The sequence below is a fragment of the Aegilops tauschii genome, chromosome 4 (genome assembly GCF_002575655.3).
Source record: "Aegilops tauschii subsp. strangulata cultivar AL8/78 chromosome 4, Aet v6.0, whole genome shotgun sequence".
Lineage (NCBI taxonomy): Eukaryota > Viridiplantae > Streptophyta > Magnoliopsida > Poales > Poaceae > Aegilops > Aegilops tauschii.
Genome location: NC_053038.3, coordinates 123,641,820 through 123,713,908, shown reverse-complemented (window position 1 = coordinate 123,713,908; position 72,089 = coordinate 123,641,820).

Genomic DNA, 72,089 nt, shown 5'->3' with positions numbered 1-72,089 from the left:
ATGATCTATTCGAATAGCCGTGTCCTCGGTTATGGACTTCTTGGATGCTTACGTGGTACATAGACAACTTGAAGTGGATACTCTAAAATGCTCAAGATAAGTGTGAGTGCTATGGATGGCTTCTCGTAGTGAGACGGGAATGAATCCATAGTGGTGTATTGAGGTGGTGACTAGTGGACTCGTGTGCGCCTTCTTACCTCAAAGAAGTTCCTCGTAGTCGTAGAACAGGATAGCCACTGAGTCAAAGCTGGCTTGCTGCAACTAAACCCCACACTACCTTCTTGATACAAATGCATGTACGATAGGATCTGATGTAAGTCTTGCTGAGTACCTTTGTACTCATGTTGCTTTATTTATGTTTCCGCAGCGGAGACTTCAGTCTCACTAGTAGATCCGCTTGGACTTCGACGAGTAGCTTGTACCTCAGCTACGATCTTGTACCCTTGGGAGGGGCTTGTAGATAGTCAGGCTTCTCAGCCTTTTCATTGTAGTTGTCTGTACTCAGACATGTAATGCTTCCGTTGCTTGTATGCTCTGAATGATGGGTCATGTGACCCCTGTTTGTACTTAATGCTATGTGGCTCTTCTGGGCCTTTATCTATATGAGTTTGCGTTATGTTGTGATGCCATGTTGTACAACACATACTTGCATGTTATGCGTACATGTAACGTGTATTGCTATGTGTGGGATCCGACAACCTAGTTGTCTATCCTTGGTAGCCTCTCTTATGGGGAAATGTAGTCTAGTGCTTCCACCGAGCCATGGTAGTCCGCTACAGCCCGGTTTACCGGAGTCCTGCTAGCCCAGCACTACTGCTCCGGAACACTTAGACTGGCCGGCATGTGATTCACTTCGTTCCTGTGTCTGTCCCTTCGGGGAAATGTCACGCGGTGACATCCGGAGTCCTGCCTAGCCTGCTACAGCCCGGGTTCCCGGAGTCCTGTTAGCCCAGTTGCTACAGCCCGGTTTCACACGCTGCTGACCGACATGCTCGATGTTGTTTCATGTATGCCTGTCCCCATAAGTTAGTGCCACTTTGGGTTCACGACTAGTCATGTCGGCCTGGGTTCTTTGTCATATGGATGCTAGCGACACTATCATATACGTGAGCCAAAAGGCGTAAACGGTCCCGGGCCATGGTAGGGCGACACCCGTGGGAATACCGTGCGTGCGGCCGCAAAGTGATATGAGGTGTTACATGCTAGATCGGTGTGACCTAGAATCGGGGTCCCGACAGCTTTGGTATCAGAGCCTGACTGCCTGTAGGATTTCCAAGCCAACCTGGTCGAAGTTGAGTCTAGAAATTCTTTAGTTATGTAAGGGAATTGATTGTGGAAGGGAATCAAGTTCGCACTATGATTTGATGACTCTTAATAAACTTCATTGCTTATGAGTTATCACTCAATCATGTCATTCCCAGCCGATTGACTACATCATCATCGTCATGCTAAATATTGACCTTGCCACCTAGTCATTCATCCCCGAAACACAATTCCGATAGTGTGCTAAACATGTATTTGAAATGACATTTGTTTTACGCATCGACACTACCCTAGACTACTACTAGATCCCTAATGAAAGCTTGTGATGATGTTTCTCTTTCCTCCAAATGAGTGATCAGACCGCCAAGTCATCCAGGAGGAAGTTCCTCCTTGGGGGCATCGTTCAATGGGTGCGTGTAGAGATCGAATGCCACCAACTTGCAGAAATCAATGATGTATTCTTACAAACAAAAATAAAAGGGCAAGAAACATAAGGGTGAAAAGGAGACTCTTAAGTAAACCTGTTCAAACGTCGGGCCGGGTTTCGGGCGAGGCTTGTAAAAGCCTAACCTTCTTTTCTCAAGCCTGAGCCCAACCCAAAATTAAGCCCGGAGCCCAAGAGCCCGACCCGAATGTTGTTTTTCGGTGCTCGCATGTGTAAGCCCAGCCTAAACCACGAAAGAAAGGCCCGAAACACCAAAAGGATAAGCCTGAGCCTGGACCGAACTACCTTCCGGGCTGCAAAATGAGGCTCGAGCCCAACCAGAATGGCAACCCCGACCCAGACTGGCCTAGGTTTTTTGGGACGGGTCGTCGTGCCGAGCTGCCCATGCCCGAGATTGCTCTTAAGTACACAATGTTTTATGGGAAAATAGACAAAATGGGGTATAAAAAAATTTATGTACTGATGTCGCTTGAACTACGTGGGTATTTCCCCAAAGAGGAAGTGATGATGCAGACAGCTACAGTAGGTATTTCCCTCAGTTATGAAACCAAGGTATCAATCCAATAGGAGAACCAAGCAACACTATGTAAATGGTACCTGCTGTTGGGGAACGTAGTATTTCAAAATTTTCCTATGATCACGGAAGATCTATCTAGGAGAAGCATAGTAACGAGCGGGGACAGTATGTCCACGTACCCTCGTAGACCGAAAGCAGAAGCGTTTAGTAATGCGGTTGATGTAGTCGAACGTTTTCATGATCCAACCAATCCAAGTACCGAACATACGGCACCTCCGTGTTCAGCACACGTTCAGCACGATGACGTCCCTCGAGCTCTTGACCCAGTTGAGGCCGAGGGAGAGTTCTGTCAGCACGACGACATGGTGACGGTGATGATGAAGTTACCAGCGCAGGGCTTCGCCTAAGCACTACGACGATATGACTGAGGTGTTAAACTGTGGAGGGGGGCACCGCACAGGCTAAGAGATTGTCTATTGTTCTTTGGGGTGCCCCCCGCCTCCGTATGTAAAGGGGGGAGGAGGAGGTGGCCGGCCTAAGGGGGCGCACCATAAGGGGGAGTCCTACTTGGACTCCTAGTCCAAGTAGGATTCAGCCACCCTTCCTTCCTTCCACCGGAGAGGGAAAAGGGGAAGGGAGAGAGAGGGAGAAGGAAAGAGGGGGCCTGCTACCTCTTGAGCACTGCGTTGGTTTTCCCTTGAAGAGGAAAGGGTGATGCAGCAAAGTAGCGTAAGTATTTCCCTCAGTTTTTGAGAACCAAGGTATCAATCCAGTAGGAGGCCACACGCAAGTCCCTCGTACCTACACAAACAAATAAGAACCTTGCAACCAACAGGATAAAGGGGTTGTCAATCCCTTCACGGCCACTTGCAAAAGTGAGATCTGATAGAGATGATAAGATAATATTTTTGGTATTTTTATGATAAAGACTAAAAGTAAAGAAAGCAAAATAAACGGCGAAAGAAATAGCTTGTTGACGGGAGATTAATATGATGGAGAATAGACCCGGGGGCCATAGGTTTCACTAGTGGCTTCTCTCAAGATAGCATAAGTATTACGGTGGGTGAACAAATTACTGTCGAGCAATTGATAGAAAAGTGCATAATTATGAGAAGATCTAGGCATGATCATGTATATAGGCATCACGTCCGTGACAAGTAGACCGACTCCTGCCTGCATCTACTACTATTACTCCACACATCAACCGCTATCCAGCATGCATCTAGAGTATTAAGTTATTAAGAACAGAGTAACACATTAGGTAAGATGACATGATGTAGAGGGATAAAGTCATGCAATATGATATAAACCCCATCTTTTTATCCTCGATGGCAACAATACAATACGTGTCGTTTCCCCTACTGTCACTGCGATCGAGCACCGCATGATTGAACCCAAAGCTAAGCACTTCTCCCATTGCAAGAAAGATCAATCTAGTAGGCCAAACCAAACTGATAATTCGAAGACACTTGCAAAGATAACCAATCATACATAAAAAAATTCAGAGAAGATTCAAATATTGTTCATAGATAATCTTGATCATAAACCCACAATTCATCGGATCTCGACAAACACACCGCAAAAAGAGTTACATCAAATAGATCTCCAAGAAGATCGAGGAGAACTTTGTATTGATATCCAAAGAGAGAGAAGAAGCCATCTAGTTAATAACTATGGACCCGAAGGTCTGTGGTAAACTACTCACACATCATCGAAGAGGCTATGTGTTGATGTAGAAGCCCTCCATGATCGATGCCCCCTTCGGCGGAGCGCCAGAAAAGGCCCCAAGATGGGATCTCACGGGTACAGAAGGTTGCGGCGGTGGAATTAGGTTTTCGTGGTGCTCCTCGATGGTTTCGGGGTACATAGGCATATATAGGAGGAAGAAGTAGGTTGGTGGAGCCATGAGGGGCCCACGAGGGTGGAGGGCGCGCCCAGGGGGTAGGCGCGCCCCCTGCCTCGTGGCCTCCTCGTAAGTTTCTTGACGTCCACTCCAAGTCCTCTGGATCACGTTTGTTCCAAAAATCACGCTCCCGAAGGTTTCATTCCGTTTGGACTCCGTTTGATATTCTTTTTCTACGAAACACTGAAATAGGCAAAAAAAACAACAATTTGCACTAGGCCTTGGGTTAATAGGTTAGTCCCAAAAATAATATGAAAGTGTATAATAAAGCCCATTAAACATCCAAAGCAGAATATATAATAGCATGGAACAATAAAAAATTATAGATACGTTGGAGACGTATCAAGCATCCCCAAGCTTAATTCCTCCTCGTCCTCGGGTAGGTAAATGATAAAAACAGAATTTTTGATGTGGAATGCTACTTAGCATATTTCTCAAGGTAATTTTCTTTATTGTGGCGTGAATGTTCAGATCCGAAAGATTCAAGATAAAAGTTTAATATTGACATAAAAATAATAATACTTCAAGCATGCTAACCAAGCAATTATGTCTTATCAAAATAACATAGCAAAGAACGCTTATCCCTACCAAAACGTATAGTTTGGCTATGCTTCATTTTCGTCACACAAAATGCTCTCATCATGCACAACCCCAATGACAAGCCAAGCAATTGTTTCATACTTAGCCTTTTCAAACTCTTTCAACTTTTACGCAATATATGAGTCCGAGCCATGGACATAGCACTATGGGTGGAATAGAATATAATGATTGAGGTTGTGTGAGAAGACAAAAAAGGGAAAAAGTCTCACATTGACGCGGCTAACCAACGGGCTATGGAGATGCCCATCAATTGATGTCAATGCAAGGAGTAGGGATTGCCATGCAACAGATGCACTAGAGCTATAAATGTATGAAAGCTCAACAAAATAAACTAAGTGGGTGTGCATCCAACTTGCTTGCTCACGAAGACCTAGGGCATTTGAGGAAGCCCACTGTTGGAATATACAAGCCAAGTTCTATAATGTAAAATTCCCACTAGTATATGAAAGTGACAAAATAGGAGACTCTCTATTATGAAGATCATGGTGCTATTTTGAAGCACAAGTGTGGTAAAAGAATAGTAACATTGTCCCTTCTCTCTTTTTCTCTCATTTTTTTATTTGGGCCTTCTTCTCTTTTTTTTCTTTTTTTGCCTCTTTTCTTTCTTTTTTTTGTCCGGAGTCTCATCCCGACTTGTGGGGGAATCATAGTCTCCATCATCCTTTCCTTACTTGGGACAATGCTCTAATAATGATGATCATCACACTTTTATTTACTTACAACTCAAAGATTACAACTCAATACTTAGAACAAAATATGACTCTATGTGAATGCCTCCGGCGGCGTGATACGTCTCCAACGTATCTATAATTTATGAAGTATTCATGCTATTATATTATCCATCTTAGATGTTTTATATGCGTTTATATGCTATTTTATATGATTTTTGGGACTAACCTATTAACCTAGAGCCCAGTGCCAGTTTCTGTTTTTTCCTTGTTTTTGAGTTTTACAGAAAAGGAGTACCAAACGGAGCCCAATTGACGTGCCAAACTTTGACGATTTTTTATGGACCAAAAGAAGCGCCCGGAGTAAAAGAGTTGGGCCAGAAGAGTCCCAGGCTGTCCACGAGGGTGGGGAGCGCGCCCTACCCCCTGGGCATGGGCCCCTATCTCGTGGACGACTCGGAGACCCCCCTGACGTGAAACCAACACCAAAAATTCCTATAAATACAGAAACCCCCAGAAAATAACCTAGATCGGAAGTTCCGCCGCCGCAAGCCTCTGTAGCCACGAGAAATCAATCTAGGCCCTCTCTGGCACCCTGCCGGAGGGGGCCATCATCACCGGAGGCCATGGAGGAGGATCCCGGAGGGGCCATCATCGCCATGAAGGCCAAGGACCAGAGGGAGAACCTCTCCCCATCCAGGGGGGAGGCCATGTAGGAGGAAGCACAAGGGGGAGAACCTCTCCTCCTCTCTCTTGGTGACGCGAAGTGCCATCGGGAGGGGAATCATCGCCGCGGTGATCGTCTTCATCAACATCACCATCATCATCTATTTTACGCGGTCCACTCTCCCGCACCCCGCTGTAATCCCTACTTGAACATGGTGCTTTATGCCACATATTATGATCCAATGATGTGTTGCCATCTTATGATGTTTTGAGTAGATATCTTTTGTCCTTGGGTTGATTGATGATCTAGATTGGTACGAGTTGTATGTTTTATTTTCGTGCTGTCCTATGGTGCCCTTCGTGTCGCGCAAGCGTGAGGGATTCCCGCTGTAGGGTGTTGCAATACGTTCATGATTCGCTTATAGTGGGTTGGTGAGTGACTGAAACACAAACCCGAGTAAGGGGGTTGTTGCGTATGGGAATAAAGAGGACTTGATGCTTTAATGCTATGGTGGGGTTTTACCTTAATGATCTTTAGTAGTTGCGGATGCTTGCTAGAGTTCCAATCATAAGTTCATATGATCCAAGTAGAGAAAGTATGTTAGCTTATGCCTCTCCCTCATATGAAATTGCAATGACGAGTATTGGTCTTGTTAACAATTGCCTAGGACAATTCCGCACACCGATCCATCATTATTCCACACTCGCTATTTATAATATTTAGTAATATATTCTAACCTTATGATAACAGCACCTACTTTTATATTTTAGCTCTTCGATATCATGCAAAGTTATCTTCTTCATACCCACAACGTAGTTTTATTTCTCGTTTCTAGTTGGAAGCAAACGTTCGGTATACGTAGAGTCGTATCAGTGGCAGATAGGGCTTGAGAGAATATTGATATTACCTTTAGCTCCTTGTGGGTTCGACACTCCATACTTATCACTTCCACCATTGGGAATTGCTACGATGGTTCCCTGCACTTGGGGATTATAAAGCTCTTTTCTGGCGCCGTTGCCGGGGAGCAATAGCGTGGGGTTGACATTCTCGTGTGTGCTTGTTTGCTTTCTTCATTAATTAGATTTTGTTTTTCCTTTTTTTCTGTTTAGTTGTGGGTGAAACATAAAAAAAATTAAGAATGAAAATACAAAAAAAATTACTTGCCTCTCATGCCTAAAAAGTTTTTCAATAAGAGAAGTGATTGGAAGGTTATGCATTGGAGAAGTGAGGGTCGACGTTGAACACTTGTGTTCATGCTCATGGAAACAATGTAAAAAAATTCATGGAAGCTTCTCTGAAAATAATTATCCCCTTGTATATATCCATTGTATTATAAAAATAATGTGCCAAGCCGTGGTTTTAGGATGATTAGATTGCTTGTTTACTATGTGCAGTACAAAAACAGAAACTTTGGTTGTAGTGCGTGAATTTACATTTTTTACTGGAAAGTGAAATGGGCTGAAACTTTTTGCACATTGCTTCTTTACAAATTTTTTAAATTTTCATATATTTTTAGAATTGTTTGGAGTTACATAAGTTTACTGAACTTCCAGATTTCTACAGACTGTCCTGTTTTTGACAGATTCTGTTTTCTATGTGTTGATCGCTTATTTTGATGAATCTATGGGTAGTATCAGGGGGTATGAACCATGGTAAAGTTGTAATACAGTAGATAAAGTGCTAATATGAAATTGGAATGAGTTTGCAATAGTACCTAAAGGTAGTGATTTGCATTAGTATAATAACGGATCTCACAAAGTTTTTGTTAAGTTTTTGTGGATGAGGTGTTCGAAGAACGAGGAGTTACCGATGTGAGAAGAATAAAGAGAGGTAAGAGTTCAAGCTTGGGGATGCCCATGGCACCCCAAGTAAATATTCCAAGGATACTCAAGCATCTAAGCTTGGGGATGCCCTAGTTGGCATCCTATCTTTCTTCTTCAACAATTATCGGTATACCTCGGTTTTTGTTTTGTTCACATGATTTGTGTGCTTTGTGTTTTTATTTTTCTTTAAGATCCATGCTAGTATGAGATGTCCCTTCATCAATTTATAGAATGATTCATGTGCTTCACTTATATCTTTTCAGTATGACCATATAGAATGCTCTTTGCGCTTCACTTAAATCTTTTGAGTATGGTTTTACAGAATGCTTCGTGTGCTTCACTTATATTTTTTGAGCTTGGATATTGGTTATAATATATTAATTGTACAATGATCCATGAACTTCACTTATATATTTTGGAGTATGAATAATACTATCATCTAAAGCGGGTTTGGAAGAGTGTCAACTTTAGGAATTAGTGACCCCACTATTCCGAATGAGAAGAATTTTGCTTATGTGGAGAGTAGAAAATTCTCTATGCTTGTAGATCATGAAAAGAATGCTTTATGTGATGGTTATATTGATGAATTCATTCATGATGCTACTGAAAAATATTATGAGGGAGGAATATATGCTTGTAGGAGTTGCAATAATATCAAGTTTCCTCTCTATGTGCTTAAAGTTTTGAAGTTATACTTGTTTTGCCTTCCTATACTAGTTGATTCTTGTTCCTATAAATTATGTGCTCACAAAATCCCTAGGCATAGGAAGTGGGTTAGATTTAAATGTGCTAGTCATATTCTTCATGATGCTCTCTTTATGTTTCAATTCTTTTCTTTTATGTGAGCATCATTGAAATCATCATGCCTAGCTAAAAGGCACTAAAGAAAAGCGCTTGTTGGGAGACAACCCAAGATTTAACCTTACTATTTTTGTGTGTTTACATGATTAAGATACTGTAGTAATCATCTTTTATAGATTTTGTTTCAATAAAGTGCCAAGTAAGACCTTTGGGAAGACTTGGGTGAAAGTTAATGTGATCTTGCTGTAAAAAATAGAAACTTTGCGCTCACGAGATTAGCTGCCATTTTTTTTACAGAAGAGTGATTTTGAGTTGATTATTTTTGCAGAAGATTAATAGACAAATTCCTCACGTCCACCAATTTATTTCATAATTTTTGGAGTAGCAGAAGTATGGTTTCTGTTTAGATCATTACAGACTGTTCTGTTTCTGACAGATTCTATTTTCATTGCATAGTTTGCTTGTTTTCTAGTTTCTATGGCTTATATTTCTCAATATAAATTGTACAAATGGTATGGTACAGTAGGCATTGTGTGAGAAAATTATGAACCTTGTCTTTGACAGTACCAAAGTGAATGGTTTACTCTTTGTCATACTAACCTATCTCACAAAGTTCCGTTAAGTTTTGTGTGATTGAAGTTTTCAAGCTTTGGGTGAGATATCGATATGAGGAGAATAAGGAGAGGAAAGACCCTAAGCTTGGGGATGACCAAGGCACCCCAAGGTAATATTCAAGGAAGACTCAAGCGCCTAAGCTTGGGGATGCCCCGGAAGGCATCCCCTCTTTCGTCTTCAAAAGTATCGGTATACCTTACTCGGAGCTATATTTTTATTCGTCACATGATACGTGTTTTGCTTGGAGCGTATTTTCAATTTTACTTGCTGTTTGAATAAAATTATTGGATCTGAAATCTTGAATAAAAAGAATCCTCCCATGGCTAGTTAATTATTTGACTACTCAGTGTTCTTCACTTATATCTTTTGGAGTAGTTTGTCATTTACTCACGTCCTTCACGTATATCATATGAGTAAATGGTTGAATGAATTGAATATCATAAATCTGAATTTATATATGTTTCATATGCTTATACCATGGGGAGTAATGACTTCACACACAATAAGTATAGGTAGTAAACTTATTGAAAGTTAGCAAACGCAGAATTGGTCACTTGAACAATTCATGAAAGAATATTGAAGGAAGAGAGATTTCACATATAAATATACTATCTTGGACATCTTTTGTAATTGTGAGCACTCATTAAAATATGACATGCTAAAAGGTTGATGTTGGACAAGCAGGACAACTTAATGGGTTATGTTTTCCTATATCCGAAATGTTATATTATCTTGGATCATCCAACATGTTGAGCTTGCCTTTCCCTCTCATGCTAGCCAAATTCTTTGAACCAAGTAGAAATACTACTTGTGCTTCCAAACATCCCTTAAACCAGTTTTGCCAAGAGAGTCCACCATGCCTAGCTATGGATTGAGTAAGATCCTTCAAGTAAGTTGTCATCGGTGCATGCAATAAAAATTGCTCTCTAAATATGTATGATCTATTAGTGCAAAGAAAATAAGCTTTATACAAACTTGTGATAGGGAAGAAATAAAAGCGACAGACTGCATAATAAAGGTCTTTATCACAAGAGGCAATATAAAGTGACGTTCTTTTGCATTAAGATTTTGTGCATCCAACCATAAAAGCGCATGTCACCTCTGCTTCCCTTTGCGAAGGGCCTATCTTTTACTTTTATCTCCTACCCTTATACAAGAGCCATGGTGATCATCACTTTTCCTTTTTACACTTTTTCCTTTGGCAAGCACTTTGTGTCATAATAAATGGAACGGTGGTAAGTTGCATGGCAATATATCTCAGAATGGCTATGGAAATGCCATAATAGGTAGGTATGGTGGCTGTTTTGAGGAAGATATAAGGAGGTTTATGTGTGATAGAGTGTATCATATCACGGGGTTTGGATGCACCGGCGAAGTTTGCACCAACTCTCAAGGTGAGAAAGGGCAATGCACGGTACCGAAGAGGCTAGCAATGATGGAAGGGTGAGAGTGCGTATAATCCATGGACTCAACATTAGTCATAAAGAACTGACATACTTATTGCAAAAATCTACAAGTCATCAAAACCAAGCACTACGCGCATGCTCCTAGGGGGATAGATTGGTAGGAAAAGACCATCGCTCGTCCCCGACCGCCACTCATAAGGAAAGCAATCAAAGAACACCTCATGGTTCAAATTTGTCACAGAACTTTTACCATACGTGCATGCTACGGGACTTGCAAACTTCAACACAAGTATTTCTCAATTTCACAATTGCTCAACTAGCACACCTCTAATATTACCACCTTTATATCTCAAAACAACTATCAAGTATCAAACTTCTCTTACTATTCAATGCACTTTGTAAACTACCATGCTGTTCTAAAAGGACTCTCAAAATAATATAAGTGAAGCATCAGAGATCAATAATTTCTATAAAATATAACCACCACTGTGCTCTAAAAGATATAAGTGAAGCACTAGAGCAAAAATTGTCTAACTCAAAAGATATAAGTGAAGCACATAGAGTATTCTAATAAATTCCGAATAATGTGTGTCTCTCTCAAAAGGTGTGTACAGAAAGGATGATTGTGGTGAACTAAAAAGCAAAGACTCAAATCATACAAGACGCTCCAAGCACACATATCATGTGGTGAATAAAAATATAGCTCCAAGTAAAGTTACCGATGGACGCAGACAAAAGAGGGGATGCCTTCAGGGGCATCCAAAAGCTTAGGCTTTTTGGTGTCCTTAGATTTTACCTTGGGGTGCCATGGGCATCCCCAAGCTTAGGATCTTGCCACTCCTTGTTCCATCATCCATCAAATCTTTACACAAAACTTGAAAACTTCACAACACAAAACTTAACAGAAAATATCGTGAGCTCCGTTAGCGAAAGGAAACAAAACACCACTTCAAGGTACTGTAATGAACTAATTATTTATTTATATTGGTGTCCAACCTACTGTATTCCAACTTTTCTATGGTTCATAAACTCCATTACTAGCCATAGATTCATCAAAATAAGCAAACAACACACGAAAAACAGAATCTGTCAAAAACAGAACAGTCTGTAGTAATCTGTAACTAACGCAAACTTCTGGAACTCCAAAAATTCTAAAATACATTTCTGGACATGAAGAATTTATCTATTAATCATCTGCAAAAATAATCAACTAAATAGCATTCTCCAGTAAAAAGTTGTAGCTAATCAAGACTTTCCCCAAGTCTTCCCAAAGGTTCTACTTGGCACAAACACTAATTAAAACACAAAACTGAAGGAAATATGCCCTAGAGGCAATAATAAAGTTATTATTTATTTCCTTATATCATGATAAATGTTTATTATTCATGCTAGAATTGTATTAACCGGAAACTTAGTACATGTGTGAATACATAGACAAACATAGTGTCACTAGTATGCCTCTACTTGACTAGCTCGTTAATCAAAGATGGTTGAGTTTCCTAGCCATGGACATGAGTTGTCATTTGATTAATGAAATCACATCATTAGGAGAACGATGTGATTGACTTGACCCATTCCGTTAGCTTAGCACTTGATCGTTTAGTATGTTGCTATTGCTTTCTTCATGACTTATACATGTTCCTATGACTATGAGATTATGCAACTCCCGTTTACCGGAGGAACACTTTGTGTGCTACCAAACGTCACAATGTACCTGGTGATTATAAAGGTGCTCTACAGGTGTCCCCAACGGTACTTGTTGGGTTGGCGTATTTTGAGATTAGGATTTGTCACTCTGATTGTCGGAGAGGTAATCTCTGGGCCCACTCGGTAATGCACATCACTATAAGCCTTGCAAGCATTGTAACTAATGAGTTAGTTGCAGGATGATGTATTACGGAACAAGTAAAGAGACTTGCCAGTAACGAGATTGAACTAGGTATTAAGATACCGACGATCGAATCTCGGGCAACTAACATACCGATGACAAAGGGAACAATGTATGTTGTTATGCGGTTTGACCGATAAAGATCTTCGTAGAATATGTAGGAGCCAATATGAGCATCCGGGTTCCGCTGTTGCTTATTCACCCGAGACATGTCTCGGTCATGTCTACATAGTTCTCGAACCCGTAGGGTCCGCACGCTTAAAGTTTCGGTGACGATTGTTTTATGAGTTTTTGTGTTTTGATGTACCAAAGGTAGTTCGGAGTCCCGGATGAGATCGGGGACATGACGAGGAGTCTCTAAATGGTCGAGACGTAAAGATTGATATATTGGACGACTATATTCGGACATCGGAAAGGTTCCGAGTGATTCGGGTATTTTCGGAGTACCGGGGAGTTACGGGAATTCACTGGGAGAAGTATTGGGCCTTATTGGGCCATACGGGAATAGAGGAGAGAGGCCAAAAGGAAGGAGGCGCGCCCCCCCCTCTGGTCCGAATTGGACAAGGGGTGCAGCCCCCTTTTCCTTCTCCCTCTCCCCCTCTTTCCTTCTCTCCTACTCCGGGAAGGAAAGGGGAATCCTACTAGGACTTGGGAGTCCTAGTAGGACTCCCCACACTTGGCGCGCCCCCTCTAGGGCCGGCCTCTCCCTCCCTCCTTTATATACGGGGGCAGGGGGGCACCTCTAGACACAACAATTGATCTCTTGATCTCTTAGCCGTGTGCGGTGCCCCCTCCACCATAATCCACCTCGATCATATCGTTGCAGTGCTTAGGCGAAGCCCTGCGTCGGTAGCATCATCATCACCGTCATCACGCCGTCGTGCTGACGGAACTCTCCCTCGAAGCTCTGCTGGATCGGAGTTCGTGGGACGTCATCGAGCTGAACGTGTGCTGAACTCGGAGGTGCCGTGCGTTCGGTACATGGATCGGTCGGATCGTCAAGACGTACGACTACATCAACCGCGTTGTGCTAACGCTTCCGCTTTCGGTCTACGAGGGTATGTGGACACACTCTCCCCTCTCGTTGCTATGCATCACCATGATCTTGCGTGTGCGTAGGAAATTTTTGAAATTACTACGTTCCCCAACATTGGCATCCGAGCCAGGTTTTATGCGTAGATGTTATATTTTTGAATACTGCTTACCAGCATGTCACACTTTGGTTCGGCGGTATTGTTGGATGAAGCGGCCCGGACCGACATTACGCGTACGCTTACGCGAGACTGGTTTTACCGCCTTGCTTTGCACACAGGTGACTAGCAGGTGTCAGTTTCTCCAACTTTAGTTGAACCGAGTGTGGCTACGCCTGGTCCTTGAGAAGGTTAAAACAACACTAACTTGACAAACTATCGTTGTGGTTTTGATGCGTAGGTAAGACCGGTTCTTGCTCAGCCCGTAGCAGCCACGTAAAACTTGCAACAACAAAGTAGAGGACGTCTAACTTGTTTTTGCAGGGCATGTTGTGATGTGATATGGTCAAGGCATGATGCTATATTTTATTGTATGAGATGATCATGTTTTGTAACCGAGTTATCGGCAACTGGCAGGAGCCATATGGTCGTCGCTTTATTGTATGCAATGCAATCGACCTATAATGGCTTTACTTTATCACTAAGTGGTAGCGATAGTCGTAGAAGAAATAGTTGGTGAGACGACAACGATGCTACGATGGAGATCAAGGTGTCGCGCCGGTGACGATGGTGATCGTGACGGTGCTTCGGAGATGGAGATCACAAGCACAAGATGATGATGGCCATATCATATCACTTATATTGATTGCATGTGATGTTTATCTTTTATGCATCTTATTTTGCTTAGATCGACGGTAGCATTATAAGATGGTCTCTCACTAAATTTCAAGGTATAAGTGTTCTCCCTGAGTATGCACCATTGCGAAAGTTCTTTGTGCTGAGACACCACGTGATGATCGGGTGTGATAAGCTCTACGTTCAAATACAACGGGTGCAAAACAGTTGCACATGCGGAATACTCAGGTTAAACTTGACGAGCCTAGCATATGCAGATATGGCCTCGGAACACAAAGACCGAAAGGTCGAGCGTGAATCATATAGTAGATATGATCAACATAGTGATGTTCACCATTGAAACTACTCCATCTCACGTGATGATCGGACATGGTTTAGTTGATATGGATCACGTGATCACTTAGATGATTAGAGGGATGTCTATCTAAGTGGGAGTTCTTTAAGTAATATGATTAATTAAACTTTAATTTATCATGAACTTAGTCCTGGTAGTATTAGCATATCTATGTTGTAGATCAATAGCTCGTGTTTAGCTCCCCTGTTTTATTTTTGATATGTTCCTAGAGAAAACTAAGTTGAATGATGTTAGTAGCAATGATGAGGATTGGATCTGTGATCTATCCTCATTGCTGCACAGAAGAATTATGTCCTTGATGCACCGCTAGGTGACAGACCTATTGCAGGAGCAGATGCAGACGTTATGAGCGTTTGACAAAGCTCGGTATGATAACTACTTGATAGTTTAGTGCACCATGCTTTACGGCTTAGAACCGGGACTTCAAAAATGTTTTGAACGCCACAGAGCATATAAGATGTTCCAAGAGTTGAAATTGGTATTTCATACTCATGCCCGTGTCGAGAGGTATGAGACCTCTGACAGTACTTTTCCTACAAGATGGAGGAGAATTGCTCAGCTAGTGAGCATGTGCTCAGAATGTCTGAGTACTACAATCACTTGAATCAAGTGGGAGTTAATCTTCCAAATAAGATAGTGATTGACAGAGTTCTCTAGTCACTATCACCAAGTTACTAGAACTTCGTGATGAACTATAATATGCAAGGGATAAACGGAAACAATTCCCAAGCTCTTCGTGATGCTGAAATCGACGAAGGTAGAAATCAAGAAAAGCATCAAGTATTGATGGTTGAAAAGACCACTAGTTTCAAGAAAAGGGCAAAGGGAAGAAGGGGAACTTCAAGAAGAATGGCAAGCAAGTTGCTACTCAAGTGAAGAAGCCCAAGTCTGTACCTAAGACTGAGACTAAGTGCTTCTACTACAAAGGGACTGGTCACTGGAAGCGGAACTGCCCCAAGTATTTGGCGGATAAGAAGGATGGCAAAGTGAACAAAGGTATATTTGATATACAGATTATTGATGTGTATTTTACTAGTGTTCATAGCAACCCCTCGGTATTTGATACTGGTTCAGTTGCTAAGAGTAGTAACTCAAAACGGGAGTTGCAGAATGAACAGAGACTAGTTAAGGGTGAAGTGACGATGTGTGTTGGAAGTGGTTCCAAGATTGATATGATCATCATCGCACGCTCCCTACACTTTCGGGATTAGTGTTGAACCTAAATAAGTGTTATTTGGTGTTTGCGTTGAGCATGAATATGATTTGATCATGTTTATTGCAATACGGTTATTCATTTAAGTTAGAGAATAATTGTTGTTCTATTTACATGAATAAAACCTTCTATGTTCATACACCCAATGAAAATGGTTTGTTGGATCTTGATCGTAGTGATACACATATTCATAATATTGAAGCCAAAAGATGCAAAGTTAATAATGATAGTGCAACTCATTTGTGGCACTGCCGTTTAGGTCATATTGGTGTAAAGCGCATGAAGAAACTCCATGTTGATGGGATTTTGGAATCACCTGATTATGAATCACTTGATGCTTGCGAACCATGCCTTATGGGCAAGATGACTAAAGACTCCGTTCTCCAGAACAATGGAGTGAGCAACTGACTTATTGGAAACAATACATACTGATGTATGCGATCTGATGATTGTTGAGGCTCGCGGCGGGTATCGTTATTTTCTGACCTTCACAGATGATTTGAGCAGATATGGGTATATCTACTTGATGAAACATCAGTCTGAAACATTTGAAAAGTTCATATAATTTCAGAGTGAAGTTGAAAATCATAGTAACAAGAAAATAAAGTTTCTACGATCTGATCGTGGAGGAGAATGTTTGAGTTACGAGTTTGGTCCTCATTTGAAACAATGCGGAATAGTTTCGCAACTCACGCCACCTCGAACACCACAGCGTAATGGTGTGTCCGAACATCGTAACCGTACTTTATTAGATATGGTGCAATCTATGATGTCTCTTACCGATTTGCCACTATCGTTTTGGGGTTATGCATTAGAGACAGCTGCATTCACGTTAAATAGGGCACCATCTAAATCCGTTGAGACGACACATTATGAACTTTGGTTTGGCAAGAAACCAAAAGTTGTCGTTTCTTAAAATTTGGGGTTGTGATGCTTATGTGAAAAAGTTTCATCCTGATAAGCTCAAACCCAAATCGGAGAAATGTGTCTTCATAGGATACCCAAAGGAGACAGTTGGGTACACCTTCTATCACAGATCCAAAGGCAAGATATTTGTTGCTTATAATGGATCCTTTCTAGAGAAGGAGTTTCTCGCGAAAGAAGTGAGTGGGAGGAAAGTAGAACTTGATGAGGTAACATTACCTGCTCCCTTATTGGAAAGTAGTTCATCACAGAAATTTGTTCCTGTGACTCCTACACCAATTAGTGAGGAAGCTAATGATGATGATCATGTAACTTCAGATCAAGTTACTACCGAACCTCGTAGGTCAACCAGAGTGAGATCCGCACCAGAGTGGTACGGTAATCCTGTTCTGGAGGTCATGTTACTTGACCATGACAAACCTATGAACTATGAGGAAGCGATGATGAGCCCAGATTCCACGAAATGGCTTGAGGCCATGAAATCTGAGATGGGATCCATGTATGAGAACAAAGTGTGGACTTTGGTTGACTTTCCCGATGATCGGCAAGCCATAGAAAATAAATGGATCTTCAAGAGGAAGACGGACGCTGATAGTAGTGTTACTATCTACAAAGCTAGAACTGTCGCAAAAGGTTTTCGACAAGTTCAAGGTGTTGACTACGATCAGAGTTTCTCACTCATATCTATGCTTAAGTCTGTCCGAATCATGTTAGCAATTGCCGCATTTTATGAAATCTGGCAAATGGATAAACAAAACTGCATTCCTTAATGGATTTATTAAAGAAGAGTTGTATATGATGCAACCAGGAGGTTTTGTCAATCCTAAAGGTGCTAACAAAATATGCAAGCTCCAGGGATCCATCTATGGACTGGTGCAAGCATCTCGGAGTTGGAATATACGCTTTGATAAGTTGATCAAAGCATATAGTTTTATACAGACTTGCGGTGAAGCATGAATTTACAAGAAAGTGAGTGGGAGCACTACAACATTTCTAATAAGTATATGTGAATGACATATTGTTGACTGGAAATAATGTAGAATTATTCTACAAAGCATAAAGGAGTGTTTGAAAGGAGTTTTTCAAAGAAAGACCTTGGTAAAGCTGCTTACATATTGAGCATCAAGATCTATAGAGATAGATCAAGACGCTTGATAAGTTTTTTCAATGAGTACATACATTAACAAGATTTTGAAGTAGTTCAAAATGGAACAGTCAAAGAAAGAGTTCTTGCCTGTGTTACAAGGTGTGAAATTGAGTGAGACTCAAAACCCGACCACGGCAGAAGCTAGAAAGAGAATGAAAGTCATTCCCTATGCCTCAGCCATAGGTTCTATAAAGTATGCCATGCTGTGTACCAGATCTATTGTATACCCTACACTGATTTTGGCAAGGGAGTACAATAGTGATCTAGGAGTAGATCACTTGACAGCGGTCAAAATTATCCTTAGTGGAATAAGGATATGTTTCTCGATTATGGAGGTGACAAAAAGGTTCGTCGTAAAGGGTTATGTCGATGCAAGTTTTGACACTGATCCAGATGACTCTAAGTCTCAATCTGGATACATATTGAAAGTGGGAGCAATTAGCTAGAGTAGCTCCGTGCAGAGCATTGTTAACATAGAAATTTGCAAAATACATACGGATCTGAATGTGGCAGACCCGTTGACTAAACTTCTCTCACAAGCAAAACATGATCACACCTTAGTACTCTTTGGGTGTTAATCACATAGCGATGTGAACTAGATTATTGACTCTAGTAAAACCCTTTGGGTGTTGGTCACATGACGATGTGAACTATGGGTGTTAATCACATGGTGATGTGAACTATTGGTGTTAAATCACATGGTGATGTGAACTAGATTATTGAGTCTAGTGCAAGTGGGAGACTGAAGGAAATATGCCCTAGAGGCAATAATAAAGTTATTATTTATTTCCTTATATCATGATAAATGTTTATTATTCATGCTAGAATTGTATTAACCGGAAACTTAGTACATGTGTGAATACATAGACAAACATAGTGCCACTAGTATGCCTCTACTTGACTAGCTCGTTAATCAAAGATGGTTGAGTTTCCTAGCCATGGACATGAGTTGTCATTTGATTAACGAGATCACATCATTAGGAGAAGGGAAGGGGGACACCCCCAAAGAAAGCGATGGCAACAAGGCAACAGAGGATAATCCCCTCAAGAAGCAATCTAAGCACCGGCGTCATCGGTGCCGCTCTAAGCCCCGCCATAGCAAAAGCAACGATACCGGCACAAGAGACAATAACACTACGGATAGTGTCGAAGACGAAGACAATCCCCTCCAGCCAGGCTTCGAGCGGGAGGATGGGCAAGCTAGCCCTAAGGAACATGCGACAGACGGAGAATCAGAGGATGACAATTACATGCCCCTCCCCGAAGACGAGGTGAGCCTCGGTGACGAAGAATTCATCATGCCTGAGGATCCCGTCGAGCAGGAGCGCTTCAAGCGCCGGCTTATAGCCACAGCAAAAAGCCTGAAGAAAAAGCAGCAACAGCTTCAAGCTGATCAAGATCTGCTAGCGGACAGATGGACCGAGGTCCTGCCAGCCGAGGAATACGAACTCGAGCGCCCAACCAAAAGTTACCCAAAGCGCAGGTTGCTACCACAACTCGAGGAGGAAGCTTTAAAGCCTACACTACCAGCGTATGATGCGGCTGAACGGCCACCTCGTGGCCAAGACAAAGCGGCGTATCAGCCCAAAGACTAGCCCGCACCCCGTCGCTAGTCAAACAAAAACACCAAGGCCCGGGGCTACACGCAGGACCTGCGAGACGTATGGGAAAACAAAGCAGGACAGTCAACACCGATCTACGGATCACAGGGGCGCGCCCCAACACATGACGATGACCGTCACGCCGCATATACTAAAAACAAATCTGGCCGGGCCGAATACAACAGACCAAACTTATTTGAACTACGTCGTGATGTAGCCCGGCATAGAGGCGCCGCACACCCCCTATGCTGCACTGATGAAGTAATGGATCATGAATTCCCAGAAGGGTTTAAACCCGTGAACATTGAATCATATGATGGTACTACAGACCCCGCAGTATGGATAGAGGATTTCTTCCTCCACATTCACATGGCCCGCGGGGATGATCTACACGCCATCAAGTATCTCCCACTAAAACTCAAAGGGTCGGCTCGGCATTGGCTGAATAGCTTGCCGGCAAACTCCATCGGAAGTTGGGAGAACCTGGCAGACGCATTCCTGGACAACTTCCAGGGCACTTATGTGCGACCACCGGATGCTGATGATTTAAGTCACATAACCCAACAGCCCGGAGAGTCAGCCAGGAAATTCTGGACTCGGTTCCTAACTAAAAAGAACCAAATTGTCGACTGTCCGGATGCCGAAGCCCTAGCGGCCTTTAAACATAACATCCGTGACGAGTGGCTTGCCCGACATCTCGGCAAAGAGAAGCCAAAATCCATGGCAGCCCTCACGACACTCATGACCCGCTTTTGCGCGGGCGAGGATAGCTGGTTGGCCGGTAGCAACAACACAGCAAGCAATCATGGCACATCAGAGGCCAGAGATAGCACGGCAAACCCCGACGCAACAAACACAAGCGTCACAAAAATGGTGGTAACGCCGAAGACACGACAGTCAATGTCAGATTCAGTGGCTCTAAGTCCGGTCAGCGGAAAAAGCCATTCAAAAATGACAATTCTTCGGGCCCATCCAGTCTGGACCGCATACTCGACCATCCATGCCAAATTCATGGCACCCGAGGAACACCAGCCAATCATACCAACAGAGAATGCTGGGTCTTCAAACAAGCCGGCAGGTCAGGTGCCGAAAACAAGGAGAAGGGGTCTAAAAGCGATGATGGCGACGAGGAGCCGAGATCACCGAATAGAGGAGGGCAAAAGAAATTTCCCCCGCAAATCCAAATGGTGAACATGGTAAACGCCACCCACACTCCCAACCCAGAACGGATGCGCACCCTCAGGGATGTCGACTTAAAGGAACCAGTCGCCCCACAATATAAACTAGGGCCGATCACCTTCAACCGCACGGATCGTCCGGTTAATACCAATCAGGGCAATTCAGCCGCACTAGTCCTCGACCCAATAATTGACGGTTTCCACCTCACATGAGTCCTTATGGACAGAGGCAGCATTCTAAACCTGCTTTACCAGGACACAGTGCGCAAGATGGGTATCCATCATTCGATGATCAAGCCCACTAAAGCCACCTTTAAAGGTATTATACCAGGTGTGGAGGCCAGTTCTACAGGCTCCATCGCCCTTGAGGTAGTCTTCGGATCACGGGACAATTACCGTGCCGAAGAGTTAATCTTTGACATCGTCCCCTTTCGCTGTGATTATCAGGCACTGCTCGGACGAACCGCGTTCGCTCGATTCAACGCGGTGCCACATTATGCCTACCGTAAGCTCAAGATGCCCGGTCCACGAGGCGTCATCACGGTTAATGGCAAGGCCGAACTCCCCCTCGGTACCAAAGAGTATACCGCTGCTTTAACAGCAGAAGCAACGAGTGGCACCTTTCAATCGAACCTCGAGTCGACGGCCAAGCTCCCGGACACCGCCAAAGGAGTCTGAACTACTTCGCGGCAGGATAGCCCGGCTCGTCCAGAGCTCAGTTAAACACTCCGGCAAAAGCCAGGACAGGCCACATACTGCGGCTCAACCGCTCTGTGGCACACAAACATTTCTTGCATTTTCTTTATAGGTTCATTTTTGCCCAGGCCAGGACCGGCGATAGGGAAACAGTTCGAACGTGCAAGGGAACCCTTAGATATTCCCCTCGATGACCATCCGACTGCACTCCGGATCCGCACACAGCTTCTTCCCGCCTGGTCTCAGTATGTTCCGCAGTCATTTTCTCTTTTTATTACATTACATGTACTCATACGCATCGACGTATTTTTCAAATACAACATGTGGATTTATATGACGCTTATCTGCTGTTATCTCTTATTGAAACTCTTTTGTCAAATGGCATCCGTACACCGCGATATGCCTTAATATGCCAGGGGCTTCGTTTTACCCATAATACGACAATAAAGTCCAAACACCTTCATGGTAGTTCGGCACCCCGAACTTATAGCATTATATGCATCAGCTCCGAATCATGTCTTGGGTCAAATGTTGGGTTCGCCCGGCTCCCATGTTTTGCTGCCTTACGTTCCGCTATATCGGCTAAGGCGGCACAGGGAGAACTACTATGATTGTGTCCCGGTTCTTCCGGACGAGCACCTCAGTAGAGAAAGCCGAAAACTGACTATCATGATACGGCGAGAGCTGGTCAGCTGTTCAAGAGGTTGTAAAATCTTTAAGGATTCCTCCCACATAATGCCATAACCAATGCAGCGTGCGATGGATCGGCTTTTCTTCCGATCAGGTGCTTATAGAGCCCCTCGTGCGGTCTTCCGAACACCAGGGGCTGCGCCTACCTTCCTTTTCTAAAGCTCCTATGGCTAAGTGAGAGTGATAAAGCCCTATAGTCCCATTGCCTGGTTCGTTGTGCTGAACACCTCCTTCGAAGGACCCAAAATGGGATAAAGAGTGATCAGGTTTATCCTGAACACCCCCGTACTTCCTACGTAGGGGCAGAAGCCGACGTCTGGCGAACTCTCAGGATTAATATATAAAACGGCCGTGCAGGAGGATAAACTTTCATATAACAGGCAATAAATAATAGAAACGACCTTGTTCAACATTACAAAGGACAACATGATTGTATTCATGGAAATATAATGTCCTTGGTGCATTGCTCCTCCTGAAGGCAGGATCCTTTCAGGACACTTTCATAATATAACTCAGGCTTGCGGTGCTCCTTTCCCTCCGGCGGTCCCTCGGTCACCAGCTTTTCAGCATCCATCTTCCCCCAGTGCACCTTTGCACGGGCGAAGGCCATTTGCGCACCCTCTATACAGACCGACCGCTTGACGACGTCCAGTCGAGGGAAGGCACTCGGAAGCCGCTTCACGAGCCTGAAGTAGCTGCTTGGAATCGGCTTGGCGGGCCATAGCCAGATAATCAAATCCTTCATGGAAAGCTTGGCCGCCTTATGTAGTTCGATCAGCTGCTTCAGTTGATCGGCAAAAGGCACCGGATAATTCGGTGCTAGATACTGCGACCAGAAGAGCTTATCCGTAGTGTTCCTTTCTTCGGCTCGGTAGAATTGTGCGGCATCAGATATGCTGCATGGCAGCTCCGCAAATACCCCTGGAGAAATCCGAACTCAAGATTAGAAACATGATTTTCTCCCCAAATACTTGCCTTACATGGAACAAGCCTTACCCGCCGCGATCTTCCTCGCCTCTTAGATCTTCTGCAGGGCACCTTGGGTTTCCCCCTGGGCATCGCATGCGGCTTGATGAGCCTTGGTAAGTTCGGATTCTTTCTCCGTTAGACTCTGCTCCAATGCCTCACATCTTTTCACGACCTCTTGAAGCTCTTGCTCAGCTTCAATAACCCTGGCCTCGTGATTCTCACGAAGAGCCCGCTCTGCGGCTGCCTTTCTCTCGGCCTCGACAACAGCCTTCTTAAGAGCCTCGACTTCGGTCATCGCCCCTGGCACAAATAATAAAACATATTTTAAATTCGTTCGCACTGAACGTGAGCAAGGTTTGTGCATACCTTGTTTATCCTCCAACTGCCTTTTCAACTGGCCCAATTCTTCTGTGGCCCGCTCCAGACTTTGATTTAGTCCGGAGACCTCCGCAGTATGAGAGGCGACACTCACTACAGACGCCTGTTTATAAAAGAAGAGAGGTAAATGTCATCAAGTGAGTCTCCTGCGAACATAGATTTGATCCTCTGTCCAGTTCTTTCTCTCACCGAACAGTGTATCAGGGGCTACTATCTATACTGTGACACTCTTCGAAACCTCATAAAACATACCTCAAAGCCTCTTATAAGGCTAATAAAAGCTTCATTCAGTCCACTCTCCGCAGACTGAATCTTCTCAATCACTACACCCATAAGGGCACGGTGTTTATCGACGATGGAGGTGCTTTTAGCGCCGCCAATAAAGTATCCAGCACCTCTGGTTGGGCAGAGGTTGCCGGTGGAACAGGTACACCCCCTCTAGCCGAGGGAGGCTGCCTGCCTGATTCTGGAACCATATTGGTCTCCGGAATTGCGTCCGGCTGGGGGCCGAATTCAAGATGGCTCCCGCCGACGACGCCCATGGGAGCCTTCTCTCCCATGTGTCCGGCCCCTGAAGTTTGACCTCCTGGCACCACCTTTGCAATCTTTTCCCCCCTCCTTGGCCTGGGTCCTCCTGGGACGAAGCCTCGGTGTCATTCACATGTTTGGGGGAAGGGGCCTTCGGGGGTGTCCCGCTCTCCATAGCATCCGAGCCTAGCAAATCCTCCGACGAGGATTGCTCGGTGCGGGACCTCACCGGACTGCAAAAAGTATGGCCCAGATTAAAATATTATGCCATGATGAGTCTGGACGCATAAACGTGTTCAGATTTTATATACTCACGAGTTCACCAGGGGCTGAGCCCTGGGTTCCCACTCCGGGCTGCTATCAGCGGCAGTGGACTCCTCTAGAAGAGGAGTTTTTCCCTTCTTAGGCGACTCGGCCTCCAAGGATGTGGAGGCTGTCCTTTTCTTTCTTCCCCCCGCTGGGGATTTGTCTTCCTCCTCCTCCTCATCCTCTTCGGAGGAAGAACGGCCATTGGAGTCTTCGGATATCGTGTCCGAGGCGCCACGATGACGGAGGCCGCCCCTGGTCTTCTTGGCCTCTTTCTCGGCCTTCTTCTTCGGCGCCTTGTAGGGCGCCGGGACCGGCATCTTCGTTAGAAGCGGGTCGGCCGGTTCTTCAGGTAGCGGGGCCGGACAGTAGATCCGCCCCGCCTTCTTCGTCCAGCCCTAGGAGAGTTGTGGAAAACACATTAAGCGTTTCCCTTGGGTTATGCAAATAAAACTTATAATGGCTTCCGAACTTGCGGGGCGGGACAGGTGGTACCCGCGGTCCTCGGCTGAGTCCGGCCATGATTTGCCGGACTTAAAAAGCACCTTCCAGATGTCTTTGTGTGAGGAGCCAAAGATCTCTCGCAGGGTCTGGTGCTTGGCCGGGTCGAATTCCCATAAATTGCAAGCCCGGTGTTGACAAGGAAGGATCCGGCGAACTAACATCACCTGGACTACATTGACAAGTTTGATATTCCTGTCTTCCATTTTCTTGACACGCGTCTGGAGCACCGACAGCTCGTCGGACGAAGACCAATCCAGGACCTTCTTGGGCCAGGACGTAAGCCGCATGGGGGCTCCGGATCGGAATTCAGGAGCAGCGGCCCATTTCGTGCCATGCGGCTCAGTGATGTAAAACCACTGCTGCTGCCACCCTTTGATGGAATCATTGAAAGTACCTGTTGGCCGTGTGACGTTGGGCATCTTGCTCACCATGGCGCCTCCGCACTCGTCGTGATCACCGCCCACTATCTTGGGCTTCACATTAAAGATCTTCAGCCATAAGCCGAAGTGTGGCGAGATGCGGAGAAAGGCCTCGCACACGACGATGAATGTCGAGATGTTGAGGAAGGAATTGGGGGATAGATCATGAAATTCGATCCCATAGTAATACATGATGCCGCGAACGAATGGGTGGAGGGGAAACCCCAGCCCGCGGACAAAATGAGGGAGGAAAACAACCCTCTCATGGGGTTCCGGAGTAGGGACGATCTGTCCTGCCGTCGGGAGACGGTGGCTGATTTTCTGGGCCAGGTGCCCGGCCTCCCGAAGCTTTTTGATATCCTTCTCCCGGATAGTAGAGGCCATCCACTTGCCTCCTGCTCCGGATCCAGACATTTTCGGAAGGCCTTTGTGGGTGGAGAGGACGAACGCTTGGGCGCTGGGGCTTGAGCGAAGGGGAATGGATAAGCAGAAGAAGAGGGCGTGGGTGAAAAGGGGGAGTCCTTATCTCCTTATAAAGGCGGCAGGGATCCAGCACATCCCCACTTGCCCGGTAAACTCGCTTATTCCCCAAGCGTCGTGCTGAAGACGCAGTTGGATTACCCATACCCGTATTGATGAGAATCCCGAGATAGGGGGGCACGATCTCTGCTTCGATAAGACATGCCCATAAAACCGCCTCGCGACATGCGCAGTAGCTGGTTAGGGAGAACGGTTCGAATAAAGACCGGGTCGTAGCGTGGTGTCACGTTGGGAAAAGTTGTCAGCGGATTAGATTTGTGGAATATTGTACTCACTACGGTAGTATGTGGAATTTGTTTTGCAGAGCCGGACACGATCCTTGTGTTCAAAATCTTCTATGGAGTATTCGGAGAAGGAACTCGCCTTGCAATGCTGAAGACAATCTGCGCGCCGGACTCATCGTCATTTAAGCCTGGTTCAGGGGCTATTGAGGGAGTCCTAGATTAGGGGGTCCTCGGACAGCCGGACTATATACTTTGGCCGGACTGTTGGACTATGAAGATACAAGATTGAAGGCTTCGTCCCGTGTCCGGGTGGGACTCTCCTTTGCGATTCAGATATGTAGATCTCCTTCTCTGTAACCGACTCTGTGTAACCCTAGCCCCTCCGGTGTCTATATAAACCAGAGGGTTTAGTCCGTAGGAAAACAACAATCATAATCATAGGCTAGCTTCTAGGGTTTAGCCTCTACGATCTCGTGGTAGATCAACTCTTCTAATACTCATATCATCAAGATCAATCAAGCAGGAAGTAGGGTATTACCTCCATCGAGAGGGCCCGAACCTGGGTAAACATTGTGTCCCCCACCTCCTGTTACCATCAGCCTTAGATGCACAGTTCGGGACCCCCTACCTGAGATCCGCCGGTTTTGACACCGACAATGGGTACTTGGTATGTCTTGACTTGTGCGTAGACTCCCCGGCAACGGCGCCAGAAATCCTTCTTGCTACCTCTTGAGCACTGCGTTGGTTTTCCCTTGAAGAGGAAAGGGTGATGCAGCAAAGTAGCGTAAGTATTTCCCTCAGTTTTTGAGAACCAAGGTATCAATCCAGTAGGAGGCCACACGCAAGTCCCTCGTACCTACACAAACAAATAAGAACCTTGCAACCAACGCGATAAAGGGGTTGTCAATCCCGTCACGGCCACTTGCAAAAGTGAGATCTGATAGAGATGATAAGATAATATTTTTGGTATTTTATGATAAAGACTAAAAGTAAACAAAGCAAAATAAACGGCGAAAGAAATATCTTGTTGACGGGAGATTAATATGATGGAGAATAGACCCGGGGGCCATAGGTTTCACTAGTGGCTTCTCTCAAGATAGCATAAGTATTACGGTGGGTGAACAAATTATTGTCGAGCAATTGATAGAAAAGTGCATAATTATGAGAATATCTAGGCATGATCATGTATATAGGCATCACGTCTGTGACAAGTAGACCGACTCCTGCCTGCATCTACTACTATTACTCCACACATCGACCGCTATCCAGCATGCATCTAGAGTATTAAGTTCATAAGAACAGAGTAACGCATTAGGTAAGATGACATGATGTAGAGGGATAACTCATGCAATATGGTATAAACCCCATCTTTTTATCCTCAACGGCAACAATACAATACATGTCGTTTCCCCTACTGTCACTGGGATCGAGCACCACATGATTGAACCCAAAGCTAAGCACTTCTCCCATTGCAAGAAAGATCAATCTATTAGGCCAAACCAAACTGATAATTCGAAGAGACTTGCAAAGATAACCAATCATACATAAAAGAAATCAGAGAAGATTCAAATATTGTTCATAGATAATCTTGATCATAAACCCACAATTCATCGGATCTCGACAAACACACCACAAAAAGAGTTACATCGAATAGATCTCAAAGAAGATCGAGGAGAACTTTGTATTGAGATCCAAAGAGAGAGAAGAAGCCATCTAGCTAATAACTATGGACCCGAAGGTCTGTGGTAAACTACTCACACATCATCGGAGAGGCTATGGTGTTGATGTAGAAGCCCTCTGTGATCGATGCCCCCTCCGGCTGAGCACCGGAAAAGGCCCCAAGATGGGATCTCACGGGTACAGAAGGTTGCGGTGGTGGAATTAGGTTTTCGTGGTGCTCCTCGATGGTTTCGGGGTACGTAGGTATATATAGGAGGAAGAAGTAGGTCGGTAGAGCCACGAGGGGCCCACGAGGGTGGAGGGTGCGCCCAGGGGGGTAGGCGCGCCCCCTGCCTCGTGGCCTCCTCGTAAGTTTCTTGACGTCCACTCCAAGTCCTCTGGATCACGTTTGTTCCAAAAATCACGCTCCCGAAGGTTTCATTCCGTTTGGACTCCGCTTGATATTCTTTTTCTGTAAAACACTGAAATAGGAAAAAAAACAACAATTTGCACCGGGCCTTGGGTTAATAGGTTAGTCCCAAAAATAATATGAAAGTGTATAATAAAGCCCATTAAACATCCAAAACAGAATATATAATAGCATGGAACAATAAAAAATTATAGATACGTTGGAGACGTATCAGGGCCGCCCCCCTCCCCTAGTCCAATCCGGTTTGGGCAAGGGAGGGGGACGCCTCTCTCACGTGGCCTCTCTCCTCTCCTCCAATAAGGCCCAATAGGCCCAATACTTCTCCCGGGGGGTTCCGGTAACCTCCCAGTACTTCGGAAAAATGCCCGAATCACTCGAAACGATTCCGATGTCTGAATGCAACCTTCCAATATATGAATCTTTACCTCTCGACCATTTCGAGACTCCTCGTCGCGTCCGTGATCTCATCCGGGACTCCGAACAAACTTTGGTCATCAAATCACATAACTCATAATACAAATCGTCGTCGAACGTTAAGCGTGCGGACCCTACGGGTTCGAGAACTATGTAGACATGACCCGGACACATCTCCGGTCAATAACAAATAGCGGAACCTGGATGCTCATACTGGTTCCAACATATTCTATGAAGATCTTTATCGGTCAAACCATAATGACGACATACGTCATTCCCTTTGTCATCGGTATGTTACTTGCTAGAGATTCGACCGTCAGTATCCTCGTACCTAGTTCAATCTCGTTACTGGCAAGTCTCTTTACTCGTTCCGTAATGCATCATTCCATAACTAACTCATTAGTCACATTGCTTGCAAAGCTTATAGTGGTGTGCACTACCGAGAGGGCCCAGAGATACCTCTTCGATACACGGAGTGACAAATCCTAATCTTGATCTATGCCAACTCAACAAACACCTTCGGAGACACCTGTAGAGCATCTTTATAATCACCTAGTTACATTGTGACATTTGATAGCACACAAGGTGTTCCTCCGGTATTCAGGAGTTGCATAATGTCATAGTCAGAGGAATATGTATAAGTCATGAAGAAAGCAATAGCAATAAAACTAAACGATCATTATGCTAAGCTAAAGGATGGGTTTTGTCCATCACATCATTCTCTAATGATGTGATCCCGTTCATCAAATGACAACACATGTCTATGGTCAGGAAACTTAACCATCTTTGATTAACGAGCTAGTCAAGTAGAGGCATACTAAGGACACTATGTTTTGTGTATGTATTCACACATGTACTAAGTTTCCGGTTAATACAATTCTATCGTGAATAATAGATATTTATCATGATATAAGGAAATACAAATAACAACTTTATTATTGCCTCCAGGGCATATTTCCTTCAGTCTCCCACTTGCACTAGAGTCAATAATCTAGTTCACATTGTCATGTGATTTAACACCAATCGTACACATCATCATGTGACGAACACCCAAAGGGTTTACTAGAGTCAATAATCTAGTTCACATCGCTATGTGATTAACACCCAAAGAGTACTAAGGTGTGATCATATTTTTCTTGTGCGAGAAGTATAGTCAACGGTTCTATCATATTTAGAGTCGTATGTATTTTGCAAATATTCTATGTCTACAATGCTCTGCATGGAGCTACTCTAGCTAATTGCTCCCACTTTCAATATGTATCTAGATTGAGACTTAGAGTCATCCAGATCGGTGTAAAAGCTTGCATTGACGTAACTCTTTACGATGAACTCTTTATCACCTCCATAACAGAGAAATATTTCCTTAGTCCTCTTAGGTAACTAAGGATAAATTTGACCGTTGTCCAGTCATCTACTCCTGGATCACTATCGTACCCCCTTTCCAAACTCATGGCAAGGTACACAACACAGCATGGCATACTTTATAGAACCTATGGCTGAGGCATAGGGAATGACTTTTCATTCTCTTTCTATTTTCTGCCGTGGTCGGATTTTGAGTCTTTACTCAACTTCACACCTTGTAACACAGGCAAGTACTCCTTCTTTGACCGTTCCATTTTGAACTACATCAAAAACTTGTCAGGGTATGTGTTGTAGGGTGGAACCCTAAGTGAAGCTCTTTCACGAATTGGAGGGGGAATCCCCAACAACAAGAAGAACACAAGAGAGAAAACAAGAGGAACACTCAAGAACAAGTCCAATCACACATCCACTAGACCAACAAACACACAAGATCCACAAGGTACATGAACAATCAAAGGGAAACAAGATACTTGGTAGAGTTCATCCCAAATCCTATGAAGGAGATGAGGGCTTGATGATCTAGGTAGATCCTTCCCTCAAGGGGGGCTTGAATCCCAAGGGATCTTCTCCAATGGAGGTCCTGTACTCCAAAGGAGTGGTCTCTCTCTCTCACAAGAGGAGATACAAGGAGCAAAGCTCACTAAATCATGTCATCTCCTTTGTTATCCTCTAAATGAGCTAGGTGGGGGGTATATATAGTCTAGGGACCCAATAAGAGGAGGAGGGGGGATACATGGGTAAAAACCCAAAGAGGCACGCAGGCCCACGGAGTGGTACGGGCATCCGGGCGTGTGAGGCCCGGGCACCCGGGGTGGTCAGGGGCATGCCGGGTTGCGGCTGTAGGTGGGCCGGGCACCCGGGGTTGGTGGCCCGGGCACCCGGGCGGGGCTGGGCTGCTCCAGCAGCAGGGCCGGGCACCCGGGGTGTGGCGGACCGGGCACCCGGAGGGGCATCTCCAGTGCCAGGTGGGGAGGCCGGGCACCCGAGGGTAGTGGCCCGAGCACCCGGTGGGGCAGTGCAGCTCCCAGGTCAGGAGGCCGGGCACCCGGGGCGCTAGGGCCGGGCACCTGGGGAGCCACCCAGGCCGCGTCTGGGAATTTGGCCGGGCACCCGGTGCTTGGCGGCCGGGCACCCGGGGCCGACTGGGGTTGCGGCCAAGAGGTGGTCGGGCACCCGGGGTCGAGGTGGCCGGGCACCCAGGTGGTCCAGGGGCTTGGCCCATTCCTCATCTTCGCTCTTCTTGTCCTCGTCCGTAGGTGCTCGGGTCTTCATGCTAGCCTCTCCATGATCAACACCTTGATACTTAATCATGCGTAACATCTCCGCTTGAGGTAGGACCCGATTCATAGGTGATTCCGAATGAAACACAAAGAGGAAAGAATTGACCTCATTGTCGATGTTGCGTGCACATGGTCTTGTCACCGGTCCTCTCGGTGCTTGCGATGGTGATGGCGTGTCCATGTGGATGGACGAGGGATGCTCCGCATCATCTCCCCCCCTTGGGAGAGATCCGTCCACGGATCGTGATCGTCATCACCATGAGAAGGAGAGTGCATCACCAAGGACTCATCATCTCCAAGCTCGAAATGGGCACTCTCCAATGTCGCACCGTCTTGTGGTTCCTTCAAAAGGAGCAAGGACAACAAACACTTGGAAAAACAACTGTGGTTAGCGGTAGTGCAAAACCAAGCATTCAAGAGGTGTTCACCAAACAAGTGTCGTCATCAAGCATAGGATATGGTGTGACAAGGGAGTGTGACATGGCATGTAAGAACATAAATTGAGCACAAGCAAAGACATCATGGAAACAAGCATGGAAATTTGAGGTAGCGATGCAAATATGTTTGACACGATAGCAAGCATCGACCTCAAGATCATAGGAAACATGCATAAAGCGCTCGACAAATGGTCTATGGTAGGCATAAGAATCATTCACAACACCAAGAGAAATGAAATGCCTAAACACATGAGGCAAGTGCAAGACAATCCAAGCATAATGTGCATATGGTGTGGTGAAGAAAGTGAGGCACTCAACACCAATGATATAGCAATTTTGGAACATGTGCGAGGCAATCAAGTCATGAGGGCAAATAGTAGGCATAGGCATATGTGAAGTAATGACATTGTTGCAACCAAACATGTGATAGTAGCAAGTAATCCAAGAATTGGATGCAACATGAGAAAGCATACCAATCAAGTCATGCAAACTAGTGGAGCGAAGATGCAACACACTAGAGGAAATCATGGCAATCATGTCATGTGAGAAAATAATAGTAATAAACAATGCACATGACATATCGCAAGTACGAACACAAACCAAGATCATTGTATCATCATAGGCATGGGGCACATAGCAAACATGGCAATAACAAGCAATATCTCCACCAAGCTTGCAAATACACATACAAGTAGTAAAATCAATCATCATGTGTAATGCAAAGCATGGGTCACAAATGCATGGCAAAGGCATAGGAATGAGCATATCATGCAAAGTGAACATGGCAAGATGGGCATATAATATGTAATGGATGATAACCCATAACCATGTGAGAGCCATGTAGAAGAAATGCACGAAGTCTTTGTGCGAAGAGAGCGGTGGGAAATTCAATCCATGGGATCCCAAGTCATCATTGCTCTCTAGAGCTCATTTCGTCAACTCATGGGATTGCGAGGTTGACGAGGTAGAATGCATACCTACACAAAAGGGACACAAACCAAAGAAAGTGTGTGCGTGGTAAATGTACACATCATCCATCATGATGTGTATGTGCATGTGTGAGTTAGCACAAGATAAGCATCGCTCAAAGAAATTTGATGCATGGTATAGAAACATGCCATCCATCATGAAAGAATAGTTGTTATGTATGACACGATGGGGACACAAATTGAGAATGCAAGTATATGGCACATCACTAGCATGTTTATTCATGGGAAGCATATGGTGCACACAAGTATTGGGATCATGCAATGGATAGGCTGAATCAAAATCTCCTAACATGTATGAGGAAACTATGGGGGTCTCCTCATCAGCAATAGTGGAAACATCATATGGAGAATATTGACAACATCCAAAACAATGCATATTTGGAACAATGTGATCATGGCATGGCATAGTAGATGAATTGCGCAAATCATGTAAGGGAAGCATGGCAATATCATCGCAAGAAAAACAAATGCCAATAACCATGGGCTTGTCATCTATGCCATAAGTGCAAATGGGGTTTATTTTAATGGGGCATGTATAGTCACTACGATGAGATTGCAAATATGACATATTGTTGATCTCATGCATAGCATATGACAAGTCAAGCGGAGTGTCAAACATGATGTGACCAAGAGAATTATCACAAGAAATACTATGTAACATGGCATCACAACTAATAGACTCCTCATAGCAATCATCAAACTCATCATAAATGGGTAAATCATCGCTTGGGGAAGTCGAACTAGCATGAAGCATGGCAATAGGTGGATCAACATCATGCAAGCAATCAATGTTAAGAGTGTCCACTAGTGGGACTAGAGCATCACGTTCACCTATGTTACCTTGTTCATTCCACTCAAGTGGTGTAGGTGAGGTGGCCAAGACCAAATGGTGGTCATCATCATCAACTTGATGGAACCATGTGGGGGTGCATCATATTCCACCATGGCCATCGTCTTGTCCAAAGGGAGGACGAAGTCGTCGAAGATCGGCGTATCATCATATATGGGACCTAGCACCAAATGAGAAGACACGATAGAGGGAGAGGTCAAGTTGTTAGAAATGCAAATGGCCTCACGTGCCCTATCAACTTCCTCACTCTCTCTATGTGGTGGTGGCTCACTCACTCCCTCAAGGTAGGTGCACTCAATGTCACATATGGTGGAGTCACTCATCTCACTCAAGTGGCGGGGGTTGTGGCTCTCCTCACATGGGAATTGTGGCAACTCATCATATATGGGGCTAGTGGTGAAGTCACTCTCACTCTCCATATGGTGGCACAAGTCACTCAAGTCATCATACATCGCCGTGGTCGAAGGGAAAATCCCATGCTCAACCATCTCGTCATCGTCGCCGTGGATGAAGGCCGAAGATGGCACATCATCGCTCTCATCGTGGATGAAGGCCGAAGATGGCACATCATCGCTCTCGTCGTGGATGAAGGCCGAAGATGGCACATCATCACTCTCCTCCATGACCGAAGGGAAAATCCCATGCTCGATCATCTCGTCACCATTGTCGTGGATGAAGGCCGATGTAGGCGTACTCGTCGGAGGTAGGCGAAGATGCCGTACGTCCAAAGGCAAAGATGCCTTGATAACACTTGGCGAAGATTCCGAAGTGGTGGTAGTAGTCGTAGCTCCGTCTTGTTGGTGCTTGTCTCACGGTCTTCCCTTGTGCTCATGAAGTTTGGCCGTAGCTTGATGTAGAGCTTTTCGGGACTTGTAGGTGTACGCATCGCGAGCATCTTCATCTTGATGGGGTTGTAGTGCTTGAGCTCGATGACGTTCCGAAGATTGGCCACTTGAGCGTCGCCGCCTTGAAGATGACGAAGGGGAAGAAGACTTGTAGTTGGCCACCATGTCTCGTACTTGATCCCTTTGTTCGGCCAGCTTGGTGTCGAGGTAGTCCCTTATCCTTGCTTTGTTTTGGCGAATGTCGATGGCGAGTTGTTCAATGCCTCGCGTTGCCCGTTGTAGTCCGAAGATGGACGATTTGGTGATGTAGTTTTTCGTGTTATCGTTGTCGTGGAAGGCCGGAGATGAAATGCCTAGCCTATCCATCACAAGACTCGAGTAGAGGTGAGTAGGAAATGAGATAAACAATACCAAGTTACCTTTTCCCAAAGTTGAGGATGTATCCTGTTTCACTCAATGTGAGATGAAAGAATAGTGGAATTGGTACCGGACTTGTTCACTCACACCTATCAAGTAAAGCTTATGGAGTAGCTTGGTGAGGATAGTGGCACAAAAATTTAATGCAAAATGTTAGCAAGAGTCAATAATGTTGGAAAAGATTCACAAATTCGCAAGTGAAACAAGTAGACCAATAGCAATATGTGGCACACGGAAACACACACACGGATAGATAAATGGGGTCGTGCAACCAAGGAATGAGCACAAAATGTGGAATCCATGGAAAACTCTCGTGTTGCACAACTCAAGAGAGACGCTAGCACGATTGCTCGATAGGCGGATATGACACTTATGCACAACCTAGAAGATGCAAAATGTAACAACTTTCTATCCCAAGTATGCTATGTGTATGATGTTCCCGGTGTTTCGCACATGATGATCCAAGATGATCAATATGGTAGTATGATATGCAATGTGGCGATGCTATGGCTCTTGCTTACAAGCTCTTTGCTCACTTTTCCTTTTTGCTTAAAAGCTTATTCTCTCTCTTTATCTTTTTTTTTATATGGCCACTATGCGAAATGCACAAACCAAGATAGCAATTGTGTATATGCGGGAACAAACTTGTGACACAAGGGGAGATATGATGATACCAAGATGATACCAATATGATATGGTATGTATGCAATGGAAGGTACGGATCACTAATGTGCACAAGTAACGTTGCCGGCAATACTCAAAGGCTAGTCTCGATAGGCAAGTGACGCAAAATGGGCTAAGGGGTTAACAATGTAAAGGCAAGAATGTACAATGATGGGATACCACAATACCAAGATGATATAGAGGTTACCATTCTTGCTTACGGTTAGGTTGTCAAGATGGTGAAGGGGTCGATGTCGAAGATGACCTCGTGGCGATGATGAGTGGTGGTGTTCTTGATGTAGATACCAAGATGATGTAGACCCGTCCCTAAGTAGCCGAAACACCTTAGGAAATGGTAAAAACCGCAAACTCAAAATCTCCAAAGGCAAATGTCAAATGGTGGTAGAGGAATGCGTAGGTGGTTCCGGAGTTAGCAATGCGGAAGTGGTGGTGGTGGTTGATGATGAAGCGACCATCCCTAAGTAGCCGAAACACCTTAGGAGACTCAAGTCACCCCTCAAGCAACCACAAATGCTATATGGATCGAAAATGGGTTAGGTTGCGGAAAGCTATGGTGGTTTTGCGAGTGATGCGGTGGATGGCACTATGCAAAGATGCCAAAATGCCAAAAACATTATGGAGTCAAATGGTGTTGGAACCTATCTAGATGGATGGGGAATGTCAATAGCTACTCAACAAGCTAAAGAACGCGAAAATCGGACTCCGGGAGTGAAAGTTATGGCTGAAACTGTAAAGTGCACGCGGTTGATTCTGGGGGGTGCGGGTGCCCGGGGGTGGAAGGTGCGGGCACCCGGGGTGGTCCGAGGCAAACAGCCCATGGGGTCTTCTCTTGTGCTCATGAAGTTTGGTTGTAGCTTGATGTAGAGCTTTTTGGGACTTGTAGGTGTACGCGTCGCGAGCATCTTCATCTTGATGGTGTTGTAGTGCTTGAGCTCGATGATGTTCCGAAGATTGGCCACTTGAGCGTCGCCGCCTTGAAGATGATGAAGGGGAAGAAGACTTGTAGTTGGCCACCATGTCTCGTACTTGATCCATTTGTTCGGCCAGCTTAGTGTCGAGGTAGTCCCTTATCCTTGCTTTGTTTTGGCCAATGTCGATGGCGAGTTGTTCAATGCCTCACGTTGCTCGTTGTAGTCCGAAGATGGACGATTTGGTGATGTAGTTGTTCCTGTTATCGTTGTCGTGGAAGGCCGGAGATGAAATGCCTAGCCTATCCATCACAAGACTCGAGTAGAGGTGAGTAGGAAATGAGATAAACAATATCAAGTTACCTTTTCCCAAAGTTGAGGATGTATCCTGTTTCACTCAATGTGAGATGAAAGAATAGTGGAATTGGTACCGGACTTGTTCACTCACACCTATCAAGTAAAGCTTATGGAGTAGCTTGGTGAGGATAGTGGCACAAAAATTTAATGCAAAATGTTAGCAAGAGTCAATAATGTTGGAAAAGATTCACAAATTCGCAAGTGAAACAAGTAGACCAATAGCAATATGTGGCACACGGATAGATAAATGGGGTCGTGCAACCAAGGAATGAGCACAAAATGTGGAATCCTCGGAAAACTCTCGTGTTGCACAACTCAAGAGAGACGCTAGCACGATTGCTCGATAGGCGGATATGACACTTGTGCACAACCTAGAAGATGCAAAATGGATCAACTTTCTATCCCAAGTATGCTATGTGTATGATGTTCCCTGTGTTTCGCACACGATGATCCAAGATGATCAATATGGTAGTATGATATTCAATGTGGCGATGCTATGGCTCTTGCTTACAAGCTCTTTGCTCACTTTTCCTTTTTGCTTAAAAGCTTATTCTCTCTCTTCCTCTTTTTTTGATATGGCCACTATGCGAAATGCAAAAACCAAGACAGCAATTGTGTATATGCGGGAACAAACTTGTGACACAAGGGATGATATGATGATACCAAGATGATACCAATATGATATGGTATGTATGCAATGGAAGGTACGGATCACTAATGTGCACAAGTAACGTTGCCGGCAATACTCAAAGGCTAGTCTCGATAGGCAAGTGACGCAAAATGGGCTAAGGGGTTAACAATGTAAAGGCAAGAATGTACAATGATGGGATACCACAATACCAAGATGATATAGAGGTTACTATTCTTGCTTACGGTTAGGTTGTCAAGATGGTGAAGGGGTCGATGTCGAAGACGACCTCGTGGTGATGATGAGTGGCGGTGTTCTTGATGTAGATACCAAGATGATGTAGACCCGTTCCTAAGTAGCCGAAACACCTTAGGAAATGGTAAAAACCGCAAACTCAAAATCTCCAAAGGCAAATGGCAAATGGTGGTAGCGGAATGCGTAGGTGGTTCCGGAGTTAGCAATGCGGAAGTGGTGGTGGTGGTTGATGATGAAGGCGGCCATCCCTAAGTAGCGGAAACACCTTAGGAGACTCAAGTCACCCCTCAAGCAACCACAAATGCTATATGGATCAAAAATGGGTTAGGTTGCGGAAAGCTATGGTGGTTTTGCGGGTGAAGCAGTGGATGGCACTATGCAAAGATGCCAAAATGCCAAAAACATTATGGAGTCAAATGGTGTTGGAACCTATCTAGATGGATGGGGAATGTCAATAGCTACTCAACGAGCTAAAGAACGCGAAAATCGGACTCCGGGAGTGAAAGTTATGGCCGAAACTGTAAAGTGCACGCGGCTGATTCTGGGGGGGGGGGGGTGCGGGTGCCCGGGGGTGGAAGGTGCGGGCACCCGGGGTGGTCCGAGGCAAACAGCCCGGGGGGGCGGGTGCCCGGGGTTTGGGGTGCAGGCACCCGGGGCGGTCAGCGGGGCCGGGCGGGGGGGTCCGGGTGCCCGGGATTTGAGGTCCGGGTGCCCGGGGGTGTCGGGTTTGGGCGGAAATTCGTGGGAAAAAGGAAGAAATTGGTGGATTTTGTGGAGGGAAAGGTGGAGATGGATGGGGGAATGCTAGATCCACTCGAAACCAAGCAAATCGATGGATCAAATCCAACAAAACCTCATCAAACCAACAAATCACAAAAAAATTGGGACTATTTTTGGTGGGGAAATTTTCAAAATTAGGATGAAATCACACAAAACAAGGCTAGAAAACGGTGGGGGGACTCCAAATTCGTGATAAACGTGGCTCATAATACCAAGATGTTGTAGGGTGAAACCCTAAGTGAAGATCTTTCACGAATTGGAGGGGGAATCCCCAAGAACAACAAGAACACAAGAGAGAAAACAAGAGGAACACTCAAGAACAAGTCCAATCACACATCCACTAGACCAACAAACACACAAGATCCACAAGGTACATGAACAATCAAAGGGAAACAAGATACATGGTAGAGTTCATACCAAATCCTATAAAGGAGATGAGGGCTTGATGATCTAGGTAGATCCTTCCCTCAAGGGGGACTTGAATCCCAAGGGATCTTCTCCAATGGAGGTCTTGTACTCCAAAGGAGTGGTCTCTCTCTCACAAGAGGAGATACAAGGAGCAAAGCTCACTAAATCATGTCATCTCCTTTGTTATCCTCTAAATGAGCTAGGTGGGGGTATATATAGTCTAGGGACCCAATAAGAGGAGGAGGGGGATACATGGGTAAAAACCCAAAGACGCACGCAGGCCCACAGAGTGGTCCAGGCACCCGGGGGTGTGAGGCCCGGGCACCTGGGGTGGTCAGGGGCACGCCGGGCTGCGGCTGTAGGTGGGCCGGGCACCCGGGGGTGGTGGCCCGGGCACCCGGGCGGGGCTGGGCTGCTCCAGTAGCAGGGCCGGGCAATCGGGGTGTGGCGGCCTGAGCACCCGGAGGGGCATCTCCAGCGCCAGGTGGGGAGGCCGGGCACCCGGGGGTAGTGGCCCGGGCACCCGGTGGGGCGGTGCAGCTCCCAGGTCAGGAGGCCGGGCAACCGGGGCGCTGGGGCCGGGCACCCAGGGAGCCACCCAGGCCGGGGCTGGGCATTTGGCCAGGCACCCGGTGCTTGGCGGCCGTGCACCCGGGGCCGGCTGGGGTTGTGGCCAAGAGGTGGCCGGGCACCCGGGGTCGAGGCGGCCGGGCACCCAGGTGGTCCAGGGGCTTGGCCCATTCCTCATCTTCGCTTGTCTTGTCCTCCTCTTCTAGTCCATAGGTGCTCGGGTCTTCGTGCTAGCCTCTCCATGATCAACACCTTGATACCTAATCATGCGTAACATCTCCGCTTGAGGTAGGACCCGATTCATAGGTGATTCCGAATGAAAAAAAAAGAGGAAAGAATTGACCTCGTTGTCGATGTTGCGTGCACGTGCTCTTGTCACCGGTCCTCTCGGTGCTTGCGATGGTGATGGTGTGTCCATGTGGATGGACGAGGGATGCCCTGCATCAGTATGTACTCATTGAAAAAACTTATCAAGCGTCTTGATCTATGTCTATAGATCTTGGTGCTCAGTATGTAAGCAGCTTGACAAAGGTCTTTCTTTGAAAAACTCCTTTCAAACACTCCTTTATGCTTTCCAGAAAATTCTACATCATTTCCGATCAACAATATGTCATTCACATATACTTATCAGAAAGGTTGTAGTGCTCCCACTCACTTTCTTGTAAATACAGGCTTCACCGCAAGTCTGTATAAAACTATATGCTTTGATCAACTCATCAAAGCGTATATTCCAACTCCGAGATGCTTGCACCAGTCCATAGATGGATCGCTGGAGCTTGCACACTTTGTTAGCACCTTTAGGATTGACAAAACCTTCTTGTTGTATCATATACAACTCTTCTTTAAGAAATCCATTAAGGAATGCTGTTTTGACATCCATTTTGCCAGATTTCATAAAATGTGGCAATTGCTAACATGATTCGGACAGACTTAAGCATCGTTATGAGTGAGAAAATCTCATTGTAGTGAACACCTTGAACTTGTCGAAAACTTTTTGAGATAATTTGAGCTTTGTAGATAGTAACACTGCTATCAGCGTCCGTCTTCCTCTTGAAGATCCATTTATTCTCAATGGCTTGCCGATCATCGGGCAAGTCAACCAAAGTCCACACTTTGTTCTTCATACATGGATCCCATCTCAGATTTCATGGCCTCAAGCCATTTTACGGAATCTGGGCTCATCATCGCTTCCTCATAGTTCGCAGGTTCGTCATGGTCTGGTAACATGACTTCCAGAATAGGATTACTGTACCACTCTGGTGCGGAATATACTCTGGTTGACCTACGAGGTTCGGTAGTAACTTGATCTGAAGTTTCATGATCATCATCATTAACTTCGTCACTAATTGGTGTAGGCATCACTGGAACTGATTTCTATGATGAACTACTCTCCAACTTGAGAGAAGGTACAACTACCTCAGCAAGTTCTACTTTCCTCCCACTCACTTCTTTCGAGAGAAACTCCTTCTCTAGAAAGGATCCACTCTTAGCAACAAATATCTTGCCTTCGGATCCGTGATAGAAGGTGTACCCAACAGTTTCTTTTTGGGTATCCTATGGAGACACACTTCTCCGATTTAGGTTCGAGCTTATCGGTTTGAAATTTTTTCACATAAGCATCACAACCCCAAACTTTTAAGAAACGACATCTTAGGTTTCTTGCCAAACCATAGTTCATACGGTGTCGTCTCAACGGATTTAGATGGTGCCCTATTTAACGTGAATGCAGCTGTCTCTAATGCATAAACCCAAAACGATAGTGGTAAATTGGTAAGAGACATCATAAATCGCACCATATCTAATAAAGTACGGTTACGATGTTCGGACACACCATTACGCTGTGGTGTTCCAGGTGGCGTGAGTTGTGAAACTATTCCACATTGTTTAAATGAAGGCCAAACTCGTAACTCAGATATTTGCCTCCGCGATCAGATCGTAGAAACTTTATTTTCTTGTTACGATGGTTCTCCACTTCACTCTAAAATTCTTTGAACTTTTCAACTATTTCAGACTTATGTTTCATTAAGTAGATATACCCATATCTGCTTAAATCATCTGTGAAGGTCAAAAAATAACGATACCCGCCGCGAGCCTCAACACTCATTGGACCGCATACATCAGTATGTATTATTTCCAATAAGTCAGTGGCTCGCTCCATTGTTCCGGAGAACGGAGTTTTAGTCATCTTGCCCATGAGGCATGGTTCGCAAGCATCAAGTGATTCATAATCAAGTGATTCCAAAAGCCCATCAGCATGGAGTTTCTTCATGCGCTTTACCCCAATATGACCTAAACGGCAGTGCCACAAATAAGTTGCACTATCATTATTAACTTTGCATCTTTTGGCATCAATATTATGTGTATCACTGTGATCGAGATTCAGTAAACCATTTACATTGGATGTAAGACCATAAAAGGTTTTATTCATGTAAATAGAACAACAATTATTCTCTGACTTAAATGAATAACTATATCGCAATAAACTTGATCCAATCATATTTATGCTCTGTGATAGATTGGATAACTAGATCTCAAATAAACACGAAATAAAAGATGCAAATAAAAAGTGCAGCAAAGTATTTTTTGGGTTTTTGGAATAATAGATCTGAAAATAAAAGCAAATAAAAATATATCTCAAAGGCAAATAACAGATCAGAAAGGAAATATGATAAAGAATAGATCCGGGGGCCGTAGATTTCACTAGTGGCTTATCTCAAGAAATACCACATGGTGGGTAAACAAATTACTACTGGGCAATTGATAGAAAATCGAATAGTTATGATGAAATCCAGGCAATGATCAATATATAGGCATCACGTCCAAGATTAGTAGACCGACTCCTGCCTGCATCTACTACTATTACTCCACACAACGACCGATATCTAGCATGCATCTAGTGTATTAAGTTCTTGGAGAAATGGGGTAATGCAATAAGAATGATGACATGATGTAGACGAGATCTATTCATGTAGGAATAGCCCCCATCTCACTACTGCAGGTTGCTGCTAACGCGACACTACAATCAGAGACCCTTTGACGAAACTCTGTGTGATGCATTAATCGCAAATGGTGATGTAAAAAAACCATCAAAAAAGATGCAAAACGTTTGCGATGAGTGATACATCAAACACGGTTCAGATTTTAGTTGCGTGTGCGATGAGGGGCATACGATTTGCGATGAGATAGAACAACAGAAACGGGTAGCCAGATAAAGGTGTGTGTGATATACGGCATACAGTTCACTCCGATGAACCGTTTGCGATGATTGAGGTGAACACAAATGATTCGGCGTAGCAAGATGTGTGTGATACCCGGCAAACAGGTCGGTAATCAGAATTGTGTGCGATCATTATAGACAGCCCATACGGTCTTTTTTTGGGAATTGTGTGCTCGTCAGGGCACACAGTTCAACAAACCAACCTGTGGGCGATAATGTAGAAGATCTCTGTCGAGTACATGTTACTAACCGTCTGCGATGAGATTGACAGGATAAACAGAGATATATACAGTCTACTTAATTTAGTTCTTGTTGTTGTTGTTGTTGTTGTTGTTGGATGGCCCCGCGACATCGTCTTGGCGAGGACGCTTCTTGCCGCTGACCGTTGGCTTTTCATCGCGGCCACCGTCGTCATCGTCGTTGCTGTCGTCGTCGTCATCCTCCTCGTTCGACCATTCCTCCTCATCATCATCGTCGTCCTCTTCTTCATCCTCCGACGGCTCCTCATCCGTCTGGTTGTCGTCTGATGACTCCGGAGGCGGCGTCCCTTCCATGAACCAGATATAATTGAGGTACGGGCTCGACGCCGGACTCATGGAAGACGAGCGGGATGATTCCGTTGTTGACCTATCATCGGGCGCCAGACTGTTGGCCGAACTGTCGTCCTCGCTGTCGCTCAACATGGCTGCAGAGTGTGTGCCAGTGTGTAGCGCGGCCTGCCGGGGATGATGAAGATGGTGGACACTTAAGCGGGGTATGCAGAGAAGAGGAACTGCCAATTGAAGCAGGGTTTTTTTGCGCGTGAGGGGGGGGGGAATTGAAGCGGGGGTTGACGTATTATCTAACCGCTGATATAATCAACCACAATTATTTGTACCCAGTCGCTCCAAATTCCCGGGGTTGCGCAGGACTCCTATTGGCTATTTGGTTTGTTTCCTTTTTCAGGACAAAAACAAGGAACAAGTTTTGGGATTATGCACCCGTACCGGTACGAACAGGGTAGGACAGTTGAAAAGCAATACATTGAGCTCTTCTTATTGATAAATCCAGTAATAATCAAACTAGAAAGGAAAAGACAAAGAAAAATATCTGCACGAATCTTCGCATAACATCAATGGCATAGGACCTAGATGTGCATTACTCAGAGCACATCTAGATGTGCTTTAGCAATACTGTCAAACAAAACCCCGAATCATCATTGCAAACAGCGCATAGAACATGGCTAATGCGACAACCACAACTACACATGCTAGTTCCTTCTTGTCTCTTGCCTTCATTTGTTGCCTGTGATTGATTCTTTCTTGCTTCATCGTACTGATTGTACATTCCAGATCAGCTAGTTTCTTCTTCAGCTTTACGTTATCTTCTGCGAGCTTGGTGATAACACTCTGAGCCCTGCCATGCCATTCTTCATCCAGCCAGTTAACAAAGGCACAAGGCTCATATCCCTGCCAATGTGAAATAGTATTCAGGATGAGCGGTGGCATTAACTGAAGTAAAATGATGAACTTAATTAGCACTAACCTCTAAGGGGCAACTGAGAAACCGCCTGCCAATGTCGAATCCCTCCGTGCATACACGTCGAGCGGGAGTGTGCCCGTGCACACAACTCAGCTTTTGGTACTTCTCGGTGGCGCAAAACTCGGAGTCAAACTCGTGTTGCGGGAGTCTGGAGTAATGCTCCGGATCCGGCGGCAGATCGCTTTCCTGGGGGGAGGGGGGTCATTCAGGACGGATTCAGCAAGGAGCTATACTTTGGACATGCTAAAAAAGATCGGGATAGATTGGAACCTGACAGGACGATTCGGATCTGTAGTACACATGCCTTCTGATGACCTTAGGCAAGTGCTCGGCGGCGACCGCCGTCGTGGCGGCGATGCGAGCAGGAGCAGCCGCACCGAAACCATCAGCACCACTTGTCCGCATTCCCCTAATGTCAGCGCCATGCAAGGGAATTTGGAGGCTATGTAGGGATTTGGGAAATGGGGAAACTCTGGAGATAAACTAACGGTCGGGAACTACTTATGGCACTATATGTTGTATACGGCACACTGTTTATACATGTCATTTGTGTTAGGTATTACAATGTCACACACTATTTCCGCACCAAACCGTGTGAGAAGACAACGTAGGTTAGACACGGTTGCCGTTACATAACCGTATGTGATGTACTACCCTGTCCATATAATTGAGTTACGGTGAGATACCGTGTAAACAGCCGCTCTGCGGATATCCGTAAAAAAAGCCGCTCTGCATATAGAGATGGCGGCGGCGGCCTAGGCAGCGGCTACTGGAGAAGAGGTCAATCCTCGGTCGGTGGGCGGCGGCGGCGTCATAGGAGGTCAATCCTCGGTCTGCGGCGGGAGATAGGAGGAGCTCAACCATCGAGGTCGGTGGCGGCGTGATTCGAGCACATCCATCGCGGTCGATGGTGGGATAGTGGAGGTCGAACTTCAGGCGGCAGCCGCACTAAGCTTTGCTCCTCGACCCTGCTGTCTCGGCGTGCCGCCGCATCGCGCTTGTCTGTCTGCTGGGTGGAGGTCGTCGCGCGCCAAATTAATTAAGGTATTCTTTTTGTGAGTGGCTTAATTAAGGTATTCAATTCCTAATTAAGGGTAGTGTTGTACTAGTACTCTACATGTAAATTGACTGGCCATTAATTTTTGTCATTGCACATCTGGATAACAACATGGAGCGCCCTCAGTAATTATGAACATAAAACCTTGTGATTTATGCACGCATCTTTGGGCAGCAGTTAATCTGTGTATTAATGTTGTTGTTTTGTTTTTAATTACCATCTGTGTGCTGCAGATGGAACGATCTCGATGGATGAAGAATCAGAAAACCGCAGATTTTATTAGTGGCGTGACAGAGTTCATGAATTTGGCTGAAAGTACAAAGAGGAGAATTGGTGATGCGGATTACATCCTGTGTCCATGTACTTATTGTGCCAATACAGAGTCACATGAAGTTGTAGATCTCCAGATGCACTTAGTCTCTAGGGGATTCATGGATGGATATACACGTTGGACCAGACACGGTGAAGAGGAGGTCATGGATGAAGATATCCAGGGCAGCAAGATGCCAAACCCCGATCAGTGTCACATGGATGTTTAATGTAACATCGGGGCAGAGGCGTCAAGCTACCAATGGAACACCGGAAAGCTGAAACGCACACTGGAAAATGAAGACGTCGACGCAGATGACGACGATCTTGATATGCTAGATTTTGCTGCTATGATTGCAGATTTCGAGGGCCCAAAAAAGGATATGATTGGGTACAAGGATCTGCCAACCATTGATGCGGACTCCAAGAAAGAATTGTATCCAGGTTGCAAAAAGAAATATTCCAGGTTGAGTGCCACCCTGGCGCTTCTCAGATTTAAAGCAGCAAATGGTCTATCAAACAAGGGCTTCACAGAGATGTTAGGTATTTTCAAAGAAATTCTTCCGGAAGATAATGTGCTCCCCAGAAGCACGAATGAAGCAAAGAAAATTGTTTGCCCATTAGAACTTGAAGTACAGAAGATACACGCTTGTGTGAATGATTGTATATTGTACCGTGGTGAGTACAAAGATTTGCGTGCATGTCCCACATGCAAGCATGCACGATACAAGCGCAGGAGAGCACAGGACAAGTACAAATTGGACGACGAGATCAAGACAGGAATCCCGTTCAAGTTTGTTTGGTACTTGCCTTTAATTCCAAGGTTGAGGCGTTTGTTTGCAAACACTAGAGAGGCAAAGAGGTTGTGGTGCATGATGATGAGCGAATTGCGGATAGGTTTATCAGGCACCCGAAAGATGGGGCTCGGTGGGAATTAATCGACAACAAGTTTGAATTTTTTTTCCAAGGATCCTAGAAATATAAGGCTCGGGGAGTGTACTGACTGGATGAATCCTTTTAGCGATATGAGCACCAATCACAGCACATGGCCGGTGCTTCTGTGCATATATAACCTAGCTCCTTGGTTGTGTATGAAGAAAAAATACATTATGATGTCAATGATTATCCAAGGCCCGAAGCAACCTGGAAATGACATCGAGATTTACTTTCAGCTACTGGTAGAAGAACTGCTGACAGTGTGGATAGATGTGCTTGCTGTAAAATGTTATGATGCTTACAGAAAGGAGATTTTCGATCTACATGCGATGCTGGTGCACACCATTCAAGATATGCCGGCATTAGGCAACACATCGGGGCAGAAAACAAAGGGAGATGTAGGGTGTGTCACATGCATGGATAGGACAGCTAGCAGAAGACTTCCCAACTCGCACAAAACAGTGTATTTGCATCATTGTAGGTTCTTACGGATAACTCAGATGAAAGCGGAATTTGATGGTATGGCAGAGGCAGGTGCGGGCCCAAGACCCTTTGACGGGGAGGTGGTCCACAACATGGCTAAAAAATTAATGTTGTGCTTTGCAAGAACCACCCTTTGACAATGAAACAAACACCCAAGGGTCAAGTGTTTAAGAAGAAATTGGTGTTCCGGAAATTACCTTACTGGGAGATTCTACGTGTATGTCGGTGCATCGATGTCATGCACATAGAGAAGAACGTATGTGAAAGCATCCTTGGTACTCTGCTCAAGATTAAAGGTAAAAGAAAGGATGGTGACGGTTCACGGCTCGATATGCTTGCTGATCAATCAAAACGCAAGAGTGAAGCAGAAGATGATGACAAATTCATCAAAGCTCGCCAGAGTTACAATTTCAGTACAAAAGAAGCAACACAGTTCTTCACCTATTTGTTGTCAGTTAAGACACCCTCTTCCTACTGCGCAAACATCAGAAGTCTCGTGGATGTGAGCTCAGGTAAAATGAATTTGGGACAGATGAAATCACATGATTGCCATGTAATGTTGACACAAATCCTCCTGGTGGCCATCAGGAATCTGATGGACAAAGATATAAGAAACATACTCATTGACCTCTGTGATTTCTTCAACCAACTATGGCAGAAAGTTGTAAATCCTGAAGAGTTGGATCATATGCAAGATGATATTGCAAGAATATTGTCCAACCTAGAGATGTTTTTCCCACCATCATTCTTTGATGTCACGGTCCATCTCACTATGCACCTTGTCGACGAGATAAAGTATTGTGGTCCTGTGTTTCTTCGCAACATGTATCCTGATGACCCACAAGTATAGGGGACTATCATAGTCCTTTCGATAAGTAAGAGTGTCGAACCCAACGAGGAGCAGAAGGAAACGATAAGCGGTTTTCAGCAAGGTATTCTCTGCAAGCACTGAAATTATAGGTAACAGATAGTTTTGTGATAAGATAATTTGTAACGAGCAACAAGTAACAAAAGTAAATAAAGTGCAGCAAGGTGGCCCAATCCTTTTTGTAGCAAAGGACAAGCCTGGACAAACTCTTATATAGAGAAAAGCGCTCCCGAGGACACAAGGGAATTATCGTCAAGCTAGTTTTCATCACGTTCATATGATTCGCGTTCGGTACTTTGATAATTTGATATGTGGGTGGACCGGTGCTTGGGTGCTGTCCTTACTTGGACAAGCATCCCACTTATGATTAAATCCTATTGCAAGCATCCACAACTACAAAAGAAGTATTAAGGTAAACCTAACCATAGCATGAAACATATGGATCCAAATCAGCCCCTTACGAAGCAACGCATAAACAAGGGTTTAAGCTTCTGTCACTCTAGCAACACATCATCTACTTATTACTTCCCAATGCCTTCCTCTAGGCCCAAATAATGGTGAAGTGTCATGTAGTCGACGTTCACATAACACCACTAGAGGAGAGACAACATACATCTCATCAAAATATCGAACGAATACCAAATTCACATGACTACTAATAGGAAGACTTCTCCCATGTCCTCAGGAACAAACGTAACTACTCAGAAAGCATATTCATGTTCATGATTAGAGGGGTATTAATATGCATAATGGATCTGAACATATGATCTTCCACCAAATAAACCAACTAGCATCAACTACAAGGAGTAATCAACACTACTAGCAACCTACAGGTACCAATCCCAGACTTAGAGACAAGAATTGGATACAAGAGATGAACTAGGGTTTGAGAGGAGATGGTGCTGGTGAAGATGTTGATGGAGATTGGCCCTCTCCCGATGAGAGGAGTGTTGGTGATGACGATGGCGATGATTTCCCCCTCCCGGAGGGAAGTGTCCCCGGCAGAACAGCTCCGCCGGAGCCCTAGATCGGTTCCGCCAAGGTTCCGCCTCGTGGCGGCGGAGTCTCGTCCCGAAAGCTTGCTTATGATTTTTTCTCGGATGAAAGACTTCATATAGCAGAAGATGGGCACCGGAGGGCCAACAGGGGGCCCACGAGGCAGGGGGCGTGCCCAGCGGGGTAGGGCGCGCCCCCAGCCTCATGGCCAGGGTGTGGGCCCCCTCTAGTATTTCTTCCGCTTAGTATTTTTTATTATTTCCAAAAACAACTTTCGTGGAGTTTCAGGACTTTTGGAGTTGTGCAGAATACGTCTCTAATATTTGCTCCCTTTTCAGCCCAGAATTCCAGCTGTCGGCATTCTCCCTCCTTATGTAAACCTTGTAAAATAAGAGAGAATATGCATAAGTATTGTGACATAATGTGTGATAACAGCCCATAATGCAATAAATATCGATATAAAAGCATGATGCAAAATGGACGTATCAACTCCCCCAAGCTTAGACCTCACTTGTCCTCAAGCGGAAGCCGATAACGATAAATATGTCCACATGTTTAGAGGTAGAGGTGTCGATAAAATAAAATACGGACATGAGGGCATCATGATTATTCTCATAACAGAAATATACATGGATAATGTCATATGATTTCTTATGCTCAAGTAATAATCTATTCACAATGCAATGTATGAATCAGAAACTTCATTGAGAACTAGCAAACTATAATCTCAGTCATTGAGGCAATTGCAATTTATCATAACATCAGAAAGAGTCTATGTCAGAGCTTTTTAGCAAGTCCACATACTCAACTATCATTTAGTATTTCACAATTGCTAACACTCACGCAATACTTGTGGTTACGGAGTTTTAATCGGACACAGAGAAAGATAGGGGCTTATAGTTTTGCCTCCCAACCTTTTACCTCAAGGGTAATGTCAACAATAATAGTTCATGCTAACTTACATCCAATTAGATATATGTATCGGGATCTTTCCAACATACTGTGCTTGCCAAAGGATAAAATGTAAAAAGGAAAGGTGAAGATCACCATGACTCTTGGATAAGGTAGAAGATAGTAATAAAAGATAGGCCATTCGCAGAGGGAAGCAGAGGTTGCCATGCGCTTTCAGGGTTGGATGCACAAAATCTTAATGCGAAAGAACGTGACTTTATATTGCCACTTGTGATATAGACCTTTATTATGCAGTCCGTCGCTTTTATTTCTTCCACATCAAAAGATCATATAAAGCTTATTTTCTCCACACTAATCAATCATACATATTTAGAGAGTAATTTTTATTGCTTGCACCGATGACAACTTACTTGAAGGATCTTACTCAATCCATGGGTAGATATGTTGGACTCTCATGGCAAAACTGGGTTTATGGGTATTTGGAAGCACAAGTAGTATCTCTACTTGGTGCAAATAATTTGGCTAGAATGAGGGAGAAAGGAAAACTCAACATGTTGGATGATCCATGACAATATACTTTATCTTAGATATAAGAAAACATAACCCATTACGTTGTCTTCCTTTCCAACATCAACCCTTTAGCATGTCATATTTTAGTGAGTGCTCACAATCATAAAAGATGTCCAAGATAGTATATTTATATGTGAAACCTCCGTTTCTTTATTACTTCCTATTAATTGCAACGATGACCAAAACTATGTTTGTCAACTCTCAACAATTTTTAATCATCATACTCTTTCTATGTGAAGTCATCACTCTCCATAAGATCAATATGATCTCTTTTTATTTCTTTTTATTCTTTCTTTTTCTTTTATTCCCTCAAGATCATAGCGAGATAATCAAGCCCTTGACTCAACACTAATCTTTATTATATAACTCACGGGCTTGATTACATAGAGGGATCATAAAGCAAAACTCAAAACTGGATCATGCTAAAAACTTTGTTCTACTAGATCAAGATATTACTAAAAGGATCGAACTAAGAAAAACGGTACAGATAGGAGTGTGATGATGATACGATACCGGGGCACCTCCCCCAAGCTTGGCAGTTGCCAAGGGGAGTGCCCATACCCATGTGATTATATCTCGTTCCTCCGAGGTGATGGTGCTGGAGTTGTTGATGATGACAGTTGTGCCTTTACCTTCTTCATACTGTAATTGAGAAGGGCAATTTCCTCCTTTAAATCGTCGACCTCCGATTCCAACTTCAAAATCTTGTCACATAAATATCCTTTGCTTTTCTGCCAAAAACGAGAAGGAATAGATCGGCTATTAGATAGTTTAGCCCTCTTAGGGAGACTAGATTTCTTGAACTTCACGTGCATATCCCCAGGTTGAGGTAGAGGGACATCCTCCTCCTCCGAACTTGAATCATTGATCCTCATCAAATGAGCATCCTCCTCCTCATCCGTAGTTCGACCACAAGGGGATAGATCCCCATAGGTCTTTGGGTCAGCAATGAGGTGCGAGACATACCTCTCTCCGTCGGAATCCTGAGATGACATCTTGCTCCAAATCTGCTACAGAAACAGTTCGAAACGAAAACAGAAGATAATTGCGTGATACGGTGGTCAAAACCTTCGGGAGATTATATAATGGATTTTTACCGACTAAAATACGTACCGTGCAAGAAAACGGAGTCCGGAGAGCGCACGAGGTGCCCACGAGGCAGGGGCGCGCCCTCCACCCTCGTGGAGGCCTCGTGTCCTTCCCGACTACTTCTTATTTTTCTATTTTTCTAAATATTCCAAAACGGAGAAAAATTGCCATTAGAACTGTTTTGGAGTCGTTTTACTTACCGTACCACATACTATTCCTTTTCGGAGTCTGAAACGTTCCGAAAAGTGTCACTTATGTATTCCTCTGGGGTTATGGTTTCAATAACATTGGTTTCAACATTTATAGGATTACCTGAGATATAATGTTAGATTCTTTGACCGTTCACCACCTTCGGATTTGTGCCTTAGAAGTTGTTGTTTATGGCACCGAAATGATAGACCTCCTCGATAACGTAAGGACCTTCCCATTTAGAGAGAAGTTTTCCTGCAAAAAATCTTAAACGAGAGTTGTATAATAATACATAATCACCTACATTAAACTCACCCTTTTGTATTCTTTTGTCATGCCATCTTTTAACTTTTTCTTTAAACAACTTGGCATTCTCATATGCTTGGGTTCTCCATTCATCAAGTGAGCTAATGTCAAATAACCTCTTCTCACCGGCAAGTTTGAAATCATAATTGAGCTCTTTAATAGCCCAATAAGCCTTATGTTCTAGTTCGAGAGGTATGTGACATGCTTTTCCATAAACCATTTTATACGGAGACATACCCATAGGATTTTTATATGCAGTTCTATAGGCCCATAATGCATCATCAAGTTTCTTGGACCAATTCTTTCTAGATCTATTAACAGTCTTTTGCAAAATTAAATTTAGTTCTCTATTACTCAATTCTACTTGACCACTAGACTGTGGGTGATAAGGAGATGCAATTATATGATTAACATCATACTTAGCAAGCATTTTATGGAAAGCACCATGAATAAAATGTGAACCACCATCAGTCATTAAATATCTACGGACTCCAAACCTTGGAAAAATAACTTCTTTAAGCATTTTAATAGAAGTGTTATGATCAGCACTACTAGTTGGAATAGCTTCTACCCACTTAGTAACGTAATCAACAGCAACTAAAATATGTGTATATCCATTAGAGGCAGGGAACGGTCCCATATAATCAAAGCCCTAAACATCAAATGGTTCAATAACAAGTGAATAATTCATAGGCATTTCTTGACGTCTACTAATATTACCAATTTTTTGACATTCATCACAAGATAAGACAAACTTACGAGCATCCTTGAAGAGAGTAGGCCAATAAAAACCGGATTGCAATACCTTATGTGCAGTTCTATCTCCAGCGTGGTGTCCTCCATAAGCCTCGAAGAGACACTTGCGTAGGATATGTTCCTGTTCATGCTCAGGTACACAACGTCTAATAACACCATCTACTTCTTCTTTATAAAGATGTGGGTCATCCCAAAAGTAATGCCTCAAATCATAGAAAAAATTTTCTTTTGCTGGTATGTGAAACTAGGTGGTATAAATTTAGCAACAATGTAATTAGCATAATCCGCATACCATGGAGCAGTACGAGAAGCATTTATGACATTTAGTTGTTCATCAGGAAAGCTATCATCAATAGGTAGTGGGTCATCAAGAACGTTTTCTAACCTAGACAAGTTGTCTGCAACGGGGTTCTCAGCTCCCTTTCTATCAATAATATGCAAACCAAATTCTTGTAGCAAGAGAACCCATCTAATAAGTCTAGGTTTAGCATCTTTCTTTTCCATAAGATATTTAATAGTAGCATGATCAGTGTGAATAGTTACTTTAGAATCAACAATATAAGGTCTGAACTTATCACAAGCAAATACAACGGCTAAGAATTCTTTTTCAGTAGTAGCATAATTTCTCTGGGCATTGTCTAGAGTTTTACTAGCATATAGAATAACATTTAATTTCTTATCAACTCTTTGCCCTAGAACAGCACCTACAGCATAATCACCAGCATCACACATAATTTTGAAAGGTAAATTCCAATCAGGTGGCTGAACAATAGGTGCAAAAATTAATTCTTTCTTAAGTATTTCAAATGCTTCTACACAATCATCATCAAAGACAAATGGTATATCTTTTTGTAATAAATTAGTCAGAGGCCGAGAAATTTTTGAGAAGTCCTTAATGAACCTCCTATAAAATCCGGCATGACCAAGGAAACTTCTTATACCTTTGATGTCCTTGGGACATGGCATCTTTTCAATAGCATCAACTTTAGCTTTATCAACTTCAATACCTCTTTCAGAAATTTTATGCCCCAAGACAATACCTTCATTAACCATAAAGTGGCACTTTTCCCAATTCAAGACAAGATTAGTTTCTTCACATCTCCGCAAAACTCGATCAAGGTTGCTCAAGCAATCATCAAAAGAGGATCCATAAACGGAGAAATCGTCCATGAAAACCTCACAAATCTTTTCACAAAAGTCAGAGAATATAGCCATCATGCATCTTTGAAAGGTAGCAGGTGCATTACATAAACCAAAAGGCATACGTCTATAAGCAAAAGTGCCGAAAGGGCAAGTAAAAGTGGTCTTAGCTTGATCATCAGCTGACACGGGTATTTGAGAGAAACCAGAATAACCATCTAGAAAGCAAAAATGTGTATGTTTGGATAATCTTTCTAGCATTTGATCAATGAATGGCAAGGGGTAATGATCTTTTTAGTAGCTTTATTTAATTTGCAAAAATAAATTACCATCCTATAACCTGTAATAATTCTTTGCGGAATCAATTCATCTTTATCATTAGGAACGACAGTAATACCTCCCTTCTTAGGAACACAATGGACAGGACTTACCCACTGACTATCAGCAACGGGGTAGATTATACCTGCCTCAAGGAGCTTTAGTATTTCCTTTCTTACCACTTCTTTCATTTCAGGATTCAGCTGTCGTTGATGATCAATAACTGGTTTGGCATCTTTCTCCAAATTTATTTCGTGTTGACATAGAGTGGGACTAATGCCCTTAAGATCAACAAGAGTATATTCTATAGCAGCACAGTGCTTCTTCAGAGTTTTCAATAATTTTTCTTCCTCCTTCTCTAAAAGGTTAGCACTAATAATAACAGGATATATCTTCTTTTCATCAAGGTAAGCATATTTAAGAGTATCAGGCAATGGTTTAAGCTTAAACACGGGATCACCCTTGGGTGGAGGAGGATCCCCTAAGATTTCAACAGGCAAGTTGTGTTTCAGAATAGGACCCTGTTTAAACAACACTTCATCTATTTCCCTTCTTTCATTCGTAAACATATCATTTTCATGGTCTAGCAAATATTGTTCTAAAGGATCATTAGGAGGTACGGCAATAGAAGCAAGACCAATAATTTCATATTTACTAGGCAATTCCTCTTCACGGTGTTGTCTACGAAATTTAGAGAAATTAAACTCATGCGACATATCACCTAGACCAATAGTAACAACATCCTTTTCGCAGTCTATCTTAGCATTAACAGTGTTCAGGAAAGGTCTACCAAATATAATGGGACAAAAGCTATCTTGTGGGGAACCAAGGACAAGAAAATCAGCAGGATATTTAGTTTTCCCACACAAGACTTCAACATCTCTAACAATCCCAATTGGTGAAATAGTATCTCTATTGGCAAGTTTAATTGTGACATCAATATCTTCTAACTTAGCGGGTGCAATATCATGCATAGTTTCTTTGTATAAGTCAATAGGTATTGCACTAGCACTAGCACCCATATCACACAAGCCATGATAACAATGATCTCCTATTTTAACATAAATAACAGGCATGCCTACCACAGGTCTATGTTTATCTCTAGCACAAGGTTTAGCAATTCTAGCAGTTTCATCACAGAAATAAATAACATGCCCATCAATATTATCAGCCAAGAGATCTTTAACAATAGCAATATTAGGTTCAACTTTAACTTGCTCAGGAGGTGTATAAGTTCTAATATTGCTTTTACAAACCACAGATGAAGCTTTAGCATGATCCTTTATTCTAACAGGGAAGGGTGGTTTCTCAACATAAGCAGTAGGAACAATAGGATCATTATAAGTGATAGTCTTTTCTTCAACTTTAATAGGTGAAGCTACATTTACTTCTATGGGAGGATGATATTTAAACCACTTCTCCTTAGGGAGATCAACATGAGTAGCAAAAGATTCACAGAAAGAAGCTACTATCTCAGAGTCAAGTCCATATTTAGTGCTAAATTTACGGAAAACATCGGTATCCATAAAAGATTTAACACAATCAAACTTAGGTGTCATACTTGACAACTTACCTTCGTTGAGGTCCCAATCTTCAGTTGCGTTTAATTCTTTCCAATAAATCCCATTTGAATTCAATAGTCTTCATTAGAAAAGAGCCAGCACAAGAAGTATCGAGCATGGTGCGATTGTTATCAGAAAGTCGAGCATAAAAATTTTGAATAATCATTTCTCTTGAGAGCTCATGATTGGGGCATGAATATAACATTGACTTAAGCCTCCCCCAAGCTTGAGCGATGCTTTCTCCTTCTCGAGCCCAAAAATTATATATATAATTACGATCACGATGAACAAGATACATAGGATAAAACTTCTGATGAAATTCCAATTTCAATCGTTTGTAGTTCCATGATCCCATATCATCACATATCCTATACCATGTCAATGCATCTCCCTTCAAAGATAAAGGGAAGATCTTCTTCTTGATAACATCATCGGGCATACCTGCAAGCTTAAATAATCCACAAACTTCATCCACATATATTAGGTGCTCATCAGGATGTAACGTTCCATCTCCTACAAAAGGATTAGCCAGCAGTTTTTCTACCATACCCGAAGGACTTTCAAAGTAGACATTTTCATTTTCAGTAGGTTCAGTAGGTTGAGGAGCAACTCTTTGCTCTATTGGTCGGGGCGAAGATACCCCAAACAAGCCCCTCATAGGATTACTTTCCATAGTAACAAGTGACAGTAAATTTCAGCACACTATATAAATTTTTCCTTACCAAGTTCCACCTACCAAAGGCGCTTCACTCCCCGGAAACGGTGCCAGAAAAGAGCCTTGATGACCCACAAGTATAGGGGATCTATCGTAGTCCTTTCGATAAGTAAGAGTGTCGAACCCAACGAGGAGCTGAAGGAAATGATAAGCGGTTTTCAGCAAGGTATTCTGTGCAAGCACTGAAATTATAGGTAACAGATAGTTTTGTGTGTAACGCCCCGAGACCGACGCTTCAGAAGACTTCCATATTTTCGTGATCACCGCGTGTTTCTTTCGGTGCTTGCTCTTTTATTTTTGCATTGCATCATGTCATCATGCCATCATGTCATTAAATCTTTGCATAAAAACCCAACTAAATAAATTGCATGGATCTTCGATCCATTTAAATCGAGGGAACTCACATGGTGATTTCTCTTTATAACATATCCTCCTAATATTTATGGAGCTATTATAAATATTCCATTAGTTTGGAATTAACCGGAACACACTTGCAAACTAATTCCCATGCCTTTTTCCACTTCAAGTTTCACCTCCAAGCTTTGCCGACAATTCTTTTCCCTCTTATCGGGGCCCTTCCTAAATGTTCAACATTTTTGGTCACTTTGTAATCCTACTCCTTGTTCAAACCATTTGATTTTAAACCGTGCAATCTTACCCACTCCGTTTTTCTTGGAACAAGCATATTTTTGTGAGTCCGGGAAAATTGTCCGCATGCGCAAATTCTTTCTCTAACCCTCTCTTTCTTTTCCTTTTCTCTATTTCTTTTCTGCCAAAGAAATAAAGGAGAGACCCCCCCAGCCGGCCACTTGGGCTTCCTGTTAGCCGCAGCACGGCCTTCTCCAGCAGTCGGCCCAGGCCGGCCCATCCTTCTCCGCAGCCCAGCCAGCCTCCCAGGCCTAGGCCCAGTCGGCGCCCCACCTAACCCTAGCCCATCTCTTCCTCCTCTCGATCTCTCCCTCATCTCCCCTGCAGCGCCACCTTGGGGAAACTTGAGGTCTGGTTTTAGTTGTACGGACTGCTCATCCGGTGTGCCCTGAGAACGAGATATGTGCAGCTCCTATCAGGATTTGTCGGCACATTCGGGCGGCTTTGCTGGTCTTGTTTTACCATTATCGAAATGTCTTGTAAACCGGGATTCCGAGACTGATCGGTCTTCCCGGGAGAAGGTTTATCCTTCGTTGACCGTGAGAGCTTATGATGGGCTAATTTGGGACACCCCTGCAGGGTATAAACTTTCGAGAGCCGTGCCCGCGGTTATGTGGCAGATGGGAATTTGTTAATATCCGGTTGTAGTGAACTTGACACTTGACCTTAATTAAAACGCATCAACCGCGTGTGTAGCCGTGATGGTCTCTTCTCGGCGGAGTCCGGGAAGTGAACACGGTTTCTGGGTTATGTTTGACGTAAGTAGGAGTTCAGGATCACTTCTTGATCATTGCTAGTTCACGTCCGTTCCTTTGCTTCTCTTCTCGCTCTTGTTTGCGTAAGTTAGCCACCATACTTGCTTAGTCGCTGCTGCAACCTCACCACTTTACCCCATCCTTTCCTTTAAGCTTAAATAGTCTTGATCTCGCGGGTGTGAGATTGCTGAGTCCTCGTGACTCACAGATACTTCCAAAACAGTTGCAGGTGCCGATGAGACCAGTGCAGGTGACGCAACTGGGCTCAAGTGGGAGCTCGATGAAGATCTTGTTCGTTGTGTTGTTTCTTTTCATGTTGATCAGTAGTGGAGCCCGGTTGGGACGATCAGGGATCTAGCAGTTGGGTTGTCTTCTTTTATTTTGGTTCCGTAGTCAGAGCTATGTGTGTATCTTGAATGATGTATGATTATTTATGTATTGTGTGAAGTGGCGATTGTAAGCCAACTCTTTATCCCATTCTTGTTCATTACATGGGATTGTGTGAAGATGACCCTTCTTGCGACAAAACCACAATGCGGTTATGCCTCTAAGTCGTGCCTCGATTGCTGAGTCCCCGTGATTCACAGATTCTACCAAAACAGTTGCAGGTGCCGACGATGCCAGCGCAGATGATGGGGTCGATCTCAAGTGGGAGTTCGACGAGGAACGTGGTCGTTACTATGTGTCTTTTCCTGATGATCAGTAGTGGAGCCCAGTTGGGACGATCGGGGATCTAGCATTTGGGGTTATCTTATTTTTTATTTGGATCTTAACCGTAGTCGGTCTATGTGTGTATTTTGGATGATGTATGATATATAATATTCATGTATTGTGTGAAGTGGCGATTGTAAGCCAACTCTTTATCCCATTCTTGTTCATTACATGGGATTGTGTGAAGATGACCCTTCTTGCGACAAAACCACTATGCGGTTATGCCTCTAAGTCGTGCCTCGACACGTGGGAGATATAAGTTGGTATCAGAGCCATCCCCGACTTAGGAGCCCCCTGCTTGATCGAATCACTGGCGTTGTTGAGTCTAGAATAAAAAAAGTTTTGAGTCTTAGGATTATATATATCGGAGAGTAGGATTCTTTTTACTCCTCAGTCCCTTCGTCGCTCTGGTGAGGTCTCCTGACATAGAAGTTTTGACTATTCTCTCCTCAAATTTCACTAATTTTTTTTTGGATCACGCGGGTATCTCGGAATCGTTCCGATGGTTTTGTGACGAGAACATTGTTCTTGGTGCCTCCTGACATTTAGGGGTTGTGGCAGTGTCCCGGGGAGTTGAGCTCCGAGGTGTTGTCGTCACAATTTTATCGTTGCAGTTCTGGAATACCTGAGTTTCGCCGACATCGAAATCTCTTTTATGCAGTTGTTGGTGAGATCACCTCGACGCCACCCAGTACTGGGGCGGGAGTTCGGGAGTATTGCCATAACTTGTATAACGGATGTTTTTCGAAGGTTGAGGTAAACGATTTCCGAAGGTTTCTTGGTTATGTGTTGACGGATGGATACAGCTGGATCTAGGGATTGTTAGTTTGGGTGATATATTTTGTGTCCCCTGTATCCCCAACACCAGATTGCATAACCAGAAAGTTTCGGGAGTTTATAAGTGGGAATTCAAGTAGCCTTAGGATATCTTTCCGACAGACGCATGATATGAGATTGGGGTTCGACGTCTAGTGGTCCGCCTGTACACGGTTGGTTTTACAGTGGTCTCGTAGTGTCTTAAAGAGTCCATGGCTATGCCGACTCAGGGACGCTTCGTATGTCATGTGCACAGCCTTGTACATGATGGTGCTGTACGATTGAGCCCGTGTGGGCCCCACCACGAAAACTTCAGACGAAACCTCTATCATATGTTTGTTCCGGCTTATTTTGCAAGCCAATACTTTGTTTTGTTTTCGATTGTGGTATTCGAGTTGCTTCGAAGACATATGTTGATTCCATATCTTTTTCAAGTGGCTTCTCAACTTATGGAAGTGTGATGATTTACTACGGAATTCATTCGTTCATCTTCGTTCGAATGTTTATTGTGAAGACTATATGTTGCAATTTCTATCCGTTGATTCTACTTATCTATTTGTCTATCAAGATGCTAACGGATGTCACCCTCTTCAGGATGGCTCCGCCAACGCGTCAGAATCCGGATCGCAATGAAGGGAGTCAAGCGAACCCTCCGCCACCACCTCCGCCTCCGGAGGCATGGCAAGCTATCATGGCAGCCACCAACGCCAATGCTCAGATGATTCTGCAACTCTTGCAAGAACGTACTCAAGGGCAAGGCAATCAAGGCAATCAAGGTCAAGGCAACAATCAGTTTCACTTTGCCACTCTCAACCAGTTTCTCGCAAATCAGCCCAAGCCTTTCAGCTACTGTGCCGAGGCCACGGATGCCGATGATTGGCTCGTGGACATCAACAAGCATTTTGAATGTAGCAATGTCAGGCCTGAGGACTATGTCAAGTTCGCTTCTTTCCAGCTCAAGGACCAAGCTGCTGATTGGTTTCAGAAATACAAAGATTCCAGAGGAGGTCGTGTGATCACTTGGACTGACTTCTGTCGGGACTTCAAAGCGCACCACATTCCACAAAGTGTTGTTCAGAGCAAGCGTGAGGAATTCCGCAATCTCAAGCAAGGCAACATGTCTGTGTATCAATACAACATCCAGTTTCAGAAACTTGCTCGCCTCGCTAAACAAGACGTTCCTGATGAAAAGAGCATGATTTATCACTTCAGAGGTGGCCTTAAAGAGGATCTGCAGTTAGCTCTCGTTCTTGTTGAGCCTACTCAGTTTGATCAATTCTACAATATGGCATTGAAGCAAGAGGCTGCTCAGCTCAAGTGTGAGGCTTCTAAGAAAAGAGTCAGAGACGCAGTTCAGTCTTCTTCTTCCTCACTTGTGGCAGCTAAGCAACAGAAGTTCTGGTTGCCTCCTCCTCCTCCGTTTCGTCAGCCTTACCAGCAGAAGAACAAAGGCGGCCATGGTTCTTCCAACTCTTCCAACTCTGGCTATCAGAACAAGTCTCAGAATCAAGCTCCAAAGTCCAATGCTCCTTATCACCGTCCACTCTCAGAGGTGACTTGCAACAAATGTCAGCAGAAAGGTCACTATGCTAACAAATGCTTCAACCAAAGGCGCCTGCCTCCTCCTCCTCCTGTCAGATCTTCCAGCAATGCAGTGGTCAAGCATAATCCAAAGTCTGCAAAGGTGAACATGATGAATGCAGCTCAAGCGGAGGAATCTACTGATGTGATAATGGGTAATCTTCCTGTTAATGATATTCCTGCAAAAGTTCTTTTTGATACTGGTGCATCGCTTTGTTTCATGTCAAGACCGTTTTTTGCCCAGCATGATTTTTCCTGGTCTTATCTGGATAAACCATTGGGTGTTATTTCTCCGGGGAAGTCAATGAGAGCCAACTCGATGGTTTCGAATGTTTCCATCAAGATAGGCGACTATAAATTTCAGTCTTCTCCAGTTGTTCTTGGTGACTCGGATATTGATCTTATTCTCGGGATGGACTGGCTTTCTAAGCACAAGGCTCAACTTGATTGTGCTGCCAGGGAAATTCAATTGACACACTCGTCTGAGGATGTGATTGTTTATGCCGCTCGTGATGAAACCATTCGGTTTTTCTCTCTCAATGAGAAGGGCGAATTGAATGCCATCTCTCAAATTCCAGTCGTTTGTGAGTACTAAGATGTCTTTCCAGAAGAGCTTCCGGGTATGCCTCCGCACCGGCCAGTTGAGTTCGTTATCGAACTAGAGCCTGGTACTGAACCCGTTTGCAAGCGTCCATACAAGCTTGGACCCAACGAGCTGAAGGAATTGAAGAAACAGCTCGATGAACAAGAGCGTCTGGGTTTGATCAGACCGAGTTCTTCTCCATGGGGTTGTGGTGTTCTTTTTGTGAAGAAGAAGGATGGCACGGACCGACTTTGTGTCGACTACCGTCCATTGAACAAGAAGACAATCAAGAACAAGTACCCACTTCCCAACATCAATGAGCTATTTGAGCAACTCAAACGGGCTAAAGTATTCTCGAAGCTTGACCTTCGTATGGGTTATCATCAGATTCGCATTCGTGAAGAAGATATTCCCAAGACAGCATTCAGAACAAGCTTTGGTTCTTATGAATATACTGTCGTGTCTTTCGGCCTTGTCAATGCTCCTCCAGTGTTCTCTCGGATGATGAATTTCATCTTCAACCCCTATACCAATGAATTCATCCTGGTGTATCTCGACGATATCTTGGTCTTCTCCAAGAATAAGCAGGATCATGCCAAACATTTGCGATTGGTGCTCGACAAGCTCAGAGAGTATCAATTCTATGCGAAGTTCTCCAAATGTGAGTTTTGGCTCGATGAAGTTCTTTTCCTTGGTCACATCATCTCTGCCAAGGGCATCGCTGTTAACCCCGAGAAGGTGTCCGCAATTGTGAATTGGGAACCTCCTCAGAATGTCAAGCAGCTCCGCAGTTTTCTTGGTCTTGCAAGCTATTGCCGAAGATTCGTTGAGAATTTCAACAAAATTGCAAATCCTCTTTCCAACCTCCTTCAGAAGCATGTGAAGTATGTCTGGTCTCCTGAGTGTGACGTTGCTTTCAACACTCTCAAAGAGAAACTTGTCACAGCTCCTGTCTTGACTCCTCCTGATGAATCCAAGCCGTATGAAGTTTTCTGTGATGCTTCTCTCCAAGGTCTCGGTGCTGTGTTAATGCAAGAGAAGAAAGTTGTGGCCTATACCTCTCGTCAGTTGAAGCCCAACGAGAAGAATTACCCCACTCACGATCTTGAGTTGGCGGCAGTTGTCCATGCATTAATAACGTGGAGACATCTCTTGTTGGGAAGACAAGTGGACATTTTCACCGATCACAAGAGTCTCAAGTACATCTTCACTCAGCCCAACCTCAACCTCAGGCAGACTCGATGGGTCGAAATGATTCAAGAGTACAATCCGAGTACTGAATATACTCCAGGCAAGGCCAATGTCATTGCAGATGCTTTAAGCAGGAAGGCTTATTGCAACAGCTTAATTCTCAAGCCTTTCCAACCGGATCTTTGTGAAGCTTTCCGCAAGCTGAATCTCCAAGTTGTTCCTCAAGGCCTTCTTGCCAACCTCTTAGTCTCTCCTACTTTGGAAGATCAAATTCGTGAGGCACAACTCCTTGATGCCATGGTGAAGAAGGTGAAACGTGGTATCGACAAGGGTCTTTCCAAATACAAGTGCTATCGCATTGATGACAGAGACACTTTATTCTTCGAGGACCGGATTGTGGTTCCTAAAGGTGATCTAAGAAAAGTCATTATGAACGAGGCGCACAATTCTCTCCTTTCCATTCATCCTATAAAGGTGATCTAAGATGTATCATGACCTCAAGCAGTCGTATTGGTGGACTCGAATGAAGCGAGAAATTGCTCAATTCGTGAACGAATGTGATGTCTGTCGAAGAGTGAAAGCAGAACACCAACGACCAGCTGGTCTCCTCCAACCTCTTGCTATCCCAGAGTGGAAGTTTGATCATATCGAAATGGACTTCGTGACTGGATTTCCCAAGTCCAAGCGTGGAAATGATGCTATCTTCGTTGTCATTGACAAGCTTTCTAAAGTGGCTCATTTCCTTCCAATCAAAGAATCCATCACAGCAGCTCAGCAGGCAGAGCTTTACACCTCCAGAATTGTCTCCTTGCACGGCATTCCACAATTGATTTCTTCTGATCGTGGAAGCATCTTCACCTCTAAGTTCTGGGACAACTTCCAGAAGGCCATGGGCACAAACATTCGCTTCAGCACAGCTTTCCATCCTCAAACTAGTGGCCAAGTCGAGCGAGTCAATCAAATTCTTGAAGATATGCTCAGGGCTTGTGTCATTTCTTTTGGCATGAAATGGGAAGATTGTCTTCCATATGCTGAATTCTCCTACAACAACAGCTTCCAAGCGAGTTCGGGCAAGGCCCCATTTGAGATTCTCTATGGCAGAAAGTGTCGTACTCCTCTCAATTGGTCAGAGACTGGTGAACGCCAACTTCTTGGCAATGACTTAATCACTGAAGCTGAAAAAATGTGTAAAGTCATCCGTGAAAACCTCAAAGCCGCGCAATCGCGCCAGAAGAGTTACTATGATAGTAAGCACCGTGATTTGGCTTTCGAGATCGGAGACCATGTCTACCTCCGCGTCTCTCCAATGAAAGGCACTCATCGCTTCGGTATCAAAGGGAAGGTTGCCCCTAGATACGTGGGTCCTTTCAAGATCATTGGCAAAAGAGGCGACCTCGCCTATCAACTTGAGCTTCCTTCCAACTTCGCGAACGTGCACGATGTGTTCCACGTGTCACAGCTCCGCAAGTGCTTCAAGGCGCCTGAGCGCACTATCAACTTCGAAGAGATTGACCTCCAAGAAGATCTGTCTTATCATGAGCACCCCGTTGCTATTCTTGAAGAAACTGAGCGCAAGACTCGCAACAAGTCAATCAAATTCCTGAAAGTGAAGTGGTCGCACCATTCCGACCGGGAAGCCACCTGGGAACGCGAGGACCATCTCCGTTCCGAATATCCGGAGTTCTTTCAGTCCTAGATCTCGGGACGAGATCCTCTCGTAGTGGTGGAGTGTTGTAACACCCCGGATGTAACTTTCCATATTTTTAACTCCGACTCTTGCCATTTTCGGATATGTGCTATGATATTCCCTTCGTTGTCGGGTTTTTGTCTTTCGTTTTGTATTTTGTCATGTCATGCATTTCATATCATGTCATGCATTTCATATCATGTCATCATGTGCATTGCATTTGCATACGTGTTCGTCTCTTGCATCCGAGCATTTTCCCCGTAGTCCGTTTTGCAATCCGGCGCTCCTATCTCCTCCGGTGCACCCCTCTTGTTTTCTTTCGTGTGCGGGTGTCAAACTTTCTCGGAATGGACCGAGGCTTGTCAAGTGGCCTTATTATACCACCCGGAGACCACCGGTCAAGTTTCGTTCCATTTGGAGGTCGTTTGATACTCCAACGGTTAACCGGGCATCCGCAAAGTCCTTTTGTGTGTCCAGCAAAACCCCCCTCAAAAACCAGCCCAAAACCCACCAAACTCTTTTCCATGCTCTAGGTCGTTCGATCACGATCGTGTGGGCGAAAACCGCACCTCATTTGGAGCCTCCTAGCTCCCTCTACCTATTTATATGTGAGCCTCCCGAAAAACGCACGCAGATGAAACCCTAGCCCTCTTCCACCTCGCGCCCGGACAATTTTCCCCGCCGCCGGACGTGTTCGCCGCCTCCGCCCGACGAATCGGGGGCCGCCACCTGTCCCGCCGCCGCACCAGCGCCGCCGGCCCGCGCGGCCCGCGCCTGGCCCGCGGGGCCCGGCCGCCAGCCGCCCTCGCGCCTCCTCCTCGCCCCGCCGCCCGCTCCGGTGTGCGCCGCCGCCTGCGCCGTCTCGCCGGCCGCCGCCGCTCGGCGCCTCCCGCGGGTCGCCGCCGGCGCCTCCCGGCCCCGCCCTCCGGTCTCCCTCACCTTCTCCTTCCTCCTCTTCCCCCGTGCCCCGTCGGCTCCTTCTTCTCTTCCACCGCCGGCGACGAGCACGAGCTCCTCGAACGATCCAGATCCGATCGGGCCACTGTACAGTTGACTTTCTCGAAACCCTAAATTTCCTCCAAGTCTTTGTTATTTCACAGCATATTGCCCTGTTCATCGTTGCATAACTCCTTGCATGTAGCTCTGTTTCGCGCGTGTAATATGTCAGATTGTTCGTCCCGTGATGATCTACATTTTGTTCAATTGCACCATGTTCATTAGAGGTCATCTTGATGCCCAAATCTCTGTTGGAATAGGGCTAGTTGCTGTTATTCTCTGGTTCTTATCAGAACTTGGGGATTTGTCATTTTTGTATCTTTAAATCTGTGCATCTTATGGGCATGAGCTCTACATGTGTTTTGAAGTATGCCATGCCATATTTCCAGTGGTGTAGTCCATGTATTTTTGTGACCTCTGTGGTGACTAGCACAAGCATGCAAAATAGGCTCCGTAATGTTTCTGATTTCAGGGACTTAGTGATTTCTCGTCCTTGTCTGCTGTTATTTTGTTGCCATGTAAACTTGATGCTACAGAGAGATCCATGCATATTTTGGAGATGTTCAGTAAGGATGTTTTGTAGCCATAGTTGTAATTAATGCATTCCTGCAATTGTTTGCAATTATGGAGTGCCATAGCATGACTTAATCTTGCTCTACTTTTGCTATAAAATATTTCTGGCAGATTCTTAACATGATATGCAATTTTGCCAAGCTTATTGTAGTTGATCCACACATGCTATGCAATTGTTCTTGCCATGGTTAGCTTCTTAAACATGCCATCTTGCTGTAGGTGTGCTTGATTTGTCATGCATTGTTCTGTAGTGAGTGCATCAAGCTCACCAACATGTCCTCATATTATTATTTCTGCCATGCTCTGTTTTCTGCCGAGTCTGGAACCTGATCATGAAACTTGCCATGTTTACATGCTTGCCATCATATCTTCTGGTCCTTTTTGGCTTATGGTCAGTAAGGGACTTTTGTCGTATGCATTTAGTAGAACACTGTCATGCCTTATTTTGCTATGTTAAGATCCTGTCGCATGTTGATTTCGTGCTCTGAACATTGCTACTTGATGCTGTTTTCTGCCATGTCCAGTTTTTCACAAAGTCTGTGATCCTGTTATCTTTTGCACTTTTGCCATGCTTGTTTGAGCTTGTTATGTTGTGAACTAGCCGTAGCTCAATGTTCATCTTTTGTCAACCATCTCCTGTAGATTACTTCCATGTGCTTTGTTGCTATGTGGGAGTGCTGTAGCATTGTTGCTTGTTGCATTTTAAGTGCTATCATGCTGGTAATCGCAGATTCGTGGCATTCTTGTTTTGCTTGCCATTTGCAAGCCGTGCATCCGTTTCCGGTGATCTTTATATCGATTTCGACCGAAATCATCTCATATTTCCAGTGGCATGCTTGGTTTGCCAAGTTACTGCCTTGTTCATCATTTTCCTTCCGGAGCACGCATATGCATCGCATATCATATCTCGCATATCATACATGTTTTGCATCATGTTGCTTGAGCATTCCTCGTGATTGATTGTGGTTCCGTTGCTTGTGTTCTTGTCTTGGGTAGAGCCGGGAGACGAGTTCGTGAATGAGGAACCTGTTGAGTACGCTTACGAGGATCAAGCTTTCGACAACTCTGAGAACCTTGCAGGCAAGATGACCACCCCTCGAAATCACTTCTATCTTTGCTTTGCTAGTTGTTTGCTCTATTGCCATGCTGCGCTACCTATCACTTGCTATATCATGTCTCCCATATTGCCATGACAGCCCCTAACCATCCTTTCCTAGCAAACCGTTGTTTGGCTAAGTTACCGCTGTTGCTCAGCCCTTCTTATAGCGTTGCTAGTTGCAGGTGAAGTTGAAGTTTGCTCCATGCTGGAACATGGATATGTTGGGATATCACAATATCTCTTATTTAATTAATGCATCTATATATATTTGGTAAAGGGTGGAAGGCTCGGCCTTATGCCTGGTGTTTTGTTCCACTCTTGCTGCCCTAGTTACTGTTATACCGGGATTATGTTCCTTGAGTTTGCGTTCCTTACGCGGTCGGTTGATTTATGGGACCCCCTTGACAGTTCGCCTTGAATAAAACTCCTCCAGCAAGGCCCAACTTTGGTTTTACCATTTGCCACCTAAGCCTTTCCCCCGGGTTTTCGCGAGCCCGAGGGTCATCTTATTTTAACCCCTGGGCCAGTGTTCCTCTGAGTGCTGGTCCAAACTAGAGCACCGTGCGGGACCGTCCCTTGGCAACTTGATGGCGACTCTCCGACGGCTATTGAGACCCGTCGGGTCAGAGAACTCCTTCATACAGCACTGGCGCAACAAGAGGCGTACTCCTACAGCCGGGATAGGATCCACTCAACCCCTCGTCCAGGGCAGAGCCCGAGTTACAGCCGGCACATGGTCTCGGCGACCGGCTCAAGTAATGTCCAACGCCATGACCCGCCCCCTGGTCATGGCCCGGCTCATAAGGGAGCCTTCTACGTAGCAGACCATGCACGCCAGGAGGCGGAGCAGGCGCCTCAATTGACGGCTTACCAAACCCCCCCGGCTTATCCGACGACGTCCGTTGATGCGGGTATCCCTACCAGAACCGGGGGTGTCCCTTGCTTGGTGCCAGCTATCCGTAATGAACGTCTACCCAAGGACTTCAAAGGACCTAGGAAGGTGCCTAACTATACAGCAGACTTACAGCTTGCAGCCTGGATTGAGAGTTATGAGATGGCTATGGAATTACTGGAAGTCAGTGAGGCGGCCATGGCCAAATATTTCACCATGATGTTAGATGGAACTGCCCGCACGTGGTTGAAAGGGTTACCGCCGAACTCCATTGGGTCTTGGGCTGAGCTGAAAGCCCGGTTCATTCAAAACTTCAAAGATACCTGCAGGCAATCTATGTCAATTGTGGATCTGACTAACTGTAAGCAGCAGGAGGGTGAATCCACGACCCATTGGGTTCGCCGGGTCAAGGAGATCATACATTCATCGGATAAGATGGATGTCGGCTCTGCAGTCTTAATGTTGGAACAAAACTGTCGCTTTGTGCCCCTAAAGATGAAACTCGGGCGGCTTAAGCGTGACTGTACTGATATGGGTACACTGATGGCGGCTCTTGTCAAGTACGCCGATTCTGATGGTACCAAGGATCCCCCTTCAGATGATGAAAGGACAGGGAAGGGAAAGAAAGAACGGCAATGGCAAGAGTCCTCAATTTAACCCGGGGAATCAAGGAGGAGGCAAGCGCAAGGCCGATGGCAGCCTAGAGTTTGTAGCCAACACCAACTCTCAAGGTAATAACCAGCGACGCAAGGGGAGGCCCCCTCCCCGAGGCGGCGGGTCAGGACCTTCTCTGGAACAGTTGTTGAATGAACCTTGTCCGAGACACGGTTCTAGAGAGAAGCCAGCGACTCATCTGTGGAAGGATTGTGCTATCATGAAGGCCTTTAAAAACTACAATGGTCCGGGTGGCGGCTCAGGCTCCGGCGGCTTCCATGGCCCGGGCGGCGGGTCAAATTCCGGTCCTCAGAACGGTCAAGGGGGCTTTAATCAACAGTCTGGTCAGGGTCATCAACAGCAACAGGGGGGCTATCAGACCAACCCAAAGCAGCTTAGCGGTGGACAGTATCACGTGTTCACCACTAGTTTGTGCAAACGAGACGAGAAGCTTCACAAGAGGGCTGTTAATGCTGTTGAGCCAGCGGTTCCACACTACTTACGGTGGTCGGAGCAGCCCATAGTGTGGAGTAGGGAGGATCACCCTCCCCGGGTGGATAACCCGGGCCACCTGGCCTTAGTGGTGGCTCCTCAAGTGGGAGGCTATAAGTTCACAAAGGTACTCATGGATGGAGGCAGCAGCATCAACATCCTCTATTATGAGACTTTCCGTCGTATGGGACTAGTTGATAAGAACCTCAGCCAGTCAAATACCATCTTCCATGGTGTGGTACCCGGTAAATCGGCTTATCCAGTCGGCAAGATCGAACTGGAAGTGGCCTTCGGTGATGAGAACAACTACAGGGTGGAGAAGTTGACCTTTGAGGTGGTCAAGATAAGAAGTCCTTACCACGCCATATTTGGATGGCCGGCTTACGCCAAGTTCATGGCACGGCCGTGTTATGTGTACTTACAACTCAAGATGCCGGGTCACAACGGGACCATTACGGTTCACGGCAGCCGGAAAGTGGCTCTGGAGTGTGAGGAAGGTGACGCGGCTTATGCAGAGTCTGTTTGTGCCACAGAAGAGTTGAAATTTTATAAAGACAATGTCGACCCAACAGATATGACTTCTCTGAAAAAGCCAACCACGGAGAATGAACCAGCAATGAAGTTTAAATCAGCTGATGAGACTAAACTTGTTGATTTTGTTCCAGGTGACTCGTCTCAGCAGTTCAGCATCAGTGCAAATCTGGACCCGAAATAGGAAGGCGCGCTCATCGAATTCATCCGTGAGAATAGGGACATCTTCGCATGGAAACCTTCTGACATGCCAGGTGTATCTAGAGAACTCGCTGAGCACACTCTCAATGTTGATCCAAAATTTAAGCCGGTCAGACAGTTCCTTCGACGGTTTAACGAAGAGAGGCGGAAGGCTATTGGTGAAGAAGTGGCCCGGCTTTTGGCGGCCGGGTTCATTGTTGAGGTTTTTCACCCAGAGTGGTTGGCTAACCCGGTGCTTGTACTTAAGAAGAACGGCACCTGGCGGATGTGTGTGGACTACACGGACTTGAACAAGGCGTGTCCGGCTGATCCTTTTGCTCTCCCCCGTATTGATCAGATCATTGATGCTACGGCAGGTTGTGCACGCTTAAGTTTCTTGGATGCCTATTCCGGGTATCATCAGATTAAGAGGGCAGTTAAGGACCAGGAGAAGACGGCGTTCATCACTCCCTTTGGAGCCTTCTGCTATGTCTCTATGCCCTTTGGGCTCAAGTGTGCGCAGGCGACTTACCAGCGTTGTGTACAGAATTGTCTCCATAAACAGATCGGGCGCAATGTTCACGCTTACGTGGACGATATTGTGGTTAAGTCCATCAAGGAGGAAACCCTGATAGATGACTTAAGGGAAACCTTCGATAATCTCTGTCTACAAGATGATGCTTAACCCGGCCAAATGTGTTTTTGGTGTTCCTGCGGGCAAGCTATTGGGCTTCTTGGTTTCTGACAGAGGAATTGAAGCTAACCCGGAGAAGATCAAAGCTATCACTTCTCTAGCTAAGCCGGCATGTATAAACGATGTTCAGCGTTTGGCAGGTCGCATCGCTGCTTTAAGCCGGTTCATAAGCCGCTTGGGTGAGAAGGCTATGCCCTTATATCAGTTGATGAAGAAAACTGACAACTTTGTCTGGAATGATGCAGCTAATACCGCTTTTGAGGATTTGAAAAAGCAACTGGCGGAGCCCCCCGTCCTTGCTGCTCCGGTTGATAAGGAGCCCTTGCTACTGTATGTGGCGGCAAACGCACGAGCCGTCAGCGTGGCTATTGTGGTGGAGCGCAAGGAGGCGGGTAAGGAGCATCCGGTTCAGCGGCCGGTTTATTATGTCAGTGAGGTGCTCATTGAGTCCAAGCAGCGGTATCCGCATTGGCAGAAGCTCGTATATGGGGTGTTTATGGCGAGCCGGAAGCTTAAGCATTATTTTCAGGGTCATCCCATCACTGTGGTCAGTTCCGCCCCTCTCGGTGATATTATCCAGAACAAAGAGGCTACAGGGAGAATTGCTAAGTGGGCTATAGAACTTGGACCTCATGACCTTAAATATGTGCCACGCACTGCTGTTAAGTCTCAGGCCTTGGTAGATTTCATCAATGATTGGACAGAGTCCCAAGTACCTGAGCAGAAGCCGGATAACACTTATTGGACTATTCACTTTGATGGGTCCAGGCAGCTGGAGGGCTCGGGAGCTGGTGTTGTCTTGGCTTCCCCTAAGGGTGACAAATTCCATTATGTGCTACGGTTGATGTTTCCTTGCACTAACAATGCGGCTGAATACGAGGCTTTGCTCCACGGTCTTCGGGTGGCTAAGGAGATGAGCTTAAGCCGGGTGAGGTGCTTTGGTGACTCAGACTTGGTGGCTCAACAAGTATCAGGCACCTGGGATTCTAAGGATCCTCTAATGGTGGCTTATCGCCGCGAGCTTGATGCCATTGCTGGGCACTTCCAGGGGTACCAAGTGGAGCATATTGATCGCCGGAGGAACGAGGCGGCGGATGCGTTAAGCCGGCTAGGCTCTCAGCGAAAGCCGGTGCCGCCTAACACTTTCCTGGATGTCCTGTATAATCCTTCGGTCAAGTTGCCTACAGAAGAAGATTTGGCCGTCCCTGACCCGGAGGCGCAACTGGTGGCAGCTCTTCATGTCATACCAGACTGGACAATGCCATATCTGGCTTATATAACCCGGGGAGAATTGCCTGAAGAGGAAATTATGGCCAGGCAAATAACCCGGCGGGCTAAGTCAATGATTGTTATCGATGGCGAGTTGTATCATCGCAGTGTTTCAGGGGCATTTCAGCATTGTATCTCCCCTGAGGAAGGTCAAGAGATCTTGCGCGAGATCCATGAAGGGGATTGTGGCCATCATGCCGGTTCAAAATCTCTTGTGGCCAAGGCTTTCCGTCATGGTTTTTACTGGCTGATGGCTCACGCTGATGCAGAGGACTTGGTCAGTAAATGTGATGGCTGCCAAAGGTTCTCACGACGGGCTCATGTGCCGGCTCAGGAGTTGAGGATGATTCCAATCGCCTGGCCCTTTGCGGTCTGGGGGCTTGATATGGTTGGGCCTTTCAAACGGTCCAAGGATAAGAAGACCCA